Source organism: Eschrichtius robustus, chromosome 19 (assembly GCF_028021215.1).
Source record: "Eschrichtius robustus isolate mEscRob2 chromosome 19, mEscRob2.pri, whole genome shotgun sequence".
NCBI lineage: Eukaryota > Metazoa > Chordata > Mammalia > Artiodactyla > Eschrichtiidae > Eschrichtius > Eschrichtius robustus.
The window spans coordinates 64,251,722-64,321,931 of record NC_090842.1 but is presented as its reverse complement, the minus strand read 5'-3'; the positions used below and the strand labels follow the sequence as shown (position 1 = coordinate 64,321,931).

The 70,210-nt window shown below is 47.0% G+C and overlaps 4 protein-coding genes across 8 annotated transcripts; 2 read left to right on the top strand and 2 right to left on the bottom strand.

Moving 5' to 3' along the window:
• The first annotated feature begins 3,395 nt into the window (after positions 1-3,395).
• Positions 3,396-6,268, top strand: LOC137752474 (sialic acid-binding Ig-like lectin 14). Its single transcript, XM_068527169.1, has 8 exons — positions 3,396-3,432; positions 3,510-3,890; positions 4,114-4,392; positions 4,648-4,695; positions 4,841-4,846; positions 5,440-5,701; positions 5,808-5,939; positions 6,076-6,268. The coding sequence occupies exons 1-8, from the start codon at positions 3,396-3,398 to the stop codon at positions 6,266-6,268; spliced, it is 1,338 nt and encodes a 445-aa protein (XP_068383270.1).
• A 9,836-nt stretch (positions 6,269-16,104) lies between these two features.
• On the top strand, positions 16,105-27,652 carry LOC137752946 (sialic acid-binding Ig-like lectin 5). 2 transcript variants are annotated; one of them, XM_068527843.1, is made up of 9 exons: positions 16,105-16,141; positions 16,219-16,599; positions 16,823-17,101; positions 17,357-17,404; positions 18,149-18,406; positions 18,492-18,776; positions 19,001-19,100; positions 19,939-20,020; positions 27,461-27,652. In XM_068527843.1, the coding sequence occupies exons 1-9, from the start codon at positions 16,105-16,107 to the stop codon at positions 27,650-27,652; spliced, it is 1,662 nt and encodes a 553-aa protein (XP_068383944.1). The 2 variants fall into 2 exon arrangements, with proteins under 2 accessions (XP_068383944.1, XP_068383945.1); XM_068527844.1 differs by lacking the exon at positions 18,492-18,776.
• A 4,757-nt stretch (positions 27,653-32,409) lies between these two features.
• On the bottom strand, positions 32,410-37,666 carry LOC137753798 (cytoplasmic tRNA 2-thiolation protein 1-like). Its single transcript, XM_068529162.1, is given in 4 exon segments — positions 32,410-33,746; positions 33,749-34,242; positions 35,684-36,228; positions 37,604-37,666. Coding segments are annotated over 3 exon segments (1,050 nt in total). The 5' UTR covers positions 36,192-36,228; positions 37,604-37,666; the 3' UTR covers positions 32,410-33,698.
• Positions 37,667-42,808: 5,142 nt separating this feature from the next.
• Positions 42,809-61,451, bottom strand: ZNF175 (zinc finger protein 175). Of its 4 annotated transcripts, none has more exons than XM_068528202.1 (5): positions 61,356-61,451; positions 59,290-59,552; positions 56,509-56,635; positions 56,150-56,245; positions 42,809-44,179 (listed from the first exon to the last, which is right to left on the bottom strand). In XM_068528202.1, exons 2-5 carry the CDS (start codon positions 59,437-59,439, stop codon positions 44,160-44,162), a joined length of 393 nt encoding a protein of 130 aa, XP_068384303.1. In that variant the 5' UTR covers positions 59,440-59,552; positions 61,356-61,451; the 3' UTR covers positions 42,809-44,159. The 4 variants fall into 4 exon arrangements, with proteins under 4 accessions (XP_068384303.1, XP_068384301.1, XP_068384302.1 ...); XM_068528200.1 differs by lacking the exon at positions 42,809-44,179 and adding an exon at positions 50,755-52,653; XM_068528201.1 differs by lacking the exon at positions 42,809-44,179 and adding an exon at positions 50,755-52,542.
• Between the last annotated feature and the right edge of the window lie 8,759 nt (positions 61,452-70,210).

Sequence of the window (70,210 nt, the reverse complement as noted above, 5' to 3'; positions counted from 1 at the left end):
GAGAATGGTGTACCCAGGAGAGTGTGGAAATTCCATGCCCCTTCGCGCATACCTTGCCTTATGCATCTTTTCATCTGGCTGCTGATTTGTATCCTTTAATATCCTTTGTAATAATCTAGTAATCTAGATTACTGGTAAGATAGTAAGTAAACTGGTTTCTCTGGGTTCTGTGAGTTGCTCTAGCAAATTAATGGAACCCAAGGAGGGGATCATGGGAACCTCTGATCTATAGCCAGTGGGTCAGAAGCACAGGTGACAACCTGGACTTGTAATTGGTGTCTGAAGTTGAGGCAGTTTTGTGGGACTGAGCCCTTAACCTGTGGGATCTGGTGCTATCTTTAGGGAGGTGGTGTCAGAATTGAGTTAATTGCTTGGTGATGTGGAAGAAACCCACACACACACATCGGTATCGTTGTTGAAATCACAACAACTCAGTCAGTGTGGTGACTCATTTTATGTGTCAACCTGGCTGGGCCACGAGGTGCCCAGACATTTGGTCAAACATTATTCTGGGTGTTTCTGTGAAGGTGTTTTTGGATGAGACTGATATTTGTTTGTTTGGGTTTTGTTTACATTTTAATTTAATTTTATTTATTGAAAAAATTTAAAAATTTTAATACAATTTTTAAAAGTTACTTTCGATTTACAGTTATTACAGAATACTGGCTATATGGCTATATTTGCCATATTGCACAATACATCCTTTTTTTTTTTTTTTTTTTGGCTGCGTTGGGTCTTTGTTCCTACACGCCGGCTTTCTCTAGTTGCGGTGAGCGGGGGCTACTCTTTGTTGTGGTGTGCAGGCTTCTCATTGCAGTGGCTTCTCTTGTTGCGGAGCACGGGCTCTAGGCGTGTGGGCCTCAGTAGTTGTGGCGCACAGGCTCAGTAGCTGTGGCTCACAGGCTCAGTAGTTGTGGCTCGCACGGGCTTAGTTGCTCCGCGGCATGTGGGATCTTCCTGGACCAGGGCTTGAACCTGTGTCCCCTGCATTGGCAGGCGGATTCTTAACCACCGTGCCACCAGGGAAGCCCCACAATACATCCTTGAGCCTATCTTATACCCAATAGTTTGTGCCTCCCGCTCCCCCACCTCTATATCCCCCCGCAATGGTAACCATTAGCTTGTTCTCTATATCTGTGTCTGCTTCTTTTTTGTTATATTCACTAGTTTGTTTTATTTGTTAGATTTCACATATAAGTGATATACAGTGTTTGTCTTTCTTTGTCTGACTTATTTCACGTAGCATAATGCCCTCCAAGTCCATCCATGTTGCTACAAATGGTAAAATTTTGTTCTTTTTTATGGCTGAGTAGTATTCCATTGTATATATATACACCCCATGGATGAGATTGATATTTAAATCAGTAGACTGAGTAAAGCAGATTGCTCTCCTGAATGTGGGTGGGCCTCATCCAATCAGTTGAAAGCTCGAATAGAAGAAGAGGGCTGACCCGCCCGTGAGTAAGGGAACTCCTCCTGCCTGACTGCATTCCAGCTGGGATATCAGTATTTTTCCTCCCTTCGAACTTGAAACAACAGCTCTTCCTAGGTCTCAAGCCTGCATACGTTCAAACTAGAACCACACCATCAGCACTCCTGGGTCTCCAGTTTGCTGACCACACATCTTGGGACTTGTCAACCTCTGTAATCACATGAGCCAGTTCCTTATAATGAATCTCTTTATATATGTATACACATCCTGTTGGTTCTGTTTCTAGAGAACCCTAATACACCCAGAGTAAAAGTCAAATTCTCACAATAGTCTCAAAATTTCTTCATAATCTGACCTATGATACCTCTCAGACCTACTCTTCTTATTTACCCCGTTAATCACTCTGCTACCCTGTCATCCAGCTGCTGCTACACACACCACACACGCTCCCACCTTGGGACTTCTGAATGCGCTCTTCCTTCGGGGTGGATCACTTCTGCCTGGATACCCATAGGAGTCATTCTCTTACTTTCTTCATGTGTTTACTCAGATGTCACCCTCTCCATGAGGCCTGCCCCAGCCACGTTTTAAAAACTTTGAGCAGTTCTCAACAATTCCTCTTCTGCTTTCCTGTTTTTCTCAATATTTATTTATTTATTTATTTGGTTGCACTGGGTCTTAGTTGTGGCAGGGAGGCTCCTTAGTTAAGGCTCCAGGGCTCCTTAGTTGAGGCTCCAGGGCTCCTTAGTTGTGGCATGCGAACTCTTAGTTGTGGCATGCATGTGGGATCTAGTTCCCTGTGGGACTGAACCCGGGCCCCCTGCGTTGGGAGCATGGAGTCCTATCCAGTGCGCCGCCATGGGAGTTCCTGCTTTCCTGTTTATAATTGTTTCCTTAGACTACATCATTCTCCAAGAGACTGTGTATCTTAATTTTCTTATTAAATGTTGGTCTACCCACTCAGAGTTTTGACCCACCTTTTCCATCCTAGGAGCTTATCCTGTGTTGTATCTCCAGCCCCTACATAGCCCCTACATGGGGGCGTGGCACACAGCAGGTGTCCTCAGAGCCTTAGTTGAATGTGCGAGTATCAGCGCCAGCCTGTGTCCTAAGCACTTGACACATATGAGCTCATTTCATCCTCACACAGCATTTCTGCTAGTGTCTCTGCTTCTCATATGAGCAAACTGAGGCACAGAGAGGCTAAGTAACTTTGGTAAAGTTCAACAGGTGGCAGCTGAGGTGGTAGGTAGGCAGGTGTCTGGGTTCCAACCCGGACACTCCTTGCCTTCAACTCCCACATTCCAAACGCCCTGCGCTCGGTCTGCCTTGGGCACCAACACCAGGACGAGAGTCTAAGGCTGCCTGGACAAGGACAGGGATGGGAAAGGGGACCTGACTCCAAGGGGTCGGGAGGCTCCAGGGTCACTGGTGAGGACCGCAGCTCTGTGACCACTGTGGACCAAGTCATGTCCAACTGACACGCTTGTTGCTGAGAACTTACCTTCTCTCCTGACTTGGGGGCGGGCCTCCATCACCTGGACCCTCAGCCTGGGCTCCCTTCCACATGTGATAATGAATTTGCTCTTTGACCCTCCCCCCCCAGAGGCTCTGATCCCCAGGGAGCCGGACATATGATGCTGTCTTCCCTGTGTAGACAACAGCGCACGGGGAAGGGCTGCAGCGACGGGGCCTCGGGAGCCTAGACAAGCCTCACATTTCAGTAGCTCACGGTCTGCAGCTGCAAATGGGAGAGATGAGGGAAACAGGATGATTTCCCACCCTGACCTTCCCCGTCCTCTGGCCTGTGGCATCCAAGTTCCCCTTCTGTGCTGGGCCAAGGCTGTCTCTCTGTCACCCACTGGCTTCCGGTTGGGGCTTCCTCGGTCGCTCCCCACAGTCGCGGCGCCTCCTTCCCTGACGGAGGCACTTGGACCCGGGCTCTGCGCTGGCGGACGCGGACATGGTGCCCCTGCTCCTGCTGCCCCTGCTGTGGGGGGGTGAGTGGGCCGAGGGGGGAGGGGCGGCAAGGGTGGGGGAGGGGCTGCAGCTGCAGCGGAGCCTCTGTGTCCCCCAGGGTCCCTGCAGGACGACCAAGGGTACGAGCTCCGAGTGCAGGAATCAGTGACGGTGCAGGCGTGCCTGGGCGTCCACGTGCCCTTCTCCTTCTCCCACCCTCGGAGGTCGTGGTACTACTCTGGCCAACCCTTCATCTATTGGTTCCGGGAAGGGGACAACATACACCGCAGTGATCCTGTGGCCACAGACAACCCATGGAGACAAGTGAAGCCAGAGACCCAGGGCCGATTTCGCCTCCTCCGGGACCCCAGGGAAAAGAACTGGTCCCTGAACATCAGAGATGCCAGGATGAGCGACACAGGAGTTTACTTCTTCCGAGTGGAGGCAGACGATGTGAAATACAGTTACAGAGATAAGAAGCTGAATTTGCAGGTGACAGGTATGGCAGGGGCCCAGGAGAGGACCCTGGGACGTGGAGACTCCCGTATTAGAACAGGAACAGGACACAGGACCACTGCCTGCTCCAGGTCTCGGGGTTTAGGGGTTCAGAAGAGACACAGGACCTGGGGTGAGCTGTGGCTCTGAGGCACTGGTCCCTCTCAGGGTCACACTCTGGGCCCCCACCCCCCTGGGGCCCAGGCATCTCCCTCTGTCCTCCTCAGCCCCAACAGAGAAACCTGACATCCATTTTCTGGAGGCTCTGGAGTCCGGCCGCCCCACAAACCTGACCTGCCGCCTGTCACTAGTCTGTGATGGGGGAAGAGCTTTCTCATTCTCCTGGGCGGGGGATGCCCTTGACGCCATGGACCCAGAGACCCTCCACTCCTCGGTGCTGACCTTCACCCCGAGGCGCCAGGACCATGGCACCAACCTCACCTGTCGTGTGGAACTCCAAGGAGATCAAGTGACCATGGAGAGAACCATCCGGCTCAATGTTTCCTGTGAGTGTGGAGGGGGGCTGGGTCCCTGAGGGCAGTCGGCTGTGTGTGTGTGTGTGTGTGTGTGTGTGTGTGTGTAGAGGGCAGGGATGGAAAGAGGGCCAGCTCACTCTTTTATGGATCTGAGCGTTGGGAGCCGAGGTGGGGAGAGGCCATGAAGGGCAGCCGTCCCCGCTCCCTGGTTTCCTTCCTTGGGTGCTGGGTCAGTTTGCATCCCACTCCTCGCCTCTGAAGCAAGGCCGTATCTTTCCATCCTAGATGCTCCGTGGAACCTCAGCGTCAACCTGTGCTTCAGAAATGTCACAGGTAGGAAAGGACCTCTCTTCTCCAGGGCTGGGTCCAGCTCCTGGGACCACCTCCAAGCAGAGAGGGTGGGATTAGGGCTTGACTGCCATCACGTATGGGAAGAGCAAGGATAAAAAATCACCACCCTCCCTCCCCCACCTCCCAGGCACTAGTCCACACACAGGTTCAATACACACATATACATGCACATACACACATATATACATGCACATACACACATATCCAATCCACATCTCTGCACATACACACAGACACATACAGAAATGCACATACACACGTGCACATGCAACACACACACACACACAAATATGCACCTACACACACATGGACATGCACACACAGGCCACACACACATACACACCACACACGTACGCACTCACGCGCTCTGGTCAAAGCCCATTTCGCTTCACCATGGTTCTGCTCTGTGGCTTTCCTCCACAGAAGCCTCCTGAGGCCCATTTCCTGGTGCCTTCACTGCATCAGTTTCCCAAGGCTTGAGGCTCTCTGTGCTCTTTCCACCAAGCAGCCCAGGCACGTCCCACTGAGACACTGAGCCTCCCCTGAAGATACGAGGCCCGGACACGTTGGGTCAACCTCCTTCGGGTGTGAGGGTCCAGCCTGGGAAGCCACACCGAAGCAAGCTAGCGGGCCAGGGGAGGAGAGGGAGAGGCCAACTAGATCCTGGGAGGGCGGGAGGGATGAGACCTCGGCCTCCGCTAGCTCTCGCTGCACTTTCCCCCAAAGCCCTCAAGGCTCTGCAGAACAGGGCCTCGGCCCTTCTCATCTCGGAGAGCCCGGCGCTGCGGCTGCTGTGTGTTGCTGACAGCAACCCCCCCGCACGGCTGGGCTGGTTCCGGGCGTCCCCAGCCCTGAACGCCACCCGCATCTCCAGCACCAAGATCCTGGAGCTGCCAGGCTTGGGCGCTGCAGAAGGAGAATTCACCTGCCGAGCTCAGAACCCTCTGGGCTCCCAGCAAGTTTCCGTCAGCCTTGCTGTGCAGAATGAGTTGCAGGACAGGTGCCAGGGTAGGCAGCCTGGGCAGGTGTTTGGAGTGTGGGAGGGGCTGGGGGCTGGGGACAGAACTTCACCCCTCTCTGCCCTCCCCAGAAAGCCCATCTTGCTGCAGCCGTGTGACTGAGGCTCAGCAGGGCTCCTGGCCCCTGGTCCTCACCCTGATCAGAGGGGCCCTCATGGGGGCTGGCTTCCTCCTCACCTATGGCCTCACCTGGATCTACTACACCAGGTCAGCAGACCCGTTCCTCTCCAGGGAAGTCTGGTAAATGGCCCTCGAGTTCCCGATGGGGCTGAGCTGGCCCATCCTGCCTGGAGCCAGAGTTAAATTGTCCGACTCTCTGACCTGAGACAGTGTTGGTCTGCAGGTGTGGAGGCCACGAGGGAGCAGGGCTGAGCCTCCCTCCTTCTCGAGACGGGATTCACGTGAGGATGCGGAGCCCAGAAGACAGCCGTGGGGCCATCACTGTCAGCTTCTCCCCGGAAACGCTCGACTCAAACCCTCATTTGCAACCACGAGCTTTTAATTTGCGTGATGACATGAAGAGTCAATACTGTTGAAAGGAGACTTTTATTACTTCCATCTTCCAAGAGGAGGTGGCACGTCACGCTGGGCAGGACCAAAGGGGAAGCACCTGGTTTTGCTCAAGAAGCAGGAGCAGGTGCGGAGAAGCCTTTATTGGGGTTTCCATGGGAAAGGCAGGGCTGCGCAGGGAAATTTCTTTAGGATCTGCTCATTTGAATAATTCTGGTGGGCTTTGGGCGGCAGGGGTGATCTGTAGTAGTCTGTTACCTGTTCGTGAGTGACTTCGGGTAAGGGAAATAGTGGCTTGGCGAGTGAGGGGTAGCTAAAGGGGTGGTTGGGGATTATGGGGTAGCGATTGATTGGTTTGCATTTTGAAGGTGAGGTCCTGGAACAGCCCTTTTCTGTCTCTAACGATTGCGAGGCGGTGTCCTTTTCAGGCCAGCAAGCTTTTTAAGATGTCAAAACGTCGTAAGATACAGAAAATAAAACATGGTTATTGATGACGTACCCTCACTGCCCGCCCCATTGTTTCTGAAGCGCCACTCCCCATCTGCTACCCTGCTTGTGCCGTGCGTCGTCCTTCAGCCCTCTCCTCCACCCGGCTCCTCTCTCTGCATCGCCAGCCCTGCAAAGGGCTTCTCCTCTCATGACCCAGAAGTTACCTGCTTAACACCTGAGTTTCTGGTCTCCAAAACTTCCCTATTAGTGGGGACATCCACACACAGTAGAATCAGGAACACAGATTTTCTTTCTTGGTTTCAAGTTGCTTACCTCATAATAGTTAGTGTAAAATATCACAACATTTCATTATTTGAACGTGTTGTTAAGTAACATAATAATATAAAAATCATTCTTACCTTTTAGTTTTCCTGTGAGAGTTTTCAGCAAAATGATCTCTTCATCTACCATTATTTTTGAGTGATCTGTTACAAATAAGGCTTCTTCTTCTTTTTTTTTTTTTTTTTTTTGGCCACGTGGCATGTGGGATATTAGTTCCCCAACCAGGGATTGAACCCACGCCCCCTGCGGTGGAAGCTCAGAGTCTTAACCACTGGACCGCCAGGGAAATCCCAACAGTCCCCAGATGAGATAAAAAGGAAATTAAAAGAAGAAGCAATATTTATTCATTGTTTGGCTCTCCCTTTTCTGTCCCGATGGATGCGTGTGCCAATCTTTGTACTTTCTCTCAGTATTATGTTTTTCAGATTATGCGTGTTTTTACATGTATCAGTAATTCATTTTGGTTTTGCTATAGTTTTTGTCTTTAAAATTGTATTTTACGTGTGACTATTTCTCCAGTTATGTATCGACTGTAAAATATGATGACATTGCATTTGTTTCCAAACTTTGGCTTTTTCAAAATAACTTTGTTATGAATATTGTGATGAAAATAGGAGGACTAGCACCATTTTCCTGGTGAGTATGGGACTGCTTCATCATAAGGTCGGCATATATTTAGTTCTAGAAGGTACCATCAAAGAGTTCTCTCGAGTAGTCAAATGAATTTACATCCCACCATCATATATGAGTGTTCTGATCTGCCTACATCCTTAGCAGCACTTGTATTACTTGCCTGCTCAATATTCAGCATTGCAATCCATTTGTAGCAGTATTTCATTATCTTTTTAAAAAATTTTAAAAATTTTTTATTTTTGCCTGTGTCGGGTCTTAGTTGCAGCGTGCGGGATCATCGCTGTGGCATACGGGATCTTTTGTTGCATCACGTGGGCTCTTCACTGGGGTGCGTGGTCTTCTCTCTAGTTGTAGAGTGCGGGTTTTCTCTTCTCTAGTTGAGGCACGCGAGCTCAGTAGTTGTGGCGCTTGGGCTTAGTTGCCCTGCGGCACATGGGATCTTAGTTCCCCGATTGAACCCACTTCCCCTGCATTGCAGGACAGATTCTATTCCACTGGACCACCAGGGAAGTCCCTCATTGCCTTTTTAATTTATTTCCCTTATGTGTGATGATGTTGAGTCATTTGAATGTGTTCTTTTGTGAAATTCCTGTTTTGCTTCTTGCCCATTTAAAAATAAAAATTGGGCAATCTTTTTCTTATTGATTTGAGTTCTTTATTCTGGATGTGAGTCTTTTTTAAAAATTGGAGCGTAGTTGACTTATGTTCTGTTAGTTTGGCTTCATACAGATTTGAGGATTATTTGTTCTAGCCCTGTGCAAGATGCCATGGGTATTTGGATAGGGATGGCATTGAATCTGTATATTGCTTTGGGTATAATTGATACTTTAACAATATTGATTCTTCCAATCTATGAGCATGGTATATCTTTGACTTCATTGTGTCTTCTTCAATTTCATTCATCAATGTCTTATAGTTTTCAGAGTACAGATCTGTCTCCTCCTTGGTGAAAGTTATTCCTGGGTATTTCATTCTTTTCGATGCAGTTGTACATGGGAATGTTTTTTAAAGTTTTCTTTCTGATAGATATCTTCTTGCATTTCCAGAGCACTAAATACAAGCGTATTTTGTGTAAGTGTTGGGGGCAGCAGGAGAAAATAGTCCTTCATGACAGGAAACAGTTTCAATAGGATACTAGGTATCATGTTGCAAAAACTCAGCATTCATTCTCAACATAGAAAGTCTTTTCCTGGATGTCTGTGTCTGGTGCCCATGCTGCTGGCGCCAAGAGGCATCTCCCAAATCCTCATTCCATTGTCATGGGGTCTAGAACTTTCAACTGTGCTTCCTCTCTCCTCCACAAGAGGGAGCCTCCTCATTCAAGTTACTTCATCATCCACTGTCATTTTAGTTTCCTCTTCATCTCATCCTCCAAAAGTGGATACATCCAAAGTTATCATTAGTATTTTCATGTCATGTGAATACCACCTCAATAAAAATATAATTATTAATTTGTTTTTTTAAGTATATGTATGATATACACACTCCTTTCACTGATATGAAGTCTGTAACTTTTCTCGAATGTAAAAATAGTTGTTTCATTTCCCCAACTCAATCGTTTGGGTTATTTTACTTTTTTTTAAAATTAATTAATTAATTAATTAATTTATGGCTGTGTTGGGTCTTCGTTTCTGTGCGAGGGCTTTCTCTAGTTGCGGCAAGTGGGGGCCACTCTTCATCGCGGTGCGCGGGCCTCTCACTATCGCGGCCTCTCTTGTTGCGGAGCACAGGCTCCAGACGTGCAGGCTCAGCAGCTGTGGCTCACGGGCCCAGTTGCTCCGCGGCATGTGGGATCTTCCCAGACCAGGGCTCGAACCCGTGTCCCCTGCGTTGGCAGGCAGATTCTCAATCACTGCGCCACCAGGGAAGCCCTATTTTACTTTTATTAGGGTGGGCATTGTGCCCCTGAGGTGGGCCAGCTTGGCCTCTTCCCTAGCCTCAGGGGCCAGCTTTCCTTGCCCAAGGTATGGGGAAATTTCCTCTTCTGCATTTCTGTCTCTACCTTGTGGCTTCCGGCTGCAGCTTCTTCCCATCTCATCCACCCCAATTGTTTCTGACTCCCAACATCCAGGACAGAGTATGTGGGGTGAGTGGAATGAGGCTGTCCCCAGGCAACATCTGAAATTTCAATCTTGAGAGCTGCTTCTACTGTCAGTGGTACGAAGGCCAGAGGATTCCTGACTATATATCCTGGTGAACATGGGAAATATTTTTTCTATGGTCACTATCTGATAAAAAACATAATGTTAGCTCTATCTAGGAGCCATATGTGTTATTTAAAGTTTTCTAAATGCCATATTAAGAAAAAGTTTTAAAGGTGAAGTTAATTTTTGTAATATATTTTTTTTAACGAATATATCAAAACTCTGTTGTCTCATAGAGAACAGACTTGTGGTTGCAAAGGGGGAAGGCGAGAAGGGGAGGGATGGATTGGGAGTTTCGGATTAGCAGATGCAAACTATCATATATAGAATGGATAAATAACAAACTCTACTGTATAGCTCAGGGAACTATATACAATATCCTGTGATCAACCATAGTGGAGAAGAATATGAAAAAGAACATACATATGTATAACTGAATCACTTTGCTGTACAACAGAAATTGACACAACATTCTAAATCAACTATACTTCCATAAAATAAATTAAAAACTCTATTTCATCAATCTGTAATCATTATGAAATTATCAATGTGGTAGTGTGATATTGCGATTCATAAAATGAAACATATATTTAGTCTTCTTCCCTGTTTTGGCACAGAACTTATAAAACTCTTGGCATTTCCTAAGTGCTGAGAGCGGTAAAGGTGTCTTTTGTCATTTTAATGAGGCAACTTTTGGAAAATAGCTAAAGATGGGGACTGGTTGCCCAAGGATCCAACCATGTGACTAAAGGGATGGAACTCTCATTTCTGCCCCCCCCACCCCGAAACCTCCGGAAAGGGGAGAGGAGCTGAAGGTTGGATCAATAACCAATGGCCAATGATCCAATCAATCATGCTTATGTAATGAAGCCTCCATTAAAAACCCAAAAGTGTGGAAGATCAAAAGAACTCCAAGTTGGTGAACAGGTGGAGGTGGTGGTAGAGTGACAGGTCTGGAGAGGGCATGGAATCTCTGTGCCCTGATCCATGCCTTGCCCTATACCTCTCTTCCATTCAGTTGTTCCTAAGTTGTATTCCTTTATAATAATAAACCAGTAATCTCTGAAGTGAAGTGTTTCTCTGAGTCTGTGAGCTGCTCTAGCAGATTTATTGAACTTGAGGAGAGAGTCTTGGGAACCTCTATCTGTAGCCAGCAGATCAGACGTACAGGTAACAACCTGGAGTTGAAATTGGCATCTGAAGCTGGGAGGAAGGGGCAGTCTTTAAGGACTGAACTCTTAACCTGTGGGATCTGATGCTATTTACAGGTAGACACTGTCGGAATTGAGTTGGATTGAATTGAATTCTAGAGCACCCTGCTGGTGTCTGAGAATTGCTTGTTGGTGGTGTGGGTGAAATTACAGACACATTGGAATTGGCCTCAGAATACCAAAATAGTTCACATTCATTTCCTTGTACTAAGTCTGGAACTCCAGTGTGTATTTAGCCCTTATAGCAGCACTTCGTGTAGCCCCTTACAGCACCCATCCTTATAACCATCTTTCAAGCAGTCGATTGCCACATGTGGGGTTTGGCTGCCATTGGTCATGGCTGCTCTAGAACATGCATCCAAGGAGTGGAATTTCTGGGCCCTGATGCAAGCACATCGTCAGTTACTTGGATGATGCCGATTTCCTCTCAAATGCTTGGACCAATTTATATTTCACACATTCCCTAATACTTGGTGTTTGCAGGTACTTTAATAGGTGCCAACTTGGAGCACGTATAGAAATAGCCTATTATTGTCTTAATGTGTGCGCTTTCCTGATTGCAGTGAGGTGCAGCAGCTTTCCATTCATTGATGGCCTTGTTGTATGTTGTCCTCTCTGAGGCCCCTGCTCAATTGTGCCCATTTTTCTGTATTTCCTTTTCCTTATGTATTCATAGAAATTCTTATATCCTGGATACTGACACTTTGATGGTTATATGTGTTGTAAGTATCTGCTCCCACCTGACGGCTGATGGTTCGGCACTTCCTGTGGTGTCTTTTATGAACAGTTCTTCATTTTCATCCAGTTCGAGTTTTCAATGTCTCTCTTTTATAGATGGTGCTATTTCTGTCTTGTTCAGCAGTCTTTCCCTACCACCAGTTCATGGACACCTCCTGCTAGATTGTCTTCTAACAGCTCTATTGTTTTGTCTTTCCAAAACAATAGGTCTTCAGAGCATCTGCACTTGATTTTGTGCCTGGTATGAGCTAGGGGTGCAATTTCATTTGACTGTTTCAGATCCCTTATTGCCCACAAAGTTGGCGAAAAGGCTATCTCTTTGTCACTTCTTTGTATCACCTTCTCTGTCACACAGGATGCTTCCTGTGGTTGAGGTTTATTTCCAGCTTCCCTCTCCTGTTCCATCGGTCTACCGGCCTATCCCTCTTTCTATACATAAGTTATCTTCTAGGACGTTGTACTACTTATTGATATCTTGCAGAGCCGTGCCTCACACATTGTTCTTCTTCATGGTAACCTTGGCTATCCTTGAAATGTCTACTTCATTATAAATTTTACAATGGAGTTATCGAATTCCACAAAAAAATCCCCTTGGGGTTTTGGTGACGTATTGTTTTCATTCCTCAGATGAACTTGGGTAGAATGCATATTTATACTCTGTTGTTCCACACCTATAATGTGGCATATTTTTGCATTTATTTCCGTCTTTAATGTCCTTCAAGACCGATTTATGATTTCCTCCGCTGAGGTCATGCACATTATACTTTTGTTATATTCCTTTCTAAATGTCAGGTATATCCTAATTTTTGATGCTATTGTCAATGGCCTCTCACATAAAATTCCAGTTATTTATTACTATGATATGGGAATGCAATTGATTTTTAAAATTTGCAATTTGGCTCTTGTAATTGTGCTCTCATTTATTTATTTTTTTAAAATGTATTTCTTTATTATTTTATTTTTGGCTGCATTGGGTCTTTGTTGCTGCGCGCGGGCTTTCTCTAGTTGCAGCGAGCGGGGGCTACTCTTCATTGCGGTGTGCAGGCTTCTCATTGCGGTGGCTTCTCTTGTTGCAGAGCACGGGCTCTAGGCGCACAGGCTCAGTAGTTGTGGCTCGCAGGCTCTAGAGCGCAGGCTCAGTAGCTGTGGCGCATGGGCTTAGTAGCTCCGCGGCGTGTGGGATCTTCCCAGGCTCCACCAGGGCTCGAACCCGTGTCCCCTGCATTGGCAGGCGGATTCTTAACCACTGCATCACCAGGGAAGCCCTGTGCTCTCTTATTAAGCCCCCAAATGTGTGTGTATATACTTCTGGATTTTTCTGTATACATAAACCTTTATGAAGAGAAACCTCTTTGGTTTATTTTTCCTTTCAATTGTTATACGTTTTACCTATATTTATTGCCTTCCTAGGGTAGAACCTATTCTGCTCCATTAAATATGATGTTTCTGAAGACACCCTTTATCTTTTTAGAGAACTTCTCTTTTACTTCCAGTTGACTGTGCGTTTTATCATAAGGGCATTTGAAATCACCCAATTTTTTTTTTTTCATCTCTTGAGAGTTTATCAGTCCAGGGCCAATAGTGAACATAAAAGCCACACTATGTATTTCGGCAGAGGGGATTTAACATAAGTAATTCATTAAGCAGGTGTTTAAAGGCCAGTGGAGCCTTTCAACTAGGGAACACTGCCTGGTAGCCTTGGACCACTCTAATCTAAGGACCCAACTTGAGATTTAAAAATCTTTTATACATATATATATTTTTTTTCTTTGAGGTATAGATATAACATTATGTTAGTTTCAGGTGTACAACACAATGATTTGATACATGTATATATTGCAAAATGATCACCAAATATACCTAGTTAACATTCATCACTACATATAGCTAAAAACTTTTTCTTGTGATGAGAATTTTTAAGATCTAGTCTTTCAGCAACTTTCAGATATACAGTACAGTATTCTTAACTATACTATTATAGTTAATAGTATTATTAAGTCTAGTCACCATGATGTACATTACATCCCCATGATTGATTTATTTTATACCGGAAGTTTGTACCTTTCGACCACTTTTGCCCATTTTGCCCATGACCCAACTCTCCACCTCTGGGAACCACAAATCAGTTCTCTGTATCCATCAGTTTATTTGATTTTTGATTTTTTTTAAGATTCCACATGTACATGAGATGATATGGTATTTGTCTTTCTCTGTCTAACTTATTTCACTTAGCATAATGCCCTCATGTCCCACCCATGTGTTGCAAAAGCAGGATTTCCTTCTCTTTTATAGCTGAAGAATACTCCATGGTGTACACATAGCACATTTTCTTTATTCATTCACCCACCGATGGACATGTAAGTTCTTTCCATGTCTTAGCTATTGTAAATAATGCTTCCATGAACATGGGGGTGCAAATATCTTTTCAAATTGTTGTTTCCATGTTTTTAAAGATAAGTACTCAAAAACGAAAGTGCTTGATGGTTCTATTTTTAGTTTTGAGGCACCTTCATACTGTTCTCCACAGTGGCTGCACCAATTCACATTCCCACCAACAGTGTACAAGGATTCCCGTTATTCCACATCCTCACCAACACTTGTTGTTTCTTGTTCTTCGATAATCCCAGCTTGAGATTTGCTAGACCACCACCTGCTGTGAATTTGTGCAGCACAAGCCTGTGGAACCTAGCCCTCATTGCTTTGTTCAGCAATGTCCCCTGCAACAGGTGAGGAGTGAGGGGATAGAGCTCATCACCTCTTGTTCACCTGGATCCAGCAGCAGGGCCAGTCCTAGGTTCCGTGGAGCCTGACATTTATACAAATGTTGAGATCCCTCCTTAGAACAAAAAATGTCACTGAATACAATACAAACGTGGCACCCAAGTACAAAATGGGACACCCATGTCACCTGTTTGGCCCTAAAGTGCTTTTAGGAACTGAGAACAAAGACCGAATCTTATAGCAAAAGATGCTCCCATATGTCCTATGGGATCAGAAAATTCCAGGTGTTCTAGGAGCTGTGAGTCAGGAACTGTGGGTGAAGACCAAATATACATATTTCTTAAAGGTCACATACGTAGGCACACATCTTAGTTTCTTTTCAAATAAGAAAACATATTTCATCAATCATAAAAGCTAAAATGCTCCAAACCAAAAGATAAGTCAATTCAGAAAAATTACAGACTACTTTTCTTAATAGTAAGGCACACCTGTGTGTCACACCTGTGTAACACCTGTTCCCCACACTTTTGGGCTGATTCTTTATAGGAGAATTATCTTGTATATTAATAAATATTAATATGATACTAATAATATTATTAATTATAAGTATGTTATATCTAAAATAGAGAGAATGGAAAGAAGAGACATTATTTCCACTGGCACAACTGATGGAAATTTCTTTTTATTTTTATAGTTTAAGAAACTAAAAAATAGATGTATTTCTATATAAACGTAAAAGAAAGTTTCTTTCAATCCCACAGCTTGTTACTGGAGTGCCTAAAATGTTTACCATCACTGTCAAATTTGGGAAACCTTTATGAAATTTCTTCTCTAGAGAGCAGTAAGTTTACAGGTTATTTCCACATGTGGCTTGAGCCCTTCTTGGGGTTTTTTTAAAAAGGCAGTGCAGAGTGAGGGGTCCTGAATTATGCTTCTCTGTGTGGTCTAGCCTTTCGGGGTGCCCACTGAATGGGGCAAGGGTCTCCCTTTACCCACCCCTCCCCGCCCTGTTTTTCGTGGGCCTGTGCTCCACGGCTGGTCCCACAAGACCCTTAGATCCACGAAGACCAACACCCCCGTTTGCCATGTTTTGAAAACCCTTCAGAGTAAAGGAGCTTTTAATGCTCAGCTTTCCTTCCTGGGTTCCACCTTATACTGTGTTTGGGTCTGGAAACTTCCTTCCTGCCCGAACGTGAATGGTTTTGAGAAATTTTTCAATATTCTTTTCCAGAATGTTCAGTGTTTCTCAGCCGCAGGGTGGGTCCCGCCGGATGAGCAGGGCTAGACCCCGTTTCTCTTTTCTGGTTGCACTGGCCCCCTCGGCGATCCCACTGTGGACGTGAACATCGTTTGGAAGGTGATCATTTCAGAGCCACATGCGGTGAAACGTCTCCGACACTGGGGGCCTCAGGATCTTCCCCTGCAGCGTAGGGCGGGGGGAGAGGGTGGGACAGCGTGACTTCTCAGTCCCCACCTCACCCCTACGGCCTGTGGCGTCCAAGTTCCCCTTCTGCTTGGCCAAGGCTGTCTCTCTGTCACCCACTGGCTTCCGGTTGGGGCTTCCTCGGTCGCTCCCCACAGTCGCGGCGCCTCCTTCCCTGACGGAGGCACTTGGACCCGGGCTCTGCGCTGGCGGACGCGGACATGGTGCCCCTGCTCCTGCTGCCCCTGCTGTGGGGGGGTGAGTGGGCCGAGGGGGGAGGGGCGGCAAGGGTGGGGGAGGGGCTGCAGCTGCAGCGGAGCCTCTGTGTCCCCCAGGGTCCCTGCAGGACGACCAAGGGTACGAGCTCCGAGTGCAGGAATCAGTGACGGTGCAGGCGTGCCTGGGCGTCCACGTGCCCTTCTCCTTCTCCCACCCTCGGAGGTCGTGGTACTACTCTGGCCAACCCTTCATCTATTGGTTCCGGGAAGGGGACAACATACACCGCAGTGATCCTGTGGCCACAGACAACCCATGGAGACAAGTGAAGCCAGAGACCCAGGGCCGATTCCGCCTCCTCCGGGACCCCAGGGAAAAGAACTGGTCCCTGAACATCAGAGATGCCAGGATGAGCGACACAGGAGTTTACTTCTTCCGAGTGGAGGCAGACGATGTGAAATACAGTTACAGAGATAAGAAGCTGAATTTGCAGGTGACAGGTATGGCAGGGGCCCAGGAGAGGACCCTGGGACGTGGAGACTCCCGTATTAGAACAGGAACAGGACACAGGACCACTGCCTGCTCCAGGTCTCGGGGTTTAGGGGTTCAGAAGAGACACAGGACCTGGGGTGAGCTGTGGCTCTGAGGCACTGGTCCCTCTCAGGGTCACACTCTGGGCCCCCACCCCCCTGGGGCCCAGGCATCTCCCTCTGTCCTCCTCAGCCCCAACAGAGAAACCTGACATCCATTTTCTGGAGGCTCTGGAGTCCGGCCGCCCCACAAACCTGACCTGCCGCCTGTCACTAGTCTGTGATGGGGGAAGAGCTTTCTCATTCTCCTGGGCGGGGGATGCCCTTGACGCCATGGACCCAGAGACCCTCCACTCCTCGGTGCTGACCTTCACCCCGAGGCGCCAGGACCATGGCACCAACCTCACCTGTCGTGTGGAACTCCAAGGAGATCAAGTGACCATGGAGAGAACCATCCGGCTCAATGTTTCCTGTGAGTGTGGAGGGGGGCTGGGTCCCTGAGGGCAGTCGGCTGTGTGTGTGTGTGTGTGTGTGTGTGTGTGTGTGTAGAGGGCAGGGATGGAAAGAGGGCCAGCTCACTCTTTTATGGATCTGAGCGTTGGGAGCCGAGGTGGGGAGAGGCCATGAAGGGCAGCCGTCCCCGCTCCCTGGTTTCCTTCCTTGGGTGCTGGGTCAGTTTGCATCCCACTCCTCGCCTCTGAAGCAAGGCCGTATCTTTCCATCCTAGATGCTCCGTGGAACCTCAGCGTCAACCTGTGCTTCAGAAATGTCACAGGTAGGAAAGGACCTCTCTTCTCCAGGGCTGGGTCCAGCTCCTGGGACCACCTCCAAGCAGAGAGGGTGGGATTAGGGCTTGACTGCCATCACGTATGGGAAGAGCAAGGATAAAAAATCACCACCCTCCCTCCCCCACCTCCCAGGCACTAGTCCACACACAGGTTCAATACACACATATACATGCACATACACACATATATACATGCACATACACACATATCCAATCCACATCTCTGCACATACACACAGACACATACAGAAATGCACATACACACGTGCACATGCAACACACACACACACACAAATATGCACCTACACACACATGGACATGCACACACAGGCCACACACACATACACACCACACACGTACGCACTCACGCGCTCTGGTCAAAGCCCATTTCGCTTCACCATGGTTCTGCTCTGTGGCTTTCCTCCACAGAAGCCTCCTGAGGCCCATTTCCTGGTGCCTTCACTGCATCAGTTTCCCAAGGCTTGAGGCTCTCTGTGCTCTTTCCACCAAGCAGCCCAGGCACGTCCCACTGAGACACTGAGCCTCCCCTGAAGATACGAGGCCCGGACACGTTGGGTCAACCTCCTTCGGGTGTGAGGGTCCAGCCTGGGAAGCCACACCGAAGCAAGCTAGCGGGCCAGGGGAGGAGAGGGAGAGGCCAACTAGATCCTGGGAGGGCGGGAGGGATGAGACCTCGGCCTCCGCTAGCTCTCGCTGCACTTTCCCCCAAAGCCCTCAAGGCTCTGCAGAACAGGGCCTCGGCCCTTCTCATCTCGGAGAGCCCGGCGCTGCGGCTGCTGTGTGTTGCTGACAGCAACCCCCCCGCACGGCTGGGCTGGTTCCGGGCGTCCCCAGCCCTGAACGCCACCCGCATCTCCAGCACCAAGATCCTGGAGCTGCCAGGCTTGGGCGCTGCAGAAGGAGAATTCACCTGCCGAGCTCAGAACCCTCTGGGCTCTCAAAATACCTCTGTGAGCCTCTCCGTGGTCTGTGAGTGCGGGGGCACCTGGGGGCAGGACACTTGGGGCCAGGTGAGGGGAGAGGCACCGCTGACCCTTCTCCTTCCTCTGTACAGACCCCCCGCAGCTGCTGGGACCCTCCTGCTCCCCGGAGGATGAGGGTCTGCATTGCAGCTGCTCCTCCCGAGCTCAGCCGGCCCCCTCCCTGCGCTGGCGGCTGGGGGAGGGGCTGCTGGAGGGGAATTTCAGCAACGCCTCCTTCAAGGTCACCTCCAGCTCGGCTGGGCCCTGGGCCAACAGCTCCCTGAGCCTCAGCGAGGGGCTCAGCTCTGGCCTCAGACTCAGCTGCGAGGCCCAGAACGTCCACGGGGCCCAGAGCGCCACTGTCCTGCTGCTGCCAGGTCAGGGGGCCTGTTGGGGGCAGAGGCTTAGGGGGAAAGGAGTTAAGGTCCTAGAAGACGATGCCTGGTGGGAGCGGGGCTGGGGCCTGGACGGAAGGCGGTTGCTCGGGCAGGCTGCTCCGTCTCAGACCTGAAGGGCTTCTCCAGCAAGTTCCGCAAGGAGGTGGGAAGGCAAGAGACTGACTCCCGGGAGTGAGCTCATCTCACAGCCCTCTCCTCTGCAGGGAAACCGGCATCCCTGACCGGAGTGCTTGGTGGGGCCCTTGCAGGTGCTGGTGCCATGGTCCTGCTGTCACTGTGCTTGTGCCTTATCTTCTTTTGCATGTAAGCCTGTGTTCTTGGGGAGGCATACAGGGAGGTGTGTGGTAGGCAGTCCAGAGAAAGGTCACTTAATCCCAGAAAGGCAGAGCTGAGTAGACTAGATCCAGAGGGGGTCTTTTTTTTTGCAGGGGGTGGGGAATGGGTAACAGCCTTCGTGAGATAGAATTCCCATACATTTAAGGTGTACAATTCATTGGCTTTTAGTCTATTCAGAGTTGTGTGTCCATCACCGTGATTTTGATAGAACTTTTTCATTAGCCCATGAAATGAAACCAAAAGGAAACCCACACCCCTTGTCATCCCATCCGATCCGTCCCCTGCCCTAGACAACCACTAATCTGTTTTCAGTCCCTCTATTCTGGACATTTCATATAAGTGGAATCATAAAATACGTGGTCCCTTGTGACTGACTTCTTTCGCTTAGCGTGATGTTTTCAAGGTTCGTGCATGTTGTGGCATGTGTCAGTACTTCGTTCCTTTTTATTTCCAAGTAATGTTCCCTTGTATGAATGGAGCACATTTCTACTCATCCGTTCATCCACTGATGGACATTTGGGTTGTTTCCACTTTTTGGTTATCATTTGCCAATAATAATAACATTCATGTGCAAGTTTTCATGTGTAAGTGGGGTGTTTAGTGATGGAAATTCAGTCTTGGCCAAGGTCCTGGTCATCCAAGAGGTTGAAGCACTCACTTGCACGTCAGAAAGGCCTCCGAGTCCGGTTCCAGGGTCCGGATGCCTCAGTTGTCTTACCAGGGAGTGGGGACAGCCTGCTTACCTTTGCCCGAGCCGTCCTGGCTGCAGTTTCTTCTCTTCTCTTACATTGTTTTCTTCTCTTAGAGTGAAAGCCCGCAGAAAGCAGGCAGCCAGGAGACCAGAGGGCGTGGATGGTGAAGACCCCGTCATGGGTACCATCGCCTGGGTGAGTGATGTGGGCGTCTTCTCCTGCAGTGGGAGCCCTGGGCATGTCCACTCGGTGGCCAGACTGAGCTCCTCAGTATTTCCTGCTCCTCCCTTGTCTTCACTATCAATGTGTATCTCTTCACAGTGACACCTACCTGTACTGGGGTGTCATCTGTCTGTGTGCCGAGAATTATCTTTATTCTCTCAGTAGGTGCAGCAATGAGTGAAATGTAATGACTTATTTGATTGATTTTATATTCTTCCAATTTGCTAAGCTCTGCTGTTAGTTCTAATAATTTGTATATAGACTTTTTTTTTTTTTTGGCCACATCGTGTGGCATGACATGCAGGATCTTAGTTCCCTGACCAGGGATCGAACCCGTGCCCCCTGCAGTGGAAGGGCAGAGTCTTAACCACTGGACTGCCAGGGAAGTCCCAACATAGAAGTATTTTTAATGGATTTTTGCAATCTAAAAAATATTACAGGTTGGTCTTGGGTGCCACTCAGAATCTTTGAGGATTTCAAATTCAATGATCATATTATCTGCAAAATAATAACAGCTTATTTCTTCCCTTTGATCCTAACTAAGCATTTCCTTCTTTTTTCTTGTCTTAATATCCTGGCTAAGATTCCAAACCCGAATAGAAGTGGTGATCATGGGTATCCTATATTACTCCTGGCTCTGAAGGAAAGGCACCCACTAGTCCATTTAAGTTTAACCAATCCATTTAAGTTGGTTTTTGCTGTAGGTTTTTGTTTTGTTTTTTAGTGTAGATAACCTAAACTTCATCAGGGTAAGGAAGTTCTTTTCTATCACTAAATAACTTTAAGTTTTTGTCATACATCTCAGTTGAACTTTTCAGATACATCCAGTAATATGATTTTCCCCCCAATCTGTTACCAATGGTGAATGCAACAGTTAAAGATTTTTGTAACATGAAACTACTCTAGCATTCTTGAGAAAAGACCAAATTGTTCAGTGTGTGTGTGGGTTTTTTTGTTTGTTTTTTTTGTTTTTTTTACACCCTAGTAGATTCAGTTTGCTAATCTTTTGTTGAGCACTTTTGCACATATATGCAAGAGTAAAATGGACCTCTTGTATTCCTTTCTCTCCGTGTTGTTTGCTTGTTTGAGTATCAAGATAATAGTGAGGAATTGGAGAATATTCCCATTTTTTCTATTATCTGAGAGTGTGTAAAACTGAAATGACCCGTTTCTTGAATGATTAATGTGTCGCTCGTATAACCACCTGCGCCTCCTCTTGTCTTTATGTGCAGTTTTCCTAATTCAGTCACTTTATATGTCCGTTAGTGAGCTTTTCTTTCCCTAAAAATTTGTTCATTTAACCTAAGCTTTATAATTTTTTGACAAAAGGTTATGGGTAGTAGTCTCTTAATTGCATACTGTTTAATTAGGATTACTTCCCCTTTTACATTCCTGACATCAGTTTTTTGTGACTTTTTTTTTTTTTTGGCCGCTTGGTGCGGCCTGGGGGATCTTAGTTCCCCAACCAGGGATCAAATCTGCAGCCCCTACATTGGGAGCACAGAGTCTTAACCACTGGACTGCCAGGGAAGTCCCTCTTTTTTTTTTTTTCCTAGACAATTCTTGGTAACCGTTTGCCTATTTTTTATTATTAGTTTTAAAAAAACAGCTTTGGGGATTGTTGATTTCTCACTGTATCTTTGTTTTCCATTTTATTTATTTTTATTCTTATTTCCTTAGCACCTCCCTTTGACTTGCTTTGGTTTATTCCAATGTTCTTTCACTATGTTTTTAAGCTGGATACTTAGCTTATTAATATATAGCACACTTCTTTCATTATAAAAGTATTTTTGGATAAATTTCTCTCAGAATACGACTTTAATTTCATTCCACACATTTTGAAATGTGTTATTTTAAGATCATTCAGTTCTAAATATTGCTAAAACCCTATTGTGATTTCTTTCTGGAATCTTAAATTATTGGGGATTTTTAAAAAATTCCAAATGTATGGGGATTTTAAAACATCTTTCCATCCTTAAATTCTAACTAAATTGAGTTTTTTCTCAGAGTGCATGGTTTTTATGATACCTATTTTTTAAATTTGTTGAGACTTGATCTGTGGCCTGGTATGTGATGAATGTTTGTAAATATTTCCTATATGCTTCAGAAAAAAATATATTTCCTATTTCATAAGTTCCAGGTAAGATGAGTAGGCCAGTGTGTTAACTGTATTGTTCAAATCCAAATCCATATCTTTCCTAATAGGTCTTCCTGACCTATCAATATTTGAAATCTTACATTATGATAGTTTACTTGTCAATTTTTCCCTGGAGTTCTATCAAATATATTTCTTATAATTGATGTATTTTTAAATTAAAACTGTATATTTTAGAAGTATTGTATCTTAGTGAATTGAACATTTTATCACACTTAATCACATGTAGTGATCGTCTTTGTGCCTACTGATACTTTTTGTTTTAAAGTCTATTTGGTTAGATCTTAAAACAGATACACCAATTTGTCACTGGTCAGCTAGAAAGGATTTCTCCATCCTTTCCTCTCCCCGCCCCCCTCCAACATTTTATTTATGCTTTGGCAGTGATTCTTTTAAATAGTATATAACCAAGTTTTAAAAAATCCAATTTGACATCCTCTGTTGAGTTCACTCTATTTGTATTTATTGTGGTTATTGATACATGTGGATTTCTTTGTACTATTTTACCTCTTTCTTCTGTTTGGTTCCATTTTTTTTTCAATATTTCATCTTCTCCTTTCTTATTTAAAAATTTAATATCTCTGTCTTACACCTAACAAAAAGAACTCGAGTGCTTTTATATCTATTGGTTTCCCCTCTGTCCACCTTCTACTGTAATGTTGGTTCTTTTTCTAGATCTCCAGTTTTCATTCTGGGTAATTATGAACACACTTAACATTTTTCCATTCTCTGGTCTTTTAAAAAATATATATACAGGTACACATTTTCCTGAGGTATTTGAGCACCTTTGTATCCTATATTTCTTGCGTGTGGTTTCTTAGTTTTGTTATTTTTATTTGAATTCTTTTTATTTGAATTCTTCCTCCCAACATGTTCTCATTTGGGTTTTCCTGTATTAAGACTTGTGTCTGAAAATATTTTTATGCCCCTACAGTTGAATTTCATTTGGCAGGATATTAATTCCAGGATCAAGGTGATTTCGCTTCAATGCTTTGAACACTTTATTCATTGTTTCTTGTACCCAGTATCGCTGTTAGAAATCTTAGGTCTCTCACATTGGTAGGTAATCCACTCATTCTCCCTGGAAAGGTTTATACGTTTCTCCTTGGTTTTGATATTCTTAAGAATACTCTATTTGGATGTGGGCTTTTCCTTGTCTGTTTTCTTGTGTTTTGGGGGTCCTTTGAGCTGAAGTGGTTCATTTTTTCTTTAATTCTGGCAATTTTATCTCCACTATTTTTGTCCAAATATTTCTTCTTCTTTTAATTTCCTTTTTATCTCATTTGGGGACTGTTGGGATTTCCCTGGCGGTCCAGTGGTTAAGACTCCATGCTTCCAATGCAGGGGCGGAGGGTTGGATCCCTGGTTGGGGAACTAAGATCCCACATGCCATGTGGCGTGGCCAAAAAAAAAAAAAAAAAAGCATATCATTTGGGGACTATTATACTCTGAGTTGAGATTTTCTATTTCTGTCCTCTATCTATTGTAACTTTTTTTTTCTTTTTTTTAAAAAATATTTATTTTGGCTGTGCCAGGTTCTAGTTGCAGCATGCATGCGGGATCTAGTTCCCCGAAGAGGGATTGAACCCTGGCCCCCTTAATTGGGAGCGCGGAGTCTTACCTACTGGACCACCAGGGAAGTCCCAACTATTCTTTTCATATGTTGTGTTCTTCATCCTTCCCTACTTCCTTCTAGGGGAGACGTCAAAGGCCCTTCCAGCTCACTGATGTGCCTTCAATTGTATTCATTCTATTCTTCATTCCACCATTGGGTTCTTCCTATTCTATTTTTCAGACATAGTATTTCCACTTTTTACAGAACTGCATACACATTTCCTTCTCACATAATTTACGTGATTACATGACTTCTTGTTTTACATTTTATGTACATAATTTCTGATGTATATAATTTCCTTTTTTCCTCGCAGTTTTGAGATATATTTGACATACAGCACTGTATAAGTTTAAGGTGTACAGAATAATGATTTGACTCACATACATCATGAAATGATTAGCACAGTACGTTTAGCAGACATCCATCATCTCATATAGATACAAAATTAAAGAAATAGAAAAAATTTTTCCTTGTGATGAGAACTCAGGATTTACTCACTTAATAACTTTCATATATAACATAGAGCAGTGTCAATTATAATCATCCTGTTGTACATTACATTTCTAGTACTTATTTATCTTATAACTGGAAGTTTGTACCTTTTGACCACTGTCATCCAATTCCCCCTCCCCCAGTCTCCCACCTCTGATCACCACAAATCTGATCTCTTTTTCTATGAGTTTGCTTGTTAGTTCATTTTTGAAGTATAATTGACCGACAACACTATGTTAGTTCCTGTTACACAACATAGTGATTCAATATTTCTGTATGTTTCAAAATGATCACCATGATGTCTAGTTACAATATGTCACCATACAAAGATATTGCAGAGTTATTGACTGATGTACCTAATTTCTTATTCTCACTTTCATGATGGTAATATCATCACTCACTTCTCTTAGTGCATTTAGCATGCTTAGTTTAAACCCTTGATCAAAGTGTTCTAATGCTTGTGCTTTGGAGGTACAGGAAGTTCCCAGGTTCCGTTGGTTTGTTTTCCTTCCGGGACATTTACACTCCGCAGGTGTCCAGTCCTGTGAGCTGGGAGGGCATATTCCCCTGGGGATGTTAGTTACTCTGTCTGGAGTATTGATTGGGTGAAGGTGAAGGGCAGATGATAGTCTGTGTCAGCTCAAAGGAGCAACGGGGACCAGCCCCAGGGTGGAGCTCCCCCAGGCACCAAAACCACTGCCCATCATTCCCACTTCCTGTCCCCGCAAGAAAGCAGCTTAAGTCACCCCTTTGCCTTCTGACCCTCAGAGAGAAGGAGCTTTGGGCAGGGACTCTTCGTGGATTTTGATCCACTAGACTCTGGAGTTTGGAAAGGAGAAAATGATGACAAAAATCCCAAAGGCCAGTGAGGCTCCCTCTCTGCTTTCCTTCTCTTCACTCCAGGGAAACTACGGTGCTTATCCAGCACTTACCTCTGGGCACCTGCATATCACTGCCCTGTCCACGCTCTCTGAATTCTGCAGGCAATGATTGTCCCAAGGCAAGAGTAGAAGAGAGAAAGGAGCAGAATTCAAGCACATTTGAGGGGAAACATCCTCTCATCAACAAGGCAGATTCCCCAGCCCTGGGCTGCAGCACATCACCTCCCCGAACCCATTTGTTCACATTAGCCTTTACTTCCCCCCCAGGGACTTCGGTGTGATCAACTGATTAATCAAGCAATCGACTAATTGATTTATAAAACTTTGTCATCCTGGAGTTCCATCTGTAGTTCTTCTATTGTTGGATCTTGGTGAATAGAGCCAGTGGCATGTGTGAATTCACTATCTTGACAGGAACCGTGACAGAGAGCTTTGTTTTCCCCATTATTTTACCCTCAACCTTTCTGTAACTTTCATACTGTAGGCAGAATAGTAAAGCGATGAGCTTCATAGGCCCTGGAGTTCAACTTCCTGTGTTCAAGTCCTCGATCCAACCACTTCCAAGCTGTGTGACCTTGGACAAGTTAGTTAACCTCTCTGTTTCTTCATTTTCTCTTCTGGAAATGAGACCGTGGATATGGTGGTACCTGTTTCATTGGGTTGTTACGAGAAATGCTTAGAAATGTGCCTAGGTCATGGGGAAATTGCTTACAACTGTTACCTAATGTTACTATTCCCCACTCTAATAAGGAACTGCATGAAGGCAGGTATTTGGGGCTGTTTCAGTTCCTCTTATGTCCTCATTTGCAAGAACGGCACCTAACTCGTAGCCAGCACTCGGCAAAGAGGTATTGAATGAAAGAATGCACGTATCACTTTCTCCTGTTTATTAATCTGAGCTGCATGTTGCCTTATGATGATCAATTTAATCCCTTCTTAATATATGGTAAGGCTATTATTAATGGACGCACATCCTTATTTCTCCCTCTTTGGCTGCAGTAGCGTCAATACACCTAGCTGCTTTGTCATTTCATTTTACCTTGCTCATGTCTAATATGGGCAGCTCTGTCTGGATAGTCTATTTTTTTTCTGAGGTCATAAAACCATTTGTTCCTAACCTGGAACTCGTTTTTTTTTTCTTTCTGAGCTACTTTTGAAGGCTAATGTTGCTTTCAACACACTCTTCTATAGCATGATGATGTAGGGGTGTGGGCAGACTTGAGAGAGAAAAGGGAATGGCTTACCAGTGTCTGGGTACCATCTTTGCTGGGAGACTTGGGTCCTGCTTTATTTTCATTTTTGTTTTATGGAGCCCAGGCCCAGGATCCAGAATTGCCATCTCTTTTTAAAAATTATTTATTTATTTATTTTTGGCTGTGTTGGGTCTTCGTTGCTGCGTGCGGGCTTTCTCTAGTTGCGGAGAGTGGGGGCTACTCTTCGTTGTGGTGCGTGGGCTTCTCGTTGTGGTGGCTTCTCTTGTTGTGGAGCACGGGCTCTAGGCATGCATGCTTCAGTAGTTGTGGCACGCGGGCTCAGTAGTTACGGCACACGGGCTCAGTAGTTGTGTTTCGCAGGCTCTAGAGCGCAGACTCAGTAGTTCTGGTGCACGGACTTTGTTGCTCCGTGGCATGTGGGATCTTCCTGGACCAGGGCTTGAACCCGTGTCCCCTGCATCGGCAGGCGGATTCTTAACCACTGCACCACCAGGGAAGCCAGAATTGCCATCTCTTTTCTGGTTTCTGCATAAGCTATCTCACAACACACCGCGAAGTTAGAAATTTCCTTTGTTTACTTGTCTCTAATCCAGTGCTCCTAGCAGACTGTAAGCTGCCTGAGGTCAGGGTCCATGTCTGTTTTCTCACACAGTCCATCTGGCCCCTCGCCCAGGACTTGGCATGGGAGATACTGTCAATAACACAGCAGACCTGGGTTTGAGTCCTGGCTCTGCCATTTACCATATGAGTGACCTTGGGCAAGTTACTTTACCTCTCCCCACCTCAGTTTCCCTACCTGTAAAATGGGGATAATGAGAGTATCAATCATACTGGGGCTTTTTGTGAAGGTGAAATACGATTCGTAAGCCCTTGATATGGCCTAATCAGTCTTAGTATTACAAAATTGTAAATGAATGAGTGAATATTTGAGTTCATAGGAAACACGTGTGGAATAAGAAGATGAATGAATAAATGTCCCATCAGGCTGACTTTCCCTTGGAGGGGAAAGTGCCTGCCTTACTCCTTCTCTGACTCCCTTTTCTCCCTTTTACTCAGGGTTCCAGGCAAAAGCCCTGGCCAGACGGCCCCCCAGACCAGACGTCGTCCCCTGCAGAGGATGCCCTGCCTTCAGGGGAGCAACAGGAGCTCCATTACGCCTCCCTCAGCTTTCACGGGATGAAGTCTTGGGAGCCTTTGGACCAGGAGGCCACCAGCACCACCGAGTACTCAGAGATCAAAACAAGCTAATGAGGACTCGCCCAGAGCTTGGTCCTGGCTGGAGGAATCACAGCCTCTGTGGGGAAGATAAGTCAGGGACTCGTTGATGAAGCCTTTGTGGCAGTGTTAGCATTAACTACTGTGTGAGTGTCCCCAGGTAGAGCAGAAAGAAGACAGGTGATAGGATTAGAGAGACTTGGGCTCAATCAAATGCAGGTTCCAGCACTTCCTAAGGCATCGTTAGCAAGCAATTCACTTCATCTCTCTGTGTCTCAGTGTTCCGTTCTGTAAATCAGAGATCATGTGTCTTACCTCAAAGCCGTGTGAGAATTAAAGAAAGAACACATAAAAATCAACCAACAGAGGTCCCGTCATGTGGCGTGCGCTTAGTGTCTTCTGGTTTCTCTTCCTCGAACAGAAAGGTCCTCCTGGCAAGTTCTCCTGAGGCTGGGGGTGACTAGTGTTGACCTGAAAAAAATCGACGGCCAGACATTTCTCCAGCAAACATGGGTTTATTCTGCATTAGCTGAGCATGGCAACTTGGGGTCTGCAACCATTGTGAGCCATGCGCAAGTGCTGACACAGCAAGGGAAGGAGACTGCTTTTACAGAGGGGCAAAGGAAGTTGGGGGCTAGAGTAAACAAAGAGTCCCTGGCTTTTCATTGGCTGAGTTCTTGCCAGGAAAGAAGAGCAGTCTTTCTTCTTCCTGTTGGGCTCTACTATCATCACAGGGCGTGAGAGCTCCCCCTCCGGTCTCCTGACTCTATTAAATTGAGGCTTCATTTTATTTATTTTTTACAACAGGCACAGAGGAAAGGGTGGCAACTTGTTGATGTCATTCTCCTTCCCAGAACTCTTCGAAGCCTCCCCAGGGAGAGATCAGCCCCTCAGCCTGACATTCGGTTCATAATCTTTATCTCCCTGCCTCACTTTTATCTGTCAATTCTTGCAGCACATTTCCTTCACTTCCTGACCTCCAATCCCTTCCCTATCTCATTTATGGACCCTAAAGGGATCTTCCCAACAGCCAGAGGGCTGACCCTTATTCTCCTGCACAAACCTGTCTGTGGCTTCCTGGTCTTAGTACATTGCAAGCATCTGTCCCAGCATTTAAAGTCCTTCATGGGGACTTCCCTGGTGGCACAGTTGTTAAGAATCCACCCACCAATGCAGGGGACACAGGTTCAATCCCTGGTCTGGGAAGATCCCACATGCCGCAGAGCAACTAAGCCCGTGTGCCACAACTACTGAGCCTGCGCTCTAGAGCCCACGAGCCACAACTACTGAGCCCACGTGCCACAACTACTGAAGCCCGTGCACCTAGAGCCCATGCTCTGCAACAAGAGAAGCCACCGCAATGAGAAGCCTGCGCACCACAACAAAGAGTAGCCCCTGCTCGTCGCAACTAGAGAAAGCCTGCATGCAGCAACGAAGACTCAAAGCAGCCAAAAATAAATAAAATAAAATAAATAAATTTATATATAAAAAAGACCAATTACCTTCCAAAGACGAGCAGTTTGACTGACTTATCAAGTAGCACCATGGAGAGCAGAAGAAAGCAAATACTACCTTGAAATATAATTTTATAACCTATACTCTGTAAAGATAATTCAAAAATGAGGAAGCAGTACAATTTAGAACAAATAAATGGGGGGTTCTTTACCTGTAGAATAACAATAGAAGATAGTTTAAAAATTCCTGGCAGTATGGATTTCCCCAGAGGTCCAGTGGTTAAGACTCTGCCTTCCAATGCAGGGGGCGTGGGTTCGATCCCTGGTCAGGGAACTAAGATCCCACATGCTGTGGGGTGCGACCAAAAATTAAAAAGACTTCCTGACAATAGCAACAGCTAAGTCCAAAGCTGGGGCGGGGGAGGTAAGTGGACTTTACATTTCCTAATATCTGCAGATTATCCAGGAGGAGATAGAGGTTTTCATTTACTTTAATAGGTTAATTATGCATGCAGGAATTTTATGGTAATGATGACAAGAATAGAATCAGAATGTATGACTTACAAACTAGAAGTCTTTAAAAGTATCCTATAAAAAGCTTAGTAAGTCAAAAGAAGACAAGAATGGAGAGATAAAATAATGTGAAATTGGTGGCACATATAGAAAATAAAATGTAACGTGGGGTACCTACATTGACTATATTGGATAAATGCTTCAGTTAAAAACAGAGAGTCAGCTTGGATTCTTATTCCAAGTATATGCTCTTTATAATATATGCATCTAAATTATAAGGATAGAGAAGCTCAAATGTAAAAGTAGACAAAATTAGATACCATGACAACATTAATTAAAAAAGAAAGCCTTCTGAAGCCCCTCCAACTTAGGTGCCCTGCTGGCCTAAGGCTCAGGACCTTGTGCCTGTGGATTGGGGTCCTTGAGAAGAGTTGGGGTTTTCCTGAACTCAGTGCCCAGCTATGATCCAGAACCATGGACAGCGTCAACCCTTCAACTAGGACCTCCCCGGGGTCTGGCAGGGTGGTTGGAGTGCCCCCTGGGGGCAGATCCCTGACCTGTCTCAATTGCAGAGGATAGAGGGCTGGGGGAACAGGAGTGGTGACATTCTGTCCCTCAGGACAGAGGTGCTCATCAGGGGACAGCCAACTCCTCCTCAGTCTCCCCTGAAAGCCTCCTCATCCTAGGGAAGAGGGGACTTAGCTTCAGAGACACAATGCATTTCTCACAGTTCCTTGCCCCTCGGGGCTGACTCTACCCTCACCCCCTGCAGAAAATCTTCCCTGTGTCAGATTCCTCCCCTTTATCCCCTCACTTTCCAGTAGGGTGATAGTTTGCGCTTGTTTTTAATCCCTTTCTCATACTGTCATGGAACTCTGGATGACAGAGAACATAGTTTATGATCATTTTCTATGCCTGGCGCTCTGCCACGTCCTGATTCAGCTCAAATAAAGGAATGAAGTATCAGAAGTCTGGTTTAGCTGATGGGTCACAGAAATAAATTCTAAGTTTTCCTTATTCTCCATGAATGGTAAATATTCAGATTGGGGAAAAGATCTTGTGGCCTCAGTGGACCACAGCATGGAGAGAGTTATCATGAAGTACAGAGGAAGCCAGGCAAGGTCAGGAAAAAGTAGTAGTGGGGTAAGGAGAGGAAGCCTCGATAGATACCATAAAGAGGGGAGACTCTCTGAGGCTGGAGGAATTGTACAGAAGTTAGAACTCATTCTGAAGGTGCGAGTGCAGGGCTCATGGGAAACCTGAGAACGGACCGAGAGCCACATACAAATCCAGTGGCTTTCTGAACTGAAATTGACACCAGAAACCTGCAAACATCACACCCAATTCTGGGTCTGGACCCAGCACCCCAGTTCTCAGTTTCAGCCTCTGACCAGAAGGAGCCCCTTGCAGATGAGTTTGAGGTCAGCCATCCCTTCTTGAAGCTTCTTGTGTGATCAGGCCTGGGCTAAGAGCCAGGATTGAGAAGATACCGTTTCAGGTAGGTCCTGTGCCCCCCCACACTCCCCTGCTCTGAGAGAATTCGAGGAGAGCAGCGAGAGACCACAGTCCATCCATTTTCTGAAGGGGATGGAGATAGACACTTGGGGGAGGCAACATGAGTGGCGACTGGGATGGAAGGAACCACCTTGACAGGTTATCATCAGACCTGGGATGAGAAGAGCTCAGCCTTCACTTCCCTGGTCATCACTGGGGAGAAGGGGAGCTCCTGAAAGTGGGAGGAGTCGGGGCAGTCCAATCCAGAAAGAGTCTCTGGATGACTGCTGCTTCTGAAGCTGCCCTTGATCTCCAGATAGAAGGAACTGATCTGGTGGTGTCAGGCATCCCAGACTTGCCCCAACCAAGCCCAAGCTACTGCCACTTCCCTGGCTGTGAGTGTATAGGGGTAAGTGGTCTGCAACACGTGACTCTATGCAGGGTCCTTGGTCTCCACTTTGGGGTACAACTTGGAGAAGCACAAAGGGTAGGAGCTGCAGGTATAAAGATTGGGGACACTGTGTAGGACAAAGTGCTTCTTCATGCTCTGACCTTCTCTCATCCTGAAATTTCTAGGTTTACTCTAAAAGAGTCTACATCTTCTGATTTATGGAAGGGGCCAACATAGACCACGATCCTCCTATGCCCACAAACAGACCAGGTCAAAAGCTGCAAGGGAGGATCAAGGACCTTGGGCCTTTTCCATCTCTATGAGGACCTCCACCTATGACTGCTCTGTGAGCAACAGAGGTGCCAGGATGGGGGCAAGCAGGACACTGGGAGATGGCATGAGGTTCATCCTAGTGTCATATTTTTCTGAGCTCTGGTTCTCTCTGTCCCTCCCCAGTGTTGACCCAGACACCTGACATCTATATCCTGGGGACCCTGGAATCTGGGCACAAGGGAATCCTGAGGGGGTAGGGCACCCAACAACTGGCAAGGGGTGTCTCTGAGTCACCCTCCCCCCGACACACATCTTATGGTCGTGAAGATGCAGAAGCTCTGCATCCTTGCACCTTCTCCACCGCAAGATGCTCAGGTGGATTCAGATCCACTTCATGGCTGCTGGTTCTGGGAAGGAGACATCCTCATCTAGATGGGAGGAATCAGGGAGGCTTCTGGGAGGTCCCTGGAGGATGTGAGCCAGAAGATGGGCAAGGAGGGCACTCCTGACAAGGGACCAGCCCAGCAAAGCTCGGAGGTGGGACTGAGGACACCAAGTCTCCCCAGGGGTCAGGCCGGAAGTTTCTGAGCCTCACACCTGTCTGGACTGGCAGGGAAGCAACCCTGCAACCCAGAGCCCCCTGGTGGCCAAACTTTAATACGAACAACCAAGTCGGACACCATTTATTGAGCGCTTTATCAAATACTCACAACAGTGCTCTTTGCTAGGAGGCTTTGATTCCATTTTCAGTGGAGGAAATGGAAGACCAGAGAGGTTAAGTCACTGACCCAGGCTCACCCAGCTTTGCCTCTAGAATCTGAGGTCTGGGGAGCTCACCCAGCGGCTCCCCACCCATCACACAGAGATTGGGGGTAAGGACTAAATCCACTGTCTTGAGGAGCCCCAGGCAGACCTGGGTGTAAGCCCCTAGTTGGGGCTCCAGCGAGGTGACCTCAGGCTAGTTGGCCTCAGGTTGTAACAGGGAAGAGTCAAATCTGACTACATGTTGGATCTGTTTCTTTTACTTTAACCTTTACTTTCCGCTGCTTTTGTTCACTAAAAGGATACTATCTATACATAATGGCCTGCCTCGGGGAACCCTGCCCCTCTGCCTGAAGGTTAAACCAAAGTGCCTTTGTTCAGGGAAACATCCGGACCCTGTCCACCTGTGGATGGATACAAGAAAGAAGAAATTAACACACCCCCTCCCCGAGATGGCCATTCCAGGAGATATTTACAAAACTTACGGCCTTTTCACTTTACTTCCTCATCTCCTCGCCCTCTCTGTGCTGTAAAAGAAACTGGCAACCAAACCCCGATAAGATGCTTATTTTGAGACTTTAGTCTGCCATCTTCTCGGTCTGCCGGCTTTCCGAATAAAGTCGTATTCCTTGCCTCAACACTTCCGCTCCGATTTATTGGCCTGTGGGGCAGGGAGCAGAGCGAGCTTGGACTCGGTTAACAAGGCTACAGCCAATGAGATCATGCTGGGGATGAAATGAGATGGCCTGCCCTGTGCACAGCGCTCACACAAGCATCACGATTGCTGTAACTGACATGCCCATCAAGTTACATGGTTTTGCTTATCCCACTACAGGCAAACATGAAACATCAGGCACACAGTAGGCGCTCAAGAAGGGCAGGACTATCTGAGCACGCCCAGAACCCCACAGAGGTACAGGCAAGGAGCCCCCTAATTCCCACTCGCTCAGAAATGGAAAGTTGTTTAGTTCTCTCCTCTCTGAGGCCCAGGAGTCCCCCAGACACCCAGGAGACCTCCGCAGCCCCAGGAGCCCAGAGCCCCAGCTTCTGCAGGATCACAGGTAAGGGGTTCGGACCCCTTCCCAACCTCACACCGAAGCCCGGCCTAAGGTAACTCGGGTTCCTTCACAGTGTCATTTACAGGCGGCCCCGCACTCCCACGTCGTCGGATCCCAGCGGAGAACCGGAGTCTCTAGAAGCCGGGGATGGGCTCCGAAGCCGGGGGTCCGGACGGCTGCGGCTCCCGCGGCGACCCGGCGGCCCCTCCTCGTCCAGCCCCCGGCGGCCCTTGCCGATGGCCAGGCGGGGCCGGCCGCGGTTCAGGCCGTCCAGGAGGGCGCAGGCCTGGCAGAGCGCGCGGCTGGCCAGCGCCCCGCAGCGGGAGCAGGCGCCGGGCGGCGGGGGCCGCGCGGCCGGGGCCAGCGCCAGGCGCTCGGCCGAGTGCACGAGGTCCAGCACCGCCGACGGCCGCGCCGCCTCCAGCAGCTTGAGCAGCTCGCGCGCGTGGCCGCGGAAGGCCTCGGGCGCGTACACGCACTCCTCGGAGAAGTAGTCCAGGCGGCGGAAGTGCGCGTACAGCACCACCTCCTTCTGCGAGGCCAGCTGCAGCGGGCGGCAGCGCGGCAGGGCGCCCCCCTCGCCCGGAGAGCCCAGGCCCCCGCCCCGCGCCAGCCGGCCCGCGTCGCCCCGCAGGAAGTTCATGAGCACCGTCTCCGCCATGTCGTCGGCGTTGTGTCCTGGGGGAGAGACGCGAGCCGGTGAGGAGGGGGCGCGGGGGCCGGCGGATCCGCGGGAGGAGACGCCGCGGTACCGCGGGGCGGCCGGGGGGAGGCTGCGGGTGGACCCCGCGAGAAAGGAGAGGGGAACACACCAGGCTCCCGTGGAGCAACTTGGGGTGCCCTCATTTGCCCCCCACTTATTGCAAACCAGCCCCTTGCTAGGTGCCCTTTTCATGTAGTGAGTAAAAGTGCTTTATGCTACAACTATCATTTCAGTCTCAGTTGAAAGTGTACTTCAGACTGCACAGACATCAAAATGGCATTTGATGGAGATGCTCAAGTGGGCTGTTGACACAAGTGCCTCTGGGAATGCAGATTATGGTATTTAGAAGGACCAGGGAGAAAGTAAGTGTATATTTACAGAACAGTCACCATAAATTTGAAGCTAAATCTCTACTTATTCTGCAACTTGTCATCTTATACTTGAGTCTGTAATAAAACACTGGTCTTAGGGCTTCTCAAGTCGGCCATACTTTTCCTCCTCGGGGTCTTTGCATAAGCTGTTTCCTCTGCTCAGAACCTCTCCCCACCCCCTTTTCGTTCTTCACCTAGTTACCCACTCGGCTTCAGGTCTCCGCTCACTCAGGAAACGCTTCCTTAATCCCCACGTTTCTCCCTTCACTAGGTCCTCCTGTGCCATTTTCCTTAGTGGCACAGGAAATAATTATAATCAGGTTATAATTACGTATGTGAGAAACGGACAGGAGCAGAGACTGTCTTGTGCATCATCATAACGGCAAACATTTATATGTTTACTGTTTCTCAGTGTCTTGTCTAAGTGCTTCATACGTAATTCCCATAATTCATCTAATTCCCAGTAACTCTAGGACCTAGATAGTATTAATATCCCCATTATATAAAAGAGGAAACCAAGGTTAGGTAGTTTGTTCTAGGCTATATAGCTTGCATCTGGCACACAATAAATGGTCAACAATTATTTAAGTAATGATTGGTACAGAGAAAGTGTTATCAAAGAGAAGCGAATAGAGAAAAGGACACAGTTGCGTTCGGACTATAGATGGCTTCTCATGGGAGATGCCCCTTCATACCCCTCCTTTTGTGACAAGGGACACAAAGAATGTCATTAATAAAGTGCAGAGAACCACAGCCCTAGCGCCTAGAGAGTACCCTATCACCCCTCTATTTGCCAGCGTGTGTGTACAAAGATGATGGCAGTGACTCAAAAGCTTACCATGCCCATCCTAAGGACACGCACATACTATGAACCTTAAGTGTGCATGCACACCTCCTCTTCCCTGTTTAGTCTCCAATTAGGATGTGCGCAGTCTCCTTTACGACCTCTGGGGCACGCGCCTCTGTGGCCTTACAGTGTCCGCCCATCGTCCGCGCATGCGCCCGTTCCTCCCACCGCGCCCCTCTGTGCCGCGCCTGCGCTCACCCGTCACGACGTGCGTGGCTCCCACGCGGCGCGCCCCTTCCTCTAGCGCCCGGCGGCGCAGCACCCCGCAGAAGGTGCAACAGGAGCGGCTGCGGCCGGAGCCGGCCGTGCTGCGGGCCACGGCGTCCATCGTCCAGCCCCCGAAGAGCTCTGCGTAGGCCACGACGGTGAGCGGGAGCTCCCAGCGCGCTGCCTGCCGCCGCACGGCCGCCAGCGCCGCGTCCCGGTAGCCGCCGATGCCCTCGTCCACGGCCACGAGGTGCAGCGAGATGGCGAGGCGCGGGGCCAGCTCGCGCAGCACGTGCGCCAGCACAGTGGAGTCCTTGCCGCCCGAGGCGCCCACGGCCACCACGGCGCCGGGCGGCAGCAGGCGGCCCGCCACCACCGTGTGCAGCACCTCGGCCTCGAAGGCGGCGCAGAAGCAGGTGCCGCACAGCGCCTGGCCTGAGCGCGGACGGCGGAGGGCGGCTCGCGCCTTGCGGCAGGAGGCGCACTGCGGGGCGGGCATCGCGGGCTCCTGGCGAGGCGGGAGGGGTCGGCTTCTCCTGGATGGGTGGAGAGGGGAGGCGGGTTACACGTGGATTCCGGATTGCGGGGTCGTTGCCTCCTGGCGGGCTGCCTAGATGGTGCTCAGAGTAAACCCATTGTCTGGAACACTTTTCCCCCAGCACTGTGCAGGCCTGGCACCTTCAAGTCTCAGCTTAAGCTTTCATTCATTCGTTCAACAAATATCCACTCAGTGCCTCCAGAGTGCCCAACTGGTTAGGCACTGGGGACACAGCAGGAAGCAAAACAGGAAAGGTTGCAGGCACTAAGTTCTAGTGGAGGAGCCGACCCGAAATACTTTTCAGATATAAACAGTAATATGAGGGAACTATCCTCTGAGCTGAGGCCAGAAGGAAGAGAAGGAGTTAGGCATTAGATCAAGGTGGTAAGAATTTTCCGGATAGAGTTAATACCAAATGCAAAGGACCTGAAAGGGCAGGTCCTGCCTGTTCTCTTGGCTGGAAGGTGTGTTGGTGGTTCAAGACTGGAGAGGGTCGGGGGCTTGGAGGTTGGCAGGGTGAGGAGCTTGGACTTTATTCTGAGTGAAATAGGAACCGTTGGATGGTTTTAAGCTGGGTAGTCACAGGATCTAATTTCTATTTTAACAGGATTCCTTGGGCTGCGTGTGAATAGAGGGGTGGAGAGTGGCAAGGACAGACATGGGCAGACCAGTGGGGAGGCTCCTGCAGTGATCCAGGTAAGCAGCAGTGGTAGCTCGGAGCAGAGTGGGGACAGTGGAATTGGAGAGAAGTGGTCAGATTCTGGATCGCTTCCGGAGACAGAGTAGATGGGACTCTGCCAAGTTTTGGGGGACGGCAGTGGATGAAACAGAGGACTCACGACAACTCCAAGTTTTGTTTTGACTTGAGCACTTGTAAGGGTAGCGGGACCATTTAGTAAAGAGGTGGTGGGGGTTAGGGAAGAATGGGGAAATATCGTAAGAGGAGTAAGTTTAGGGCAGAGAATCTGGAATTTCTTTTGGGCATGGTAAGATTTGAGGTCCTTTGCTCTGGAAGTCTTTCCAGAACTCTGGGCTGGGTCTGGCGCCTCCTCTGGGCTTCCACGGCCGTCTGACCCTCACCGAAGGCCAGCCCTGACCACTCTAAGGTTGTAATCGGGACAGAAGAGGGTGCGCTCGCACCGCACCCAGCTTGGGCGGTGGGAACAAGGAGTGAGACCCGGCCGGCAGAGTACAAAGCGGGTCAGCAGGGACACCAGCGGCTTAGGGCACTCCCGCGTGGAGGGCCGCCGGGAGACCGGCTTTGGGGGGATCACGGAGGGGAATGCGTGGGAGAAAAATATGGAGACCGTTAACTTCTCCACTGCAGCGCGACCAAGGGCCGAGATCGACCCGCCGAGGCAGGAGGGACTCACCTGAGTAGAACCCGCGCCGGACGGTCCAGGCTCAGAGAAAACGCGGAAGCAGGTAAAATAACTAACTACGACTCCCAGAAGGCTTTGGGTCAACCCGCGAATGACTCCCAGGTGCCCGTGCGGCGGTTCGGCCTGGAGCGCTTACGGCTCTCAGACAAGCTGGGCCTACAACTCCCGGCGATCCTCGCGGTCGGGGGGGGGGGGGGGTCTTTCGCTCCCGCCTACGGCTCCCAGAGTGGTCCATGCCAGTGCGGTTCGATTTCCGAGTGCGCCTGCGCAGGAGCTGGTGAGGTGTGTGATTTGGAGGATGCCCTGCGTTGCGCGGTGTGGTTTATTTCGTCGGGTTCATTCATTTGTTAATCATTTCCTGAGGCTTTCTGTGTGCCAGGTTCTATTCTCTGGGACACAGGTGTACCAGGCCTGGCTGGGGAGATAAGGATGGCACAGCTTGATGTGGAGGTTCCAGATGTCAGGGGCTGCAGGAGCCCAGAGACAACAGGTGCTGCTAACCAGGGCATGGGGGGTGGGGGGCACTTAATGAGGAGTTAGCATGTGCCAGACACGGGTGCTCTGCACTTCCCTTGCACCATCTCAAGTTCCTCGTCTGTAAAACGGGGGTGATAATCACAGTACCTGCCTCACAGAGTGTGTGTGAAAATAAATGAGTTAACAGCAAAGTGTTTATTGACCAAGCCGTAAACTTTTATAAAAAATTTTCGTGTCATTCAAGTCTTATAACCAGGCATGGCTGCCTTTTCTGGGGGGCTAGGCCTAAGTTTTCTTTTAAAGCAAGCCGTGGGTTGGGAATTTCAAAATCTCAGGCAACCTACAGATAATCTAAGGCAGTTCGCAGTTGGATGTGAGTTTATCCCCAAGAGAACATTTGGCAACGTGTGGAGACATTTTTGGTTGCCGCGACTGGGGTGCGAGGGGAAGGGTGTGACTGGTGTCAGGCAGGCAGCGGCCAGGGATGCTGGTAAACATACTCTGCACAGGATAGCCTCCCGCAGCGAAGAATCACCCGGGCCCCGAATAACAGTAGTGCCGAGGCTGAGGGGCCCTGGCTTAAGTGGTATTCTGCTGTGCCTGGTTTTCTACCCCAAAATTAGTATACATTCAGGTGTTGCTGTGTTGGTTTTAGCCCCTCGCTATGAAAGTTTCTTTAAGTATTTAAGCGGATCTCCACACCACTCACATATTGAGTGAGAAGTTAGTTAAAAAAAAAAAAAAAAAAAAAAGGTTCGTCTTAAACTGGGCTTCAGTGAAAAAAAAAGAGGATGTGAAAGCCAGCCTGCCCGCGTGACTCCTGTGCCACTTGGTTAGTTGTGTGACCTTGAGTAGGTGTCTTAACCTTTCTGGGCTTCCTCTGTTCAGGGGATAATAAGAGCAGCTGTTGGAGGAACTAGATGATTTCATACGTGTAAAGCATTCAGGACAGGGCTTGGTGCTTAGGAAGAGCTGTGAAAAGAGTGCAGGGCAGTGTTCTGGTTCCTTATGTCACTCCCCTGGGGCAGCAGTGGTAACACGTTAGCTTAGTTTCTAAGGGGAAAGACTGAGTTGGTGTCCGGGGCTTCTGGAGAGGGCGGATTACTGTCTGCAGCTGCTTGTCGATTACAGGGTAAAGATTGAGTCCCTCAGCCTGGTGTGTGTGACCTGGCCCCTGATGACTTTCCAGCCTCATCTCTCACCCCTGCACCTCGGGCAGGTCCCCACCTTTGCTGGAGAAATAACTTTTTCTGCCGGGTGTTTGCACACGCTCTCTCCCCTTCCTGAAGACCTTCCGTCCCTCACTCCTCCTCCCCCGCCACACTGACTCCTGTTCCTCCTCCAGGTAGCCACTTGGATGTACTTCCCCCAGGAAGTGCACAGGATCCCTTCTCCCCTGCCTTGGATTAAAAAGCCACCTCTGGGCTGCCACGCCCCTGGTCCCTTACTTTGTCAGAGGCCCTGTCACCTTGGGCTGTGGCTGCCTCTGTTTCAGCATCTCTTTGGGTTGGCTGCTTTTTCTTTCTTTTTTTTTTTTTAAATTTATTAATTTATTTATTTTTGGCTGCGTTGGGTCTTCGTTGCTGTGCGCGGGCTTTCTCTAATTGCGGCGAGCAGGGGCTACTCTTCGTCGCGGTGCATGGGCTTCTCATTGCGGTGGCTTCTCTTGCTGCGGAGCATGGGCTCTAGGCGCGCGGGCTTCAGTAGTTGTGGCTCGTGGGCTCTAGAGCGCAGGCTCAGTAGTTGTGGCGCACGGGCTTAGTTGCTCCACGGCATGTGGGGTCTTCCCGGACCAGGACTCAAACCCATGTCCCCTGCGTTGGCAGGCGGATTCTTAACCACTGCGCCACCAGGGAAGCCCCAGAAATATGTTTTTAAATATGTTTTGCTGTGGAAAAAATAGGAACAAGCAGAATTTTCTCTAGCACCAAGAGAGTTAAGAAGAAAAAAGATGTTATATGCTATATACACGAGATCTGCATGTAATGAATAGGCTCAGAAAGTGAAAGTAAAAGGGTGGGAAAAGATATACCAGGAAAAGAACTCAAAGAAATCTTTTAGCCACATTAACCACCAACCAAAACAGATTTTGAGTCAGAAAGCACAGTCAGTGATAAAATGTCATCACAGATGAAAAAGGAACAACCGGGATGATGAAACAGTTCTAAACTGGGATGCACATAACAGCATAGTCCCAGAAGAAATAAAACTAAAGTTAACAGGACGACAGGAAGAAATTGACACCTTCCAGAAGCACTGTGACATTTTATTACGTCTCTCAGTAATTAATCAAGTAGACGACAAACAATAAAGCTCTGGAAAATTTGAACAAGACCACTAACCAGCTTGAACTCAGGGACAGAAATGGAACCCAGTGATGTGAGCATATAGGTTTTTGCCAGGCACACAGGAACTATGTACAGACGTCTGAGGTGTGGCTGTTCAGAATGGTACCCATTGGGCCACATGTGGCTAATGAGTATTTGAACTGTGGATAATCTGAATTGAGCTGTGCTGAAAATGTAAATACATACCAGATGAGAAGACTTTATGTGAAAAAAAAATGTGGAATATCTCACTAAAATGTTTTATCTTGATTACATGTTGAAATGGTAATATTTTTTATACATTGGGTTAAGTGTAATGTTAAAAATTGATTGTACTTGTTTATTTTTACTCTATAAATGTGGCTAGTAGGAAATTTTAAATTACATCTGTGACCTGTATTATGTTGGATAGCCCTGTTCTGGACTACACGTTAAGTCTTAGCAAATAGCAAAGTCACTCTACTCTACTCCCCAAGACAAGGGACCTTAACCAAGAAGTTTAATATGTGTACTTACGATCCAGTAAATGAATTTTCCCGTTAGCCTCTGTTTTACGATTTAGGAAATGGCTAAAACAATTTTTCATAAGTCTTTTTTTAAAAAAATAAATTTATTTATTTTTATTTTTGGCTGTGTTGGGTCTTCGTCTCTGTGCGAGGGCTTTCTCTAGTTGCGGCGAGCGGGGGCCACTCTTCATTGCGGTGCGCGGGCCTCTCACTATCGCGGCCTCTCTTGTTGCGGAGCACAGGCTCCAGACGCGCAGGCTCAGTAGTTGTGGCTCACGGGCCTAGTCACTCCGCGGCATGTGGGATCTTCCCAGACCAGGGCTCGAACCCGTGTCCCCTGCATTGGCAGGCAGATTCTTAACCACTGCGCCACCAGGGAAGCCCTTTCATAAGTCTTGAAACTAACTAAGACGTAAGAAGTGTGTGTGGGTATATATTATAGTCATCTTAAAACACTTTTGCTTGGGAGACCCCAAAACCATTCTGAAAAGCTTTGTACCACCACCTCACTCATTTTAAGTTGATACCTGAAATTTTTCAACATTGACAAGTGTTTGTTATTGTTACTCACAGGTAGAAACCACACATTTTATAAGGTGACATGAGATGAGGGTAGGCTGTTCATGGAATAAATATTTCGTGACATGACTCAAATAGGTTTTAATTATCTTAGAGAATAACGCGCACCAGTTCTAACCAGTTTACCTGGATATTGTATTCAGTGTAACTTGAAAAATTTGTCCCTGAAAACATTCCAGTTAAATTTTAAAAAAAATTAGCTTCACTAAATTATAATGCTTTTGGTTGTTCTAAATACAGAGCATCCCAACGTGAGCCAAGCTTCACCTTCATCAGAATGAGAAGACTAGAAGTACACGCCACCGCCCAGGGAGTTTTGTGTATATACCCCACTTGGAAGACCTCTACTTTGTTAGATGAAACAGCTTCCATATCCCCAAAGACATTTCTTACCTCCTTGGAGGTCAGGAAGTTGAGGGATTGCCTTAGGGCAAAAAGCACAATCTGATCTGGGGCATGTATATCTGAGCCTAACAGATGCAGGCAGAAAGATATTTTCTTGACCGAAGAAAATGGCTTTCATTCTTAAAGAAGACATGTTTCTAATGTGAGATTTTCTTTGGAAAGAGGGGCTTCTCGATGGTTTGCTTTCCACACCTTCCCTCTTGCCTACAAATGAAAGTATAAGATTATTAGACCAAACAGTACCGTGTCAGCTGGAAAATGTGGGTGTACACTTTACTAATTTGAATCATGTACCCTGCATGAACATTGCTGCTGGTTTAAGACATCAGAATTTTTTCCTGAAATCTTACGTAACTTTGAGAAACAAAACATAAAATTGATTTTATCATACCCGGTTTACCTTTCAATGGTAGTGAGATGGAATCTTTTGTTTTTTGAGGAAGTAATAAGAACACACCTTTGTGCTGCCACAACTATAGTCACATGATAATACTGCCAAATTCTTTTTTTAAATTTCTTAATTGAAGTATAGTTGATTTACAATGTTGTGTCAATCTCTGCTGCACAGCAAAGTGACTCAGTTATACACATATAGACATTCTTTTTTTATATATTCTTTTCCATTATGGTTTATCACAGGATGTTGAATATAGTTCCCTGTGCTATACAGTAGGACCTTGTTGTTTATGCATCCTATATATGATAGTTTATATCTTTTAATACCATATGCTATCACTTAAATGTGGAATCTAAAATGTGACACAAATAAACCTATCTACAAAGCAGAAACAGACTCACAGACATACTGAGGACTAGGAGTTTGGGATTAGCAAATTCTTTTTTTTTAATCATTGTTTATAATTAAGTTTTCATCATCAAGAGCCCCAAATACAGTAGCACTGTGTAGCACTAAGTCATACTCCCTATGGATACAATAGAGATTAATTATAAAACCAGGAGAAAGAAAACAATCATGTGAAATCTACGTAACTCTCAGGCTCTAAAAGTGCCTCTCATGTATCCTGTGGAATCCGAGGGGTCATTTTTACTGGGTTTTCCAAGAGACAGACCACACTTTCAATAGCAGCAGGCTTTCCCATCCCAGCATGAGGAGGAGGACATCTGGGAACGTGAGTCTGGCTGTCTGAACTCTGTAACCAACATGATGTGTAACTAACACACTTGCTCTGTTGGTGGCTCCCCGGAAACCACTGATGCATCCACTCCTGCATGCAGAATCATGCTCCTGAGAGGACATACCCCACCTGAGACACTTCGCTCCTCCAAGCTCACTGACCCCCTGCCTCGGAACGGGAAATGTCACCATCGAGGCTTTGTTGGCACCTCCTGTTCACAGAGCAGCTGGACACTGGCCCGTGTGGCATGATTCAGGCGTGGGCCACACCCGCAGCATTCCCAGCTGGGACATAGGGATTGTTATGAGCCCTGCTCTTTTCATCCCAGCAAACACGTCCATAAGTTGCTGCTGGGCCAACTCTACCAGGGTGTTTCAAAGACTGGTCTTGGTCCCTGAAGGACAGCACCAAATCGGGCTGAAGTTCCTGAGTTGTTTTTGACTATTGATTACCTTCTGTGTGTGAGCAGGGTGCATTTCCACCATACATGTGGGGTCTAGTTCTTCTCGTTTTACCCAAAGGACGGCTGTCTAATTCTAGATGTGCCACTCAAAAAGCCTGGATGGTATTCTCTGAAACAGCGCTTCTTTGAAAGCTGCCTTTCCAGCTGAAAGGCTGGGAGAAATTCTACCTTATGCCTATCCCACAACAGAATCTGCTACCGAGATTGGATTCTTATTTCCTTAATGCTCTCGTTTCCTTAAGTTGGAGGATTGTCTATCCCTGATCATATTCTGTCTTGCCCCCCATTTGAGACTTGGTCCTGAGCCTGCTTCTGTAACGAGATCGTTTTCTAGTTCATCTAAAAGTATACTCGCCAGTTCAGTGACAAGGACATCAGCCTGTATGTAACTTTTCTGTGCCTTTCGATTAGCTCGTTGATGCATCTATTCATATTCTTCACCTTTGGCTTCAGAATGATCACGGGGACCAGCATGGACCAACGCAAATCCTACCCGTTTCTGTTCACGGGACCCATTTGCTTCCAGCTGAAAGGTGTCCCCGGGGATGAATCTGGGGAGCAGAACTTCTCCTGATCCCATTTCATTCTCTACCATCTTTCTGCAAGATCCCCACTTTCCACTTCTCTCCAAGTGTAAGTTCAAAACAGGATTCGTCATCCATCAGCTGGGAGCCCTTGAAACACAGGAGAGAAAGGAGAAAAAAAACCCAGGATTTGTTCTTCATGCTACAGCCAGAGGGAAGCCTTCAGGGTCCATGAATCAGTCCCTGTCATGAGTGAGTCTTTGGAAGAGCAGGAAATGAGAACACTCCCCAGTCCTCCTTAGGGACCAGTGCTGACAGCGACCCAGGTCTCAAGGCCAAGAAGTTTCTTTGGGGAAAGAGAGAGAGGTGGGGGGTGGGGGAGAGGGAGGAAGAAGGGGAGGGGAGGGAGGGAGGGAGAAACAAAGAGACCAAGGCATTCCTCCCCGCTGGGTCACCCTCCATTGCTGAAGAACATACCACATTGCCTGTAGAGCAGTTTTGCAACCTCAGTACTTGACATCCTTGGTTTTATGGGGTGTGGGTGGGGCCATCTTGTAAACCGTAAGATGTTCAGGGGCATCCCTGGCCTCTACTAGCCCACCAGATGCCAGCAGCATCCCCCCCACCATTTGTGACAATCAAAAATGTCTCTAGACATTGCCAGATGTCCTCTGGGTGGGGACAGAAACTTCCCCAGTTGTGAACCCTCGCTCCAGAGCGATCTTTTATATATGTGAACCAGATCACATCTCTCTCCTGCTCCCTCACCGTGACCTGGAAGAGCCTTTCTTTTTTCTTTTCTTAAAAATTAAATTTAATTAATTAATTAATTTTTTTGGCTGTTGGGTCTTCGTTGCTGTGCATGAGCTTTCTCTAGTTGTGGCAAGCGGGGGCTACTTTTCATTGTGGTGCACAGGCTTCTCATTGTGGTGGCTTCTCTTGTTGCGGAGCACAGGCTCTAGGCACGTGGGCTTCAGTAGTTGTGGTGCGCGGGCTCAGTAGTTGTGGCACACAGGCTCTAGGCGCGCAGACTTCAGTAGTTGTGGCGTGTGGGCTCAGTAGTTGTGGCTCACGGGCTCCAGAGCACAGGTTCAGTAGTTGTGGCTCACGGGCTTAGTTGCTCCACAGCATGCGGGATCTTCCCAGACCAGGGCTCGAACCCGTGTCCCCTGCATTGGCAGGCAGATTCTTAAGCACTGCGCCAACAGGGAAGACCACGGAAGAGACTTTCTGATCTAGCTTCAGTCCCCTGCCACTCTGATCTTTTATCTACCACTCTTTCCATATTCTCCCCCTTCCTGCCTCAGGGCTTTTGCACTTGCTGTTCCCTCTGCCAGAGACACTTCCCATGGCCGCCTCTGCCCCGTCTTCCAGGGCTCAGTTAAATGTTGCCTTGCCAGCCACCAGGGCTGAGATAAGGGCATGTTGGATAAGCGATATCGTTGTGGCCGTCTTGGGGAAAAAAATATGGTCTGCTGCTGAAAGGAGAGGCACAGCTGGGGGCGAGTGAGTGGACGGTGAAGCCCTCAGTGAGAGCGGGAACTGAGAAGGAGGCTGGTCTGAGACGTAGGGAGAGTGGGTGGCCTGAGAACCGCCCAGGAGGAGACATTTGGGAGGCAGGTTGGGGTTGGAGCTCAGGAGACAGATTGAGGACCATCAGGGCCCAAAGGAAGAAAAGCAACAGGAGGTGATGAGCTTGCTGAGGGAGGGACAAGAGAAGCATGGGAGCCAGGGGAGAGATGAGGGGAGGAACACAGAAGGAGGTACGGAGAGGTGAAGGGAAACCCAGGAGGGCAGGACAATTTTGAGCCAACTGGGCCCAGCTCAGAGCCCTTCGGACTGGTATGTTAGTTTGCTAGGGCTGGCATAACAAAGTACCACAAACTGGGTGGCTTAAAACAGCAGAAATTTATTCCCTCACAGTTCTGGAGGCCAAAAGTCTGAAATCAAGGTGTTGTCAAGGGTCGGTTCCTTCTGGAAGCTCTGGGAGACACCATCCTGTGCCTCTGTCCTAGCTTCTGGTGGTTGCTGGCAGTCCTGGGCTTGGAGAAGCATCACTTTAACTTCTGCCTCTGTGGCCACTGACCTTCTATCTGGTTCTGTGCACGGCCTTCTTATAAGAACCCCAGTCATTGGATTTAGGGCCCACCATCAACCAGTATGACCGCACTTCAACCAATTATATCCGCAAAGCCCTTATTTCCAAATAAGGTCACATACTGGAGTTCTCGGTGGACGTGAATTTGTGGGGGGCGTGATTTAACCCAATACAACTGGGTGGTGGGGTTTCTGGGGTGGGTCCCTGACCATCCCTGGCCTCTGCCTCTCTCAGGTGGGCCCTTGAAGGTGATGATCCCAGAGAACCTGACAATGGAGCAGGTGGTGGAAAAGAACGCCCTGGTGGAGCTGGGAGGCCAGTACTGGCCACCTGACTGCTGGACACAGCATCACATGGCGGTAGTGGTGTCCTACGGGCAAGCCCAGCACCTGCAGCACCTGCTCCTCCACCTGCACCCCTTCCTGCAGCGCCAGCCACTGCACTACGCCATCTATGTAGTGAGCCAGGTGTGGCAGGAATGGGGAGGGGCAGGGGCAAGAGGGCAGAGGGGTCTGAGCCTGGCCTTGGAGAGTCAGGGCTGGAGTTGTCAGTCTCTGAGCTGAGAGCGTCTGGGCCAGAGAGTATCCAGGGGGCAGGATTGATGAATCAAGAAGAACTTGCACTGGGGGAAACCAGAACCAAAGGCTATAGATTTGGTCTAGACTGGCTGAGTCTGGGATCAGCTTGAATAGCTGTCTGAGGGAAGGGCTCAATCCCAGTGAATCTGGGTCTCTCTGAGACCAGGGCTGGTCAGATTGGGCAGTTAAACCTAAGGGGTAAATTAAAGCACTGGGTTTGGGGTCTGTTAGATGCCTGTTTGAATCTTGGCCTTGTTCATTATTACCTGTGTGATCTGAGGTTGGGACCGATCATCCATCTATCCATCCATCGGTCCATTTATCCATCCATTCATTCAGCACACTGTTACTCAGTATAACTATGTATAAACTTGGGGCATTTATGCTCTGTGCCACTGTTTTCTCATTCATGAGACAAAGATTCATTGAGTTAATGAGTATAAAGCAGTGAAGCCAATGCCTGGCACATAGTAGGTGCTCAGTAAGTGATAGTGATAATGATGGTGGTGATTATGATGGTGATGGTGGTGTTGATGGTGGTGACTGTGGTAATGATGGTGATCGTTAAGATGCTGCTGATGACAGTGATGATGATGGTGGTGATGATAGTGATGATGGTGGTGATGGTCATGATGATGTTGGTAATAGTGATGATGGAGGTTAGGTGACTGTTGGTGATGTTGAAGATGATGAAGATGGTGATAGTGATGATGGTGGTGATGCTGATGATGAACATCACGCTAATCATAAGTGATGATGGTTATGGTTAGGATGGTGATGAAGAAGATGATGATGAAGAAGGAAGAAGAGAAGGAGGAGAGGCAAACCCTATGCTGGGCATCAGACCTAGTCTTTATCTAGTAGGAGTAGAAACAGAGACACAGGTGGTCCCCAATCCACTCCTGACCTCTGCCTCCCTCCGATGGCCTCTGGAAGGTGATGATCCTTGAGAACCTTGAAGATGGCCGAGGAGGGAGAGCTGAGAGGCTAAAGATACTGACTCTGACCAGGATGGGGGTGGGGATCCAAGAAAAGTTTCTCAGGGGAGGTCACCTTTGAACTGCACCTTCCTGGACAAGTCTGGGTTTTCCATCTCCACAGTGGGAATAAGAAGGGGTTCCAGGCAGGAGAATGGCACTTGACAAGGTGAGAGAGGACAGGCCTGGCAGGTGGCAGGGACACCACTGCCTGCGGTGAGGGCAGCGCCGAGCATCTTCATCCACCCCAGGTGAACAACACCGCCTTCAACCGGGGCAAGCTTCACAGCATGGGGTTCTGGGAGGCCGTGCAGGAGGAGGGCCAGGACTGTGTCTCCTTCCACGATGTCAACCTGCTCCCCAAGGACAACCGCAACCTCTACGTCTGTGACATCTTCCCTGCCCACGTGTCTGTGGCCATTGACAGCTTCCAGTACACGTAGGTGGAGGGAGGGGACCTCCTGTGGGAGACTCTGGGCCAGGCCCCCAGTTCCCTGGGCCTTGCCCCGCCTCTGTGTAGTCCAGGCCCTGATCCGTGGTGCTGATGGTGCAGAGGATGATGGGGCCTGGGGAAAGGCCTTGTAGATGGTGAAGAACCTTCCTCCTGGGTGTGGGTGTCAAATGGGAGTGGGATTGGCTATCAGTGGGGGAATCAGGATGCACTTAGTAAAGCAGTAGGCAGAGAGGTTGCACCAGAGGTCAGAGAAGGAGAACTTATAAAAGGAGGGACCCTTAATGGGGTCACAAGAATGGCCTGTCAGATGATTCAGGGAGGTGATCTCCCGGGGTCACGTGAGGGGCCATCTCAAGGGTCAGGGGAAGGGCTGCCCCAGAATCAGGCATGGAGACATCCTAGGGGTCAGGGGAGAGGTTCCCATGGGGGTGAGTGGAGAAGGGCTAACCCAGAAGTCAACCTTGTGATCCTGGCCAGGAAAGGGCCAGGGACCGTTCCCTGAAATTCTCTGTGCTTCCAACTCTACCTGCCTCTGCAGGCTGCCCTACCGGGGCTACCTTGGAGGGCTGTTTGCCCTGTGCCGCATTCACTACGTCAGGATCCATGGCTTCCCCAACACATACTGGGGCTGGGATCGGGAGGATGATGACGTCACTTCCAGGTAGGGGGCCCTGCTCTAGGGAGCCTAGCACAGGGGGCGGCAGGTCCCTCCATGGTGTGGCGGACACAGGCTGCCCTAGACTGAGAGGGGACACGAGCTATGTCGGATTGCAGGAGACGCAAGCCACTCTGGCCTGAGGGGCCGGGTGTGGCGTGGGGACTCTATCAGAGGAGACAGGCATCTGGCCTCCCTGCCCTCTCCCCTGTAAGGCTGAAACTCAGTGGGATGCTCCTCTTATGGCCCCATCTGCTCTTTGGCTGCTACCGTATGCTGGAGGGGCAGGACTGCAGCCAAAAGCAGAGCCCCCAGAGGTGAGTCAGGGTTGGGGGCGGGGGTAGCCAGTCCTGGGCCTGTTCCCGAGCCCTCGGCTCACACGGCCTGCCCCTCCTGCCCCTCCTCCTAGTCCTGGCCTTCTGGCCCGGATCTGTCGCAAGTGGCGGCACGATGGCATGAACTCGCTGGGATGCAGGCTGCTCTCCAAGGAGCTGCAGCCCCTCTACACCAGCCTCACTGTGGACATCAGCCTCTCAGCCCCAGGAGCCCCAGTGCCAGGCTGAGGGGTATCTAGAGGCTGGAACAGAATCCCTGAGACCAGGGCTGCAGGGCAGCCTTCCCACCCATCGCACCTGGTTTCATATTAAAGGAGGCTTTATTTTACTTGCTTCTCCTCTCTGCCATCCCTAACCCCCATCCTTTCATTTCCATTCATTTGGTCACACAGGGCCCTACTCAAATTCACCAAGGTCTGGTTCTCTCCACGCAGTTAAAGTTAAGGCTTATTTACCCATTTATTTCTCACAAGGACTCGTGGGGTAGCACTACTGTCATCTTGCTTTTGAAAACAAGGACAGATGAGTTAAATATCTTGCCTGATTGATGTAGAAGCAAGTACAGAAACCTGACTCCTGGGCCTGTCCATTTACAGATTATGCTATTCTGCTGCTTTCTTGTAGCAAAAAAGGTGGGGGAAAGAATGAATAATAAAAAATGTGAGGATGGTTGAATAAATTACAGCATGTCCACATACTGATAGAATACTAATGTAGTCACTGAACAGCTGTATTGTAGCGTGAAAAGAACAAGTGCACACGTGTATATGATATGGTCTGATATTTATAAAACAAAGGGAAGAGTACCTATATAGGTGTATGCTTATGAGCATAGTAATGAGTGTGTGTGGATAACAAGTGTTGGCAGACTTCTGTAAGGGCCGGAGAGTAAATACTTTCAGTTTGCAGGCCATACAGCCTTTGCCATGACTACTCAGCTCTGCCACTGGAGCACAAAAGCAGCCACAGACAATACATAAACAAATGAACATGGCTGTGTTCCAATAAAACTTTATTTAAAAAACACAGGTGGCCAACCAGATTTGGCTGATGGCCAGTTTGCTGACTCTTGGCGTAAATGATTAGGAGCGTGTATAAAAATACGAAAGAGTCCATAGACCAAAAGTTTCACCATAGATGGTGGAGGTGGAAAGAGGAGGGTAGAGCTGAACTAATCATGAAAGAAGAGAAAAATGACACTGTGAAGACTAGAATCACATTTATGCATTTACCAAAAAATGTACATTCATCTGTATACATATTAGGTTCTTTTAAAAAATATGTAATTTATTGACACCTCCTGTTCTGCAGTGAATTCTATAGCAAACACTACAGAATTGAGGGTATGTGTATGTGTGTATATAAACAAATATGCTGACCTAAAGATTCTGTCTTATACCATATTCTACAGAAACTTCTCAATGCGTTAGTCAGGGTTTCTTCCCCAAGTGAATTTTATAACTTTTAATGAGGCTAGTACAAATATGGACATTTCCACTCATTCTTAAAAGTTCTTTCCCGAATAATTTCCTTCACATAAAATGTGTAACTTGGTGACATGCAGTGCATCCCTAGAGTTTTTCTGAAGCATGAATTCTATAATATATGATTAAATCTGACTCATAAGATTTTTTTCTTCAAGAAATTCAGAGTTTATTTCATTTACGTATAATGCATATTAGGAATTGACTTCTGAGTAAAGCCTTGCACCGAATAACTGCTTTTGTAAGATTTGTCTGTGGTATGAGTTGTTTGGTGTTTATTAAAATTTGATCTGTTGTTGAAGGTCTTCCCACACTTGGAACACACGTAAGGTCTCTCTCCCGTGTGGATTCGTTGATGCACTTTGAGTTGTGGTTTCCTACTGAAGGATTTTCCACAGTCACAGCATTCGTAAGGTTTCTCTCCGATATGAGTTCTCTGATGTGTAATCAGCTCTGATTTCTGGGTGAAGGTGTGTCCACACTTGTAACAGGCAAAAGTTCTCTCTCTACTGTGAGTCATCTGATGTTTATGGAAATTTGACCTACCATTGAAAGCCTTCCCACATGCAGTGCATACGTAGGGTTTCTCTCCAGTGTGGATCCGCTGATGCTCTCTGAATTGTGACTTGGAAGTAAAGGCTTTCCCACAGTCACTGCATTTGTAAGGCTTCTCTCCGGTGTGAATTCGCTGATGCATGCTGAGTATTGACTTCTGGTTGAAGGCCTTCCCACATTCACTGCACACGTGGTGTCTTTCTCCAGTGTGAATTTTCTGGTGTATGTTGAGGTGCGACTTCTGGGTGAAGGTTTTCCCACAGTCACTACATTCATAAGGTTTCTCCCCAGTATGGATTCGATGATGTATATCAAGTTGTGACTTGGAAATGAAGGATTTCCCACAGTTGCAGCACTGATAAGGTTTCTCTCCCGTGTGACTTCTCTGATGTACAATCAGGTGTGCCTTCTGGATAAAGGCCTGGCCACATTCAATACAGACATAAGACTTCTCCCCTGAATGGATCCTCTGGTGCAAGCTGAGTGTTGACTTCTGGGTGAAGGCCTTCCCACATTCGCTGCATACGTACTGTCGCTCGCCGGTATGAATTTTCTGATGTATACTGAGGGTTGAATTCTGGGAGAAGCCCTTCCCACATTCAGTGCATTCGTAGAGTTTTTCTCTAGTATGAGTTCTTTGATGTCTGAAGAGAGATAACATCTGGAAAAAGGCTTTTCCACATTCATGGCATTTATAGGGCTTCTTTCTAGTGTGAGCTTTCTGGTGTGTAACCAGTTCTGGCCTCTGAACAAAGACTTTTCCACATTCCTTACATATATACGGTATGTTACCTGTATGATCTGTCACATATACACCAAGTTTTGGTTGTGGGGTGAAGGCTCTCCCACATTTACCACATTCCTGGAGGTTTTCTACACTATGGAATCTCTGTTGCTCAAGGAGGTGTGACTTCTGGGTAAAGTCCCTCCCACATTCAGTGCACTTATCTGGTTTTTCCTGAGTGTGAACTTGATGTTGTGTGAGTGACCGTTTACAGCCGAAGACTTTTGTACATGAATTACCTTCACAGAAGTTCTCTCCTGTATGAGTATTTTTGCAGCTGGCACTGGAAGAGCTATGGGTGAATAGCTGACCAGATTCAACCATCTCATCAAGGTGTTCTGTGGTGTTGCTTTGATTTTGATGATTTACTTCTAGGTTAGGTTTCAAACTTTTTGCAAAAGAGCAATGTTTATGAGGTCTCTTTTCTGAAGAAACAAGGTGGGGCCTCGCATGGATGATTCTCCCAGGGTCCTTATAGTCACAGTTCCTCTCTGTGTTCAATTTTTTCTTGTTGAGGAAAGCCCCCTGATGTGAAGGTTTACTTTGATTTTTCTGATCTCTCTTTGTTTGGTCAGCTTCTTCCCACAGCTTTTCTAAAATGGAACACAATGAGCCATCTCTTGTGACTTCACCCAACATCTCATTGTGAAATGAAGCTGTTTCAGAAATTTCCCATTGTGGGGTTTCAAGCCCAAACTCCCCTTCTAGAAGGAGAAAAAGATGAAATAGATACAGTGAACAGTTAGCAAAGGATAGAGGAAAAGTCACATGGAGCTGATTGAGATTGCGCACAGGGAAATTGCTGAGTCATATATACCAGTGGTGGTGCTGACGGTGATCATGAGAGAAAACAGTTGCACAGCCCTTATTTTATGTCAAGCACTTATCTGTATAGCACTTAGCACTCGCCAGGCAGTGTTCTACGTGATGTGTACACATAAGCTCATTCAATCCTCACAACAACCCCAGGAGCTAACTACTTATTATCCCGGTTTTCCACATGAAGAAAAGGAAACACACAATGGTTAAGTAATTAGCCAAAATCACTTTGCTCAGCCTTGGGGAAAGTTAGATTTGAACAAGGGCAAACTGGCTCCACTCATGTAGGCGGTCTTGATACCCAGACCTAGTGGGATGACTACAGGATAAAAGAGGCAAGTGTGTCATAGGGCAGCATCTGTGGATAGCCAAAGGTTGAAGGAGGGGGCTCAGAGTACAGAGCCTCTTCGACTTACAGTGGGGTTGTATCTTGATAAACCCATCAGAAGTTGAAAATATCGTTAAGTTGAGAATGCATTGAATACACCTAACCTACTGAACGTCGTAGCTTAGCCCAGCCTACTTTAAATGTGCTCAGAACACTTTATGTTAGCCTACAGTTGGGCAAAACCATCTAACACAAGGCCTGTTTTATAATAAAGCATTGAATATCTCATGCAATTTCTTGAATACTATACTGAAAGTGAAAAGAGCCACAATTGCTGAGCCTGCGCGTCTGGAGCCTGTGCTCCGCAACAAGAGAGGCCGCAATAGTGAGAGGCCCGCGCACCGCGATGAAGAGTGGCCCCCGCTTGCCGCAACTAGAGAAAGCCCTCACAGAAACGAAGACCCAACACAGCCAAAAATAAATAAATAAGTAAATTTTAAAAAAAGTATCAATCCTGACATAGCCAAGCACTGAAAGAATACCTATACCCAAACTCGCAACTCTCCATGAAACTGAAGTTTGTCTTCTTGAACTTAGGAATATGCATATCCTAAGAAGGGTACACTGGAAGACTGGACAAGCAAGCTGTCCCCTAGAATCTGTTTCACCCTTCTTCCACAGAGGTTAACTGTGGCCAGGTACAGGGCAGCCAAGCCACGTAACAGCTCACAATTTCCTTTGCAATGAGATGTGACAGACACTGTTTTTGCTGATGGAATGTGCATACAACATTATGCACCACTTCTGGCCAGGGTAATAAATCACAGCTTCTCAATACCCTCCACCCCTTTTCTGCCTAGTAGAACCTGGCTTTTGGGTGCAGTGCATTCAGTCCCACAGAGCGACAGCATCATAAAAGATGGTACTGCAATGACAAGAGAAAAACTTCAACACCCGAATGAATACAAAACGTAAGGCTTCCTGCTGACCTGCCTTTTAGAAGTGTTTTATAGGAGGGAAATTATTCTGGAAATTATACTGGTCCTTGGTCTCTTTGTTATAACTTTCAGCTTTACTTAATATGCCATTTTTTCCTAAGAATGGGAGTCACTGATCATCCTATTTGCTAGTAAGAACGTAACAACAGATTCTTTAAAAAAAGAAAGTGGCTAAATTTTATTATTACTTTATCCTACCAGAGATATAAATACTGAGTATGATAAGACCATCACACCTTGTTTTCTTTTCTCTTTCCATCACTTGGATAAACTGTATCCCAGACCCTTGTCCTGTCCCCAAACCTCAGTCATCTATCACTATTTTTAAAAAATGAGAATGCTCTTTATAATCACTTTTAGTGTGTATGTGTGTGTGTGTGTGTGTGTATGTATATACATATATATAGTATTAAAATTTGAGAAAAAAGAAACAAAATACCAATCTTTGGGGTAATAAAATCTGTCAATGGCATCTTGACCGAACTCACGATGACCGGGAATCCACAAATCCCATTAGGAACAAAATAACCCAAGCATGAGAAAATAGGGAGCTGGTTTATGGTGATACCCGTGGAATTAATGAAAAGGGTCAATTAAATTGTACTTTCAAAAAGAAAAAATGGGGCTTCCCTGGTGGTGCAGTGGTTAAGAATCTGCCTGCCAATGCAGGGGACATGGGTTCGAGCCTCGGTCCAGGAGGATCCCACATGCCGCGGAACAACTAAGCCCGTGCGCCACAACTACTGAGCCTGCACTCCAGAGCCCGTTATCCACAACTCCTGAAGCTCGGGCGCCTAGAGCCCGTGCTCTGCAACAGGAGAAGCCACCACAATAAGAAGCCCACGCACCGCAACGAAGAGTAGCCCCTGCTCACCGCAACTAGAGAAAGCCCGCACACAGCAACAAAGACCCACCGCAGCCAAAAATAAATAAATAAAATAAATAAATTTTTTAAAATACCTTAAAAAAAAAAAAAAGAAAAAATGGAAATTCCCTGGCGGTCCAGTGGTTAGGACTCTGCACTTTCACTGCCGAGGGTGTGGGTTCGATACCTGGTCAGGCAACTAAGATCCCACAAGCCGAGTGGCGTGGCCAAAAAAAAAGAAAAAAGAAAAAGGGGTAGAATTTCTAAAATAAGAAAATGAGTTAGAAGACTGAGATGGAAGAGCCAAGAAACAGAAGAATCTAAAAAATGTATATGGTGAGAAGAATTTCTGATTTGTGTAATGATTCCAACTTCTGAGCTCCCCAAAATAAGGAAGTGAGTCATCCCACGGGAACTGTCCACCATGTAGCTAAATAAGAGAACACAGTTTAGGCATGGGGCCTGGAGGGGTTGATAAAGGGATCATCAGAAAAAAATTTTTAGGCCTAAGTGTTGAGAATAGAAGGGCCCTTTAAAGGGATTTAAGGAATTTAAAGTAATTCCTCTATGAAGGGATGACCAGAGGGAAGTACAGAGGCCCAGGCTGGAGGCATCGCAGTTAGGGGTAAAGAAGAAAGATCCAGCACAGGAAAAAAATTGATGAATTCAGGGGACAAATAAAAAGGAAAAAAAAAGGCTTTCAGAAAACTCCACAAAGGGATAAAACAAGATGACAAAAGCAGTATACAGATGGAAAATCCAGTCAGGTAACATGAAACACTCTGTTATTAGAAAAATGAGATTAAAATATGAAGCAGCTCTATCATAACACAGGCCATAAATGAGGAATTTGATAAATATTAAATGCTGGCAAGCAAGATGTACAAATGCAAATCCCTGTGCATTCCCACATGACAGTGTGGATGGTGAAGCCCACCTGAAGAGCCACATGGTTTACTTAGCTAAATTCAGTGTAGGCATATTCCAGTGATGAGGCAATCCCACTCCTGACTATTCACCTTAGAAATTCTTATGTTGGCCCCTACGGGACATTTACAAAATAATGTTTGGCGGCATTAGCCTTAGAAACTAGGAGTAGGAGGTAACCTGTGTCCACCACTGGGGGAATGGATAAGTGTGGTAGGTTGAATAATGGCCCCTCAGATCTTCACGACTTGACAGTCACTCACCGTGATACCTCTGACGTGGGAGTTCAGCCTCCCCCATCCATTGCTCCTTTCCTTTTTCCATCCTGAAAATGATCTCTGGGTTGGGAATGTGATACCCTGTGAATAAGAAAGGATATTGCATTCGGACATGGTCTTGGGCTTTAGAGGCCATTCAATGAAGCTCTATTGGCACATCAGAAAAGTCAACACCTTTCACTAGGAACAAAGTAACACTCAAAGATGCCCAAAAGGAATCAACAGTTTGGGACAAGCCAAGGGCAAACTGATTACATTCTTCAGACGTCCCACTGCATGCCACAAGAAGGAAGGGCATCTCCTCAAGGAGGCCTGTCCAAGAGTCCCAGGTCAGATGTGCTCACCCACGGAGAAGAGGTGGCTGTAGATCTCCAGCATCACGTCCTGGTACAGGCGTCTCTGGGCAGGGTCCAGTTGCTGCCACTCCTCCCTGCTGAAGTCTATGGTCACGTCCTCAAATGACACGGAGCCCTGTAACAACATACCCCAGCTCAATGAGAATTAGTCATCATTGGTGAACGGGCACTTACATACAAGGTGTGTTTTTAATGATTTTTTTCGCCATGATATATATGGCTTCCCAGTGATGTGACTTCTTTTATGTTATGGTTCCTACTCCTCTGTGTGAAATTCATAGGATTTAAGCTATGTTAAGTAGTGCAAAATGGAATCACAGTGGCCAATGTGAACTTCCGCATTAGTTGTTGTGAAACAGCCGGTATAGGGCTGGGAGCGTCTCAGAGTGATAAATTAAGAGTAGATAAGGAACGACTTTACTGGAACAGAAGGAGCAACTGAGCGAGACAAGATCCCCTGGGGTGTAACCATTACATCCTATTGACAGACTCCTTACAATGAGAGCACTGGGCCAAGTGACTCCTTACTCCCCACCCCTTTTCTCCCTACTTTGACGAACCTGTGTTGTGTGCTAATTGTGTACAATAAACTGAGTGACTTATTAATTGAATATTGGCTACATTGCATACATCTCTAACCCCATGATTCTTACCTGGCCTCACTGCTGGGCCGCGTGACAAATTGGCTCCTTTGTTCTGCACCTCGTCCTATATATCGCTTTATCTGGCTGTTGATTTGTGTCCTTTAATTATCCTTTATAATAAACTGGTAATCTAGCGAGTAAACTGGTTTCCTGAGTTGTGTGAGCCACCCTAGTAAATTAACTGAACCCAAGGAGGGAGTTGTGAGAACCTCTGACTTATAGCCGATAGGTCAGAAGCACAGGTGGACGTGCCATTGGCATTTGAAAGGGGGTGGGGGGACTCTTGAAGAACTGAGCTCTTAACGTATGGGATCTGACACTGTCTCCAGGTAGACAGTGTCAGAGTTGAACTGAATTGTAGGACACCCAGCCGGTGTCACAGAATTGCTTGGGGTGGGAAAAATCCCTGCACATTTGGTGACCATAAGTGTCAGAAGTGAAGTGTTCTATGTAGAGAGAGACACACAGGAGAAGTAAATTGATTTCAGGGAATACTGAGCTAATCAAAATTTAACCCACCTCTTGGAAAGGTAAGCGTGAAAAGTATGCATGTGAGTGCTGCAGGTGGGAGTATATGACAGAGGGCCAAACATAAACCTGGGAATCTGAGGCGGAGCTATATTAGGGTGTCATTAAAGGATTAGGAAGTAAGTACCAAAACATTTAGTTAAAAAGGTAAAAATTGATTGCCTCTCAGGAGGTGGATTTCAGAAGAAAAGACAATGGTGACAGCTGTTTTATTTACAAGCCCAGCGAAACAAACCATGTGCAAATAAAACCAAAAACTACTTCTAAGGGAAACAGTGGCAAAAGAAATTTACACAGATATGCAAAGAAAAATGGGTTATTAATATATAATACATCTTTGAAAGTCCAGAGACTAAGTCAAACTAAAATATAAATTGTCAAAGGACAAGAAAAGTAAATCACAAAAGAAAAATCATTGACCAATAAAACTTTGGGAAAAAAAATTATCTTGCTTGTAAAAAAATACAAATTAAAGCAACAATGATATATCTCTTTTGATTAAATTAGCAGAGTTATTAAAAACAAAAACAGAACCAAAAAAAAACCTAACAACACAGTATTGGCCAGAGTAGAGGGAAGGCTGCAAAGCCAAGATGACGTGAATGTTGTTGGAGAACATTCTAATGTGAGTGGAGAAACTGCTCGAAAATCTCAGTGAGCAAAACAGAATCAGGGCAAGCAAACGAAATATCTTCAATGTTAAAAAAGGAACAAGGCTACTAAGTATCATGTATCTTAACACGTAACTGAACGTGCTTTTGGAAATGCTCTTAACAATTCAGCCAACTTTAGTACAAAATGAAAGACATTTTTCTACAACAGTGTCACTGGTATGGGCTGAATTGTGTGCCCCGACCCGAAATTCATATGCTTAAGTCCTAACCCCCAGGACCTCAGAATGTGCCTGTATTTGGAGAAACAAGGTATTTCAAGAGGTAACAAAGTTAAAATGAGGTCTTCGGAGTGGGTCATTATTATTTTAAAAACATGCAAATAAAGTGTCATGAAATACACAGAATAACTTGGAATTTCAGTAAATCTTGAGTATACCGAAGAACCCTGCTTTCTCATTCCAAAATATCAAATATTAATATCTGTGGGCAATTTGGAAACATTATTCTCCGGCACTTTCATTCACCTTTTAAAGTAGGAAAAACAACATGGTCCTTAAAAGCCAGTTCTTGCTCTAGTATCCAATGACTGTAAACTATGAGGACAAAGGGGAAACCAGCCAGTCTCGGGTGAGGAGTCAGGTGGGGACCAGCTGAGACCATGCGAAGACCCAGCGGTGGATGGAAGACGCAGGATCTTCGCCTGTGCTGAGAAGGAAGGAATCAGCATTTCCCCGCCTGTGGCTGGATGTACTTTTGCTTCTTCCTTTTGCCCCAGGGCCAGCCCTCTTCTACTACACATCCTTCTTCAGCCAGTTCAGTTTCCTCTGTAACACACAGTGCCCATGGATGAGGAAACATCGGCCACCTGTGCTCTGCTCCACGCAGGAGAATCCAGATTGTCTCAGACACAGGGAGTCCAATATGCTGCTTCCTGTGCCTGCCCTCAAGTTCTGGAGAACTGTCCCTGTGGGGCTCCTGCTTACCTCACATGATCCATCCCGCTCCTCTGGACCCAAGACCTGGGGCCTCTGCGGTAAATTCACATCAGCAAGCATGTCCTTTCTGGGCGTCAGTTCTTGGTCCCTTTTGCTGACAGCTCCACTCTTTCCAGGAGCCTGGAGCTGGGTGGGCATCAGAAGGCTCCAATCAGAGCTGCTGGGAAGAGTCAGGCTGGGGCTGTGAAGGGAGATCCTGCAGCCTCAGTGATGTGGCCTGACCCAGGGGCTCTGCAGGGACACCAGAAGTCCTGGAAAGACAACGACCACATAGTTCTCATCTAATATTCACTCCACCTGAATTTCTGAAGGCCATTAGGTGAAAGTCACTGTGTTCGAGATGAGGGTAGACAAAACTCAGAAAAGTCTAGCTGTTGGGGTAAAAACGAGAAAAGATGAAGAGGTTTGGGCTAAACTTAATGAAGCTTTCATTGCAGCTCTGACACCTTTTAACCGTGAGAAGACGAAGATAGTACTTTAGTTGCAGTTTCCAAAATGAGAAGGAAGGTATTTATCGTAGGCATCGGGGAGCTTACATGAGATGAGGCTTGTCAAGCCCTCAACACCTGCCTGGCATATGGGAAACACTGAAAAAAAAATCAGCAAGTTGCAGAGTCAGGTGTCAGGTACCTTGTTTAATTTTCATGCAACCCTGTCAGCTAAATATTATGATCATTATTATACCCATTTTGTGGATGAGGAAACAGTGCTGTTACATAATTTGCCTTAAGGTCACTCAGTCTGCAAAGGGAGGAACAGGGAGTGAGTCCCAGGTCCGCCTCACTTTAAACTGCACACAATTGCCACTATCCCATGCGGTCCTCTACGTGGTCAATTTCCAGAAGTGCCATTTACATTTCCTGTTGCCTTCAGAGAGCTGAGGCTTCAAGCTGTCTGTGTCTGGAGTGCCTAATCCGACATTCTGGCCCTTTCAGTGCCCATCCATAATATAGACAGCTCAGCATTTTCTGACAAGAACAAAACTCAAATTCAATATATGGAACTCCACCTTCACCTGGAAAACTTGCAGACATGCACCAGGACTCCCAATCACCTACCATTTCTTGCCTCTCCATTTCTCCCTCCCCGCCCCAACCAAAATACAGTCGTTGACCACACTGACCTCTAGAAATCCCCAGTGAGTAGACCAAAGAAGGTCATGAAATGCCTCCAAGTCACCCACGGCCAGGCTTCTGAAATCATTACTGCCCTGATTGCCAAGAAATGTTTCCAAAGGGAGTGTGATTTCCACAGGACCCCCCAAATAACCACCAACATAGGGTTCCAAATAATGCACCCCAGTAGGAAACTATCATTGATCTGCTCAACAGCCAATCACTGACCCTTACCATGTCCACAGGGACCCGAGGAGACCAACACGGACCTACTCAAACATTCCCAAAGGACCCCAACACCCACTGCTCAAAGAGCAATGCAGTCACCCTCGCAAACCTCCATCACTGACCCCCTAGGTCTCCCATCCACTGGTTCCCATATGCTACCCGTAGCACCCCACTTTACTGATTTCGTAGATCCTCAATCACTGCCCCCCTTGCGTGTGCTACAATGTGACCCTCAAAGCCCTCCAATCCCTGAAGCTCCTGCTCCCAATCAATCACTGCCTCCTACAGCCCCCCAAGCTGTGGCTCACTTCCCCAAATGGCTCCCGGTACCATACCAAGGCCCTCTTGAGACGCACGTTCACTGTCACATGAGCAAGATGCCCAGGCCAACAATGTAAGATCTGCATTAAAGTACACTTGGAATTCAAGTTACAAAAATACTTACATACATACATAAATTAGGCAAAGAAAGAGTGAAAATCAGCGAGCCAAGCATTCAACTTAAATTAGAAAACCCCGCTTACCCCATAGCCTCCACCACTAAGAACCCCATCGCTCACCCCACAGACCCCCACCACTCACTCCGCGCACCCGGCATCACTCATTCCACAGGCCCCCATCACTCGGCCCCCAAACGCCCACATCACTCACGCCAAGCCGATCTCCCCTCATTGACCCCACAGATTCCGCATTGCTAATACTCCACATCACCTCAGCATCTCGCAGGCGGTTCACGGCTTAGAACAGTTGACAACATAAGCGAAATGGCCGCTCTGGGCCCCTTGCGATTTGGGATTCCGGTCAGGACCTGGAAGGCCGGGGTTTGAACTGTGCGCATGCTCACTAGAACCTTTGACGCCACTGCCTGCCAATAGTTATCATGGCGTGTCACGTCATCTCTCTCTCTCTCTCTCTCTCCTCCGCGGTTCAATTTCTTTCAGGGACTGTGTCAGGATGGACGACATGGCCGCGTCCATAAGGATTATGATAAGGAGACCGCCATTTTCAAAGAACTTCCATTCCGTACAGGCAGGGAAAACATTAGGCAACTTTCCTAAAAAGTCTTGGAGTTGCCCCGCGTTGGAAAGGGACCAATTAAATACTTGTGTATATATAGTTCTAGGAGAAAACAGCATTGCATATTCTGAAAAATACCCTTTCTCTGTACTTTTTACACTGATTTAAAGCCCTACTCTCAGAATGCAGGTATCCGGCCCCTTCGTCCCTCGCACAACTCTGCCCAGAGAGGAGACACATGTTGGGAGCCCAGAGGTGCTGAGCTTGACAGAGAACTCCTAAAAACTTCGACATTTCCTTAGTGATGAGAGCCATAAAAGTGTCCTTTGTTATGTTAATGTGATGGTTTTTGGAGAGCACTTAAGGATGTATTATTCTCTCGTTATATACAGGCATTCCTCGTTTTATTGCGCTTCGCTTTATTGCGCTTCACTGATAACTGCACCTTTTTTTTTTTAAACACACTGAAGGTTTGTGGCAGCCCCGCGTCGAGCAAGTTTATCAGCACCATTTTTCCAAAAGCATTTGCTCACTTCATGTCTCTGTGTCACATTTTGGTATTTCTCGCAGTATTTCAAACTTTTTCATTTTAGTTTTTACGATGATCTGTGATAGTGATCTTTGATGTTACTATTGCAAAAATTGCAACTCTCTGAAGGCTCAAATGATGGTTAGCATGTTTTACCAGTAAAGTATTTGTGAATTAAGGTGTGTACATTGGGTTGTTTTTCTCTTTTTCTTTATTTTAGACATAATGCTATTGCACACTTACCAGATTACATAGTGTAAACATAACTTTTATATATGCACTGGGAAACCAAAAAAAAAGAACAAAACTGTGTGACTCACTTTATTTCGCGTTATTGCGGTGGTCCGGAACTGAACCTGAACTATCTCCAAGGTATGCCTGTCTGCTAAAATGTCTGTATGAAGTTGAATTCCTCAGAGGGCACGTGCATTACTAGTGTTGATAGATATGGCCAAATGGCTCTCCAGGAAATTGTGCCAATTTGCATCACCGTCTCCTGCAATGTGATGAGAGTCTCTGCTTCACTCCAACCTCAACAGCAGGCTGCGTTAGCACTGATTTTGATCTTTCCATTCTTAACAACGAAAAAGGTACCCCATCATAGTTTTACCTAGAATTTCTCTTTTTAGGCATGAAGGTGAGCATTTTTAAATAGGTTTCATGATGATTAATATTTTCCATTCTAATCTGTTCTGCCATTCAGTGAACTGACTATTCATATCTGTTTCCATCATTATTAGCCTATATTTCTTTTCTTAAGGATTTGGACAAGTTCTTTTTTTTTTTTTGAAATTTATTTATTTATTTATTTATTTTTGGCTGTGTTGGGTCTTCGTTTCTGTGCGAGGGCTTTCTCTAGTTGCGGCGAGCGGGGGCCACTCTTCATCGCGGTGCGCGGGCCTCTCACTGTCGCTGCCTCTTTTGTTGCAGAGCACAGGCTCCAGATGCGCAGGCTCAGTAGTTGTGGCTCACGGGCCTAGTTGCTCCGTAGCATGTGGAATCTTCCTAGACCAGGGCTCGAACCCGTGTCCCCTGCGTTGGCAGGCAGATTCTCAACCACCGCGCCACCAGGGAAGCCCCTGGACAAGTTCTTTTTATGTTAGGAAATACAATCATTAGTCTATAACATGACCATGAATATATTCTCCTGGTTTGTCATTGTCTTTTGATTTCATTTAGCTTGGATTTGCTATCCAAATTTCATTTTATATAGTTGAATTTACGTCTTTAAGCTTTAAAGCTTATAAGCTTATAACTCTTTGCTAATCACTCTGGCATTCCCAACTCTGAGATTATATATGATGTTGTGAAATGTGAAATTAAATGGAGTCATTTATGTCAAGGGTTTTTAAAATGGATCCAGGAGGCCATTAAGGGGGTGAACCTTATGCACGTCCCCACCAGGTGGAACCATGAACTTTTGAACTGGATCAAACCACAGTTATTTCAAGAACACTGCAAGAACACCTGCGACTTGTCACTGCAACGAACTTTTTCCACCCTCTAGTTATAGCCTTAGCACTCAACCATGTTCATCTAAGACTAGACTCTGCCTCCAACTCTAATGAAAATTCTTTTTTAAAAAAATAAATAAATTTATTTATTTATTTATTTTTGGCTGCGTTGGGTCTTCATTGCTGCACGTGAGCTTTCTCCAGTTGCGGTGAGTGGGGGCCACTCTTCATTGCGGTGTGCAGGCTTCTTATTGCGGTGACTTCTCGTTGCAGAGCATGGGCTCCAGGCACATGGGCTTCAGTAGTTGTGGCGCATGAGCTCAGCCGCCCCGCGGTACGTGGGATCCTCCCAGGGCTCGAGCCCGTGTCTCCTGCATTGGCAGGCGGATTCTTAACCACTGCGCCACCAGGGAAGTCCCTCCGATAAAAAATCTTTGTAGTGCAAATCTCCCCTTTTTGCCTTTAAAAACCCCTGACTTTTACTCCCGTGTGGGACGCTGTTTGGGTTGCTACCTGAATCTGTGTGCCCTGAATTGCAATTTTTTGATCCCAAATAAATGCTTTCTGCTTGATTATTGCTTCCTAAATTTATTTAGGTTGACAATGTACGTATCACCATGTATACACGTATGCACACAAACACAATTATATTTATGTTTATATTTAATTTGGATTTATATTTACATATAATCTTGCCAAGGTTTCCTCTCTTCGCCTCTGCCCTCCACACTTTCATACACACTCCTTTTCTCTTGCCTTTTAGGGTTATTTTCCATACCTTGAAAATCCAAGGCCCTTTCTCTCCACAGTTGTCTTTCTTCAACTTCATTCTCTCTTCTCACTCAGATGACTATTATGTCTGTAGAGAAAGGTGTTTTATAGCCCCTGGGTTTGACCCTCCTTAAGGGGACCCTCATGGGGACCAGCTTCATACTCACCTGTGGATTCACCTGGATCTAGGTGAGCAGCCCCTTCCTCAGATGATCTAACACGTGAGCCCCCAAATCCCAAGGGAGAGTGGCCTTGTCTGTCTCTGCAGCCCTAGCCCAGAACCTTCTCTTACCGTTTCCCACAGAATTGGAGGGTCCTAGAGGAGCATGGCTGGGATTGTGGGCTGAACCACTCTCTCTCCTCCGGACATGGTGAAAGGCAGGGCACAGAAGCTCAGAGGGACAGAGTCTCTGTCCCCCAGGCGTCGCTCTCACCACAGCTTACCTCTGTGTATCAGGTCATACTTGCTGACTTTTCTCAGCCAGAAATAACCTCTGTCCAGTTTCATGTCTGGTCTTCTGAACTGGATGGACCTATGGGAGAGGATGGGTGGATGTACAGATCAGTCCTTGGCTAGTGTGCTCTCAGACCATTTCCTGGTCCCTCACCTACACTGCTCTGTACTAATGGGATTTACCCCTGCAGGCTACATTTTCCAAGTACCTTTATTAGTTGGCTTCCAACTAGGTTCAGTTACTGAGTCAAATGCTGGAGATTAAAATCAAGGAGGAAAATGTAAAATCCAAGGTATTTATTTCTTCCCCTCTCTTTGCATTGTGCAACCTCTCTGGCAGTGGCTGCATCCCCTCTGAGCCTCCAGCTCCCAAAGGGGAGGACCTGCCATGGTCCAGCTTCTTCTGGGTGTCCAGATCCCTGGGCTCTGTCACACTGCCCCTTCCCTTTGTCCTGGTGGTGGTCTCCTGCTGTTGTTCATTTCTAGGTTGCATTATTGTCCTCTGTTGAATTTTTCATCTCTTCTGTCAACTGTGTAGCCAATTTTATTGACTAAATTTCCTTTGTCTTAAATACTTAGAGTGATTTCCATTTTCGTAATTGAACCTTACCTGGTAGAGGTGAACAGAAGAATGGATGGATATATGGAAATACAGATGTGATGGATGGATGGGATGGATGGAAATATGGATAAGTGGATGGATGTATGGATGGATGTATAGATGGGCGGATGAATTGAATGAATGGAAGAATACCTGGGTGAGAATATGTTATTCAAGGAATGTGACCCTCTTACCAGTCTTAGGGTTCGTCCCAGACTTTTCGTTCTTGTTTCATTTCCCAAGCATCGCCGTTCTTCCTGAGTCTGAAATGTGTTTTCTCGTGCAATCATGAATTTGTAGACCTGAGTTATTTCAGTGTTATTTTGTGTGATATTCCCTTCTAATGGCTAACCTTCCCGTGACCATGAAATGCTTCCGTGTTACCATAAATGAGGAGGCTCATTTCAGATCCTTTCCTTCAGAACCTCACTCTGCCTCACTCTCCCTTTCCTGAAATCTGCCCCATTGTTTACTTTATGGCCACTACTGCCCACTTTTCTAGGGTACGCTTCTGATGATGGAAAAGCCTCCTGAAAATTCTGCCCAACTGGGCTTGCTGGCATTGTCCCGACTAATTGTATTTTCCTTTTAACTTGACTTTTCTTCTTTCTCCTCCCTTTAAATGAAGTGTCCCAATGATAGGGACAGAGTAAAGGACAAATTAGGTAATTAATAGTTAATCTCACTAGGGTATTGTAAGTAAAGAAAAAAGTATGGGAGACCCCTGTAAGTTAATGATCACTCAAGAAAGCAGGTTTACTTAACCACAAAACCAAGCAGGCTTGCCTGGCAACAAAACCATGTGACAGAAGTTTGAGACATGTCCCAAAACAATAAAACAATGGTGGCATGAGACCCACATCCTGCCCAGTGAGCTCAGTAGGTTAATGACCCCTAGGACATGCTCTCTGCACACATAAAAAACAATAATTTTTGGAAAGGTACTCATCATACAGAGACCTAAAATAATTTTTACAGTCCTGACTTGACCATGTAGGGACAAAAAAACTCCCCTGCCCAACCTGGAGGCGGAGCTGATGATGGAAGCATGACGTCTACTCAAGAATGAGGAAGGAGGTGGTCTTCTCCCCCTCCCCACTTTTCCTTTGATTATAAAACTGTAGCCCACTAAGTTCTTGGGGAGGCACCCTCTCGTCCACCCACTTGTAAGCCTCACAAACATCCTATTCTTTTTTTTTTTTTTTACTTTTTGTCATTTAAATTTTTCTCTAACAACCATAGCTTGCTCTCACACTAGAATTTATATTTTTAAAACTCTCTGGACAGGGATGGATTGAGCACCTGGAAGAAATGTACAATTACAAAATGTGGATAATAAAACCACATACTTGATATTAAATACCAAATTATACATGTAAACACATGCCACGTTCTTAGTCTTATACAACAAGGGATGAACAGAGAGCCCCATCAATAAAAGAATTTTCATTCTCTTCCCAGAAGAATTGCTCAGCCAACAAATACCCAGACAGGAAACTTGCTGTCTCATAGTGAGAACATCAGCCTTGTGCTTAATTTAATTTATGACTTCACAGCAGCTCGCCAAAATTTGAGATAATGTCTTCACATTCCTTATTAGTTTACTGAAACATCTCAAAAGGCACAGTTGAGCCCTTAGCAGATGGCAAGCTTCAATCCCTGAAATGGGATTATAGTTCTTTCTTTGCCGGCAGTTGACAGATGTGTATCATCACATGCCTCAGGGCAAAGACTGGAAAAGCATCCTATTCTAATAATCTGGATAGGCAGTGAAATGTCCAGAACTCAGAGTAGGCACACCAGACATGGCCACTCCAAAACCTAAGCTCTCTGAAGGCAACAGGAAACAGAAATGGTGTTTCTGGAATTGGATCATGTAGGGAACCAGATGGGATAGTGGCAGTTGTGTGCAATTTAGAATGAGGCGGACGTTGGACCGATTCCCTGTAGTTCCCTTTGGACCTTAAGGCAAATTATGTGACAGCCCTCAGCCTCAGTTTCCTCATCCACAGAATGGGTGTAATAATGAACATAATATTTAGCTGACAGGATTGTGTGAAAATTAAACACGGTACCTGATACCTGACTCTGCAACTTGCTGATTTTTATTTTATTCACTGTTTACCACGTGCCAGGAGGGTGCTAAGGGCTCGACAAGCTTCATCTCCTATAAGGTTCCAAACTTAGGTCCCTTCTCAGATGCATGTTGCACTGTCCTCAAATGAGCAAGTCTCATGAACCAATGATGTAAAACCCAACAGTAAAATTATACTTGGAGTTTAACGGTTACAAAAGTACTTATATACGTACATACAGAAAAGCAAAAGGAGAGGGTTAAACTTCAGGAACCATACGTCCAACTTAAATTAGGGAAACTGGCCCCCAACACTCAGACCTCATTACTCACCCCACAGACTCCCTGTCACGCAGTCAAAAGATCCTCCCATCACTCACCTTACGCAGTCCCCAACAGTCACTCTCCCCACCAACGCCCTGGAAGAGATCACTCTCCTCAAAGACCCCCCCCCTCACCCACTGTAAATCTCCCCAATCACTCACCCTGGAAACACCCCTGATACTCACCCCACGGATTCCCCATCGCCCTCCCCAGCAAATCTATTCCAACAAACACATTCTGGGGCCTTCCCTGGCGGTCCAGTGGTTAAGAATCCACCTTCCAATGCAGGGGATGCGGGTTCGATCCCTAGTCAAGGAAGTAAGATCCCACATGCCGCGGGGCAGCTAAGCCCACGAGACGCAACTAGAGAGAAGCCTGCGTACCGCAACCAAGACCCGACGCAGCCTAATTAATTAATAAATTAATTCAAAACAAAACAAAAACAAACACATACTTCTTCATCAGCCAGACCATGGTTTACCTCCGTAACACTGAAGGCCTGTGGACGAGGAAACATCTGCCCCCTGTGGTCTGCTCTCAGCAGGAGGAACCAGATGGTCCCAGGAACAGGCAGTCCAGAATATCTGCTCCCTGTGTCTGCCCCCAGGCTCCTGAGAACTATTCCTGGGGCTGGGGGACATTTGGGGAAGTGAGCCACAGCTTGGGGGGGCTGTAGGAGGCAGTGATTGATTGGGAGCAGGAGCTTCAGGGATTGGAGGGCTTTGAGGCTCACATTGTAACACACGCAAGGGGGGCAGTGATTGATGGAGGACATATGAAATCAGTAAAGTGCGGTGCTAAGCACAGCATGTGGGACCCAGTGGATGGGAGACCTAGGGGGTCAGTGATGGAGGTTTGCGAGGGTGACTGCATTGCTTCCTGGGCAGTGAGTGTCGGGGTCCTTTGGGAATGAATGAGTGGGTCAGCGTTGGCCTCTCCTTGGGTCCCTGTGAACATGGTAAGGGTCACTGATTGGCTGTTGGGCAGATTGCTGATGGTTTCCTATTGGGACGGGTTATTTGAAACCCCAAATTGGGGATTATTTAGGGTACAGTGTTTACCAAGTGCCAGGCAGGTGCTCAGGACTTCACAAGCCTCATCGAATGTCACTTTCAAACCTGTGATTAATACCTTCCAACACATTTTGGAAACTGCAACTAAAGTCATAGCTTCATATTCTCACAGTTAAAAGGTGGCAGAGCTGTGATTAAGTTTCATTTAGTCCAAATCTCTTTTTTTTTGTTTTAATGCTGTTCAGTTTTTCTGAGCTTTGTCTACTGTCAGTGTCTAGCACAGTGACCCTCCCAAAGGGCCCCCAGAAATTGGTGTAGAGTGAATGGTGGATGAGTGAGCATGTGGTCACTGCCTTTCGAGGGCTTCTTGGTGTCTCTGCAGAGCCCCTGGGTCAGGCCACATCATTGAGGCCCTACAGAATCCTCCTTCACTTCCCAATCCCACTCTCTCCTTTGGCTCTGGTTGGAGCCTTCAGATGCCCACCTATCTTTGGGCTCCTGGGAAAAGTGGAGTTGTCAGCAAGAAAGACCGAGAGCAGAAGCCCAGAGAGGACATGCCTGCTGATGTGAATTTGCCCCAGAGGCCCCAGGTCTTGGGTCCAGAGGAGCGGGATGGATCATGTGAGATAAGCAGGATCTCCAGAGTCAGTTCTCCAGCACTTGAGGGCAGATACAGGAAGCAGCAGATTCTGGGCTCCCTGTCCCAGAGATACTACTCAGCAATAAAATGGAATGAACCACTGAGGCAGGAACCAACAGCATGCAGGAATCCGAAGAAGCCAGACATAAAAGAGTACACAGTTATGATTCCATTTTTATGAAGTTCTAATATGGCCAAAACTAAGCTATGGCGATAGAAATCAGTAAAGGCTGCCTCAGGGAGGCATAGTATAAGGAAAATTTGAGTAGTGATGGAAATATTCTACATCTTGATTGGGGTGGATGTATGCGTTTATCAAAAGTCATTAAAACCTGTGTGCTGGGCTTCCCTGGTGGCGCAGTGGTTGAGAGTCTGCCTGCTAATGCAGGGAACACGGGTTCGAGCCCTGGTCTGGGAAGATCCCACATGCCGCGGTGCGACTAGGCCCGTGAGCCACAATTGCTGAGCCAGCGCGTCTGGAGCCTGTGCTCCGCAACGAGAGCCCGCGATAGTGAGAGGCCCGCGCACCGCGATGAAGAGTGGCCCCCACTTGCCGCAACTAGAGAAAGCCCTCGCACAGAAACGAAGACCCAACACAGCCATAAATAAATAAATAAATAAATAAATAAATAAATAAATAAATAAAGTAATGGAAAGACATTAAAAAAAAAAAAAAAAACCTGTGTGCT

Coding starts and splice junctions, on each gene's coding strand:
- ZNF175 (XM_068528200.1), bottom strand. CDS start 59,439: ATGCCCACCCAGCTCCAGGCTCCTGGAAAGAGTGGAGCTGTCAGCAAA. Junction 56,636..59,289: donor AGCGGGATGGATCATGTGAG/GTAAGCAGGAGC, acceptor ATGTTGTTACAG/GGCTCCGTGTCATTTGAGGA. Junction 56,246..56,508: donor CAGCCACCTCTTCTCCGTGG/GTGAGCACATCT, acceptor TCTTATTCACAG/GGTATCACATTCCCAACCCA.
- LOC137752474 (XM_068527169.1), top strand. CDS start 3,396: ATGGTGCCCCTGCTCCTGCTGCCCCTGCTGTGGGGGG. Junction 3,891..4,113: donor GCTGAATTTGCAGGTGACAG/GTATGGCAGGGG, acceptor TGTCCTCCTCAG/CCCCAACAGAGAAACCTGAC. Junction 5,702..5,807: donor AGCCTTGCTGTGCAGAATGA/GTTGCAGGACAG, acceptor CTCCCCAGAAAG/CCCATCTTGCTGCAGCCGTG.
- LOC137752946 (XM_068527843.1), top strand. CDS start 16,105: ATGGTGCCCCTGCTCCTGCTGCCCCTGCTGTGGGGGG. Junction 16,600..16,822: donor GCTGAATTTGCAGGTGACAG/GTATGGCAGGGG, acceptor TGTCCTCCTCAG/CCCCAACAGAGAAACCTGAC. Junction 18,407..18,491: donor TGTGAGCCTCTCCGTGGTCT/GTGAGTGCGGGG, acceptor TCCTCTGTACAG/ACCCCCCGCAGCTGCTGGGA.